Below are 72089 nucleotides of genomic sequence, written 5' to 3' on the forward strand. Positions count from 1 at the left end.
GGGAAATGAATGGAGGTATCGACCGATCTGCGCGTGCGGCGGTGCTTACGCAATTTGTATTGTGAGTGTATTGAAAAGGAAAGACGTGATGCTTCAGCAAAATTAGACGGCAATTCCCCTCAAAAATAACAGACCTTATTTTTCGTATTGACAAACAAAACTTATATTTTTAGAAAGAAAAAAGTCTGATCTTTCATTTTTACATTTACTAAAAATCCCGAAAATGACTGTATGAGGCGCAATGAGCAATGAAAGTAGAAAGCACCGCCAAATTTTCCATTACTGGTGATGTAACCGAAATCGCTCCGTCACAGGGTAAACAATCGCCGTGCGCGGACTCGCACTCAAAGGGTTAAGATTAGCAACATTATTAGGCCTACAAATTGCACATATATGCTAATTGGATTGTTATGCTAATTTGGCAAATTATACTATACCCACATGAAATTAATGTGTCGTCTTTCAAAAGTGATTTACAATGATGCATTGCACCATTTTCAGGCTTTATAGATAAACAATGACAATGAAGTCCAAATATTGAACATATACTAATTAGCTCATTATGCTAATTATGCTATTTAAGACTATTGCATTACTTAAAAATAAAAACTGGTGTCATAAATGAATTCCTCGTCATAGAAAACCCTTGAAAAGTCGTATTACCCATGTTTTCAAGCTTCCTGGATTGAGATTAGCAACAGTATTACATATTGCACATATGATAATTTGATGCTATTTAGGCTATAAAAAAAAGTTGCTCAATGTTGTCGAGCTAGCAACCTAGATGAATTTACTTCAATACCCATCTAGAACATGAATCAACAAAAAAACTTGTACTTATCAACATTTCCAGGTCTGAAAAATTTCTACAGGACTAACGCAGACTAGCAGCGCGAGTCAATGGGCGATCAGCGGGCCATGTCACACAATGGATGAAAAGACAATATTCTAATTTTATTCACTGATCGCACTTTTTGAAATTCTTGAACAGTTGGTAAAGTGTAATTTAAAGTAGGCCTGTTACCGTGAGCACAGAACTAAGTGCCCTTGGGACGGTTGAAATGCCTACTAAAACGTTAAGACACATGGTAAATTTAGGAGAGACCGATATGTCTTTAATGGCCGGTCACGTGGGCTTTCTAACAATTCGTCCTTGTTTTCACGAAGTGACGGTAGTGAGGAAAATCGTCACGCAAAGTGAATGCAATTTTTTTTCACTACCGTCACTTCGTGAAAACAGCGACGAATTAATGTGTTCAGAAGGTTTGCAAGACCGACGTTGTTTGCCTCTTGGAAATGTTGATCACTTTCACTGACGGTTTACCGAAGGATCTCGATCTTGTGGGCTGTCGGTCTACTGGGATGACTGGGTTTACCTCCTACTTTCAGAGTTTGCTACTTCAATAATTATGCGGGACTTCACAGCGTAGAGGGCATACCAAGAATTTCAGTTTTTCGGTTGGCCCTGTCTTCCGGACCCATACAACATGCAAACCGAACGAATTATTGAATTAACATAAAGTGGTATAGGTATAATTTCTAAAAACCATTTCATACAAATCTTGAACAATTAAACCTAACTATCACTTACCAGGTGGCCCACAGATTACGATGAATAATCCCACAGCGAGTGCCATTTTAACCGCCATGTTGAGCAATATGTTCACAGAGCAATTAATGATAGTAACTCGCGTGAATATTTGCTCATCAGCCTTGCTTCAGGGGTGGGGTGGGGAATTTCACTCCCCTAGTGAAGTTCTGCCCGCGGATCCATATAAACATTCGTCGGAAAGTTAAAATAAGGGGGTCATACTGCTTTTTAAATTTGTTTACTGACATATCGGCAAATCCGGGCCTCTTTAGTAAGAGGCTGGGTTTAAACGATAATTGAGCATAGCAATCGATTTGCTATCATTCGTAAAAATACAATGTCTAAAATCTAATAATCCCAATATTGATGCCACTAAACACAATCTTACTGAATTAAGCGTAAGTTACTAAGATTGAATGAAATATGATTAATTAATGATATCATTTTGGTCCAATAACCTATACACCTCCCATGCCGACACATACATACACACACCCCCTTCAAACGGTTCAAACAACGCCTCTGCACATGACTATATATACCTGGAATAAATGCTTGAATTCAGTCTGATGTTTACTTTAATATTTGATATCATAAAAATATATCACTGATACCACGTGAGGCATGATCAAAGTCCGTAATCTGAGCCAATGACGTAGCTATGGGAGAAGGGACACAGTGACAATTTATCCCCCCACCCCTCAAAGGGCAAAAAGACGCTCTTTAAAGATAATTACATTATCTGACTCAGTACCGTTGGGACAACATGATAAATCTTAAATAAAATCTGTTGTAAGAAGTCCATTAAACGATTATCAAAAAATGCTTGGGATGATCCGATCTGCGTCCTTGATGTAGCGTACAGCAGGGAACAAAAGGAAATGGAGATGGGGTGAAAGCTGGAAAGAGACTGAATCAGAGTATGTATGTGTGTAGGGTTACTTTAAAATGTAAAATCTTCCCACTCTAAAAGGGCAAGGGATAATTTCCCCGGCTTAGTCAATCTTCCCCCTCACAGTTTAGCGTTTTTTAACAGGGCGCCGCAAAATTATTTTAGGTACTTATATTTAAATAATGTTTTAGAATAACGTCATCTCCATGAAAACCGAGTATCAGAAACTACAAGGTACAAAATTATTTATGACTTTGGGGTATTTTGATGAGGAAATATCATTTCAGAAATAGTAAAAGTGTATTATCCCTCGCTCTCAAAATTTATAAACAGGATAGTTTTAGACAGTGAGGTCCATGCATATCCCCATGTGATGACGACATGACGATATTCGGGCACCTCGTCGCCCGAATATTGTTATGATTGTAGCAGCACATTCAGTACATAACATACTGTATATAGGCCTAGATGAGTAATAACTTCCAATTGTATATACCCATTCATGTTTCTGAGATCGTTAGTAACTAAACGTATAATCTTTTGTTATGCATTTGTAATAATTTTTTACGATATGTAAACATGAAAAGGGTTATGTTTATCATACATTTTATTTATGTTAAAAGTAATTTAATTTCAATATCTCGTCATATTGTGTTGATTCATATATATTATTATTCTGTTAATATTTGTGGTGCATTGAATGAACAATACTACATTTCTCTTATTGAAGCTACATTTACATTTCGCTAGTTCGCAATATTTGAGATCCGGATATGGAGGTAGGAGGCCCTCACGGCCCTAACGCGAAAATGTGCCAGTATATGTTTACGTATATACTGTATACGAGGGATGTAAAACACATCCTATTTGATGAATGGTGGATTTGGGTGACGCGAAACTCCATAAAAGATGCCGTGACTATACAAAAAAACGCTGATCTAGCATATATACTAAAGACTAGTGAACCCCTCTCTCATGACTGAGCCCAGGCTACACCATTGTCCTGAGTCTGCATAATTTTATGACAATATGGCATCGGCAAGCATGACTTTGAACTGTGGTTGGCGTTTCCAAACTATTTCTTTCCAGTTTAAATATTTAACGATCTAATGTATTCACGGTCTTTGCAAAATTGGATAAAAGGGGTATTACCTGGCTGGGTGATTTGTTTCCCCTATTCTTTGCTGTGTAAATTTCATCACAAAAAAGACAAATTGTTTGATGCGTATGAATTTGTGTTTGTTTAATGGAGCAGCCCCTGTCATTGGCGGATCCAGAATATTAATGTGGGGGGGGGGGGGCATAAAATATGGATTCATACTAACCACGTATATGATTTTCAATATAACGTCAGCCCCTTTAAAATCTTGTTTGACAAGTATTATAGTTCATACTATTATTAGTGAGATAAGCACAAATTTGAAATCTCGTTAAAGATTATGACTGATGTGACAGAAGTAAGATTCGAAGAGGAAAGGAGTGTTCGACGAGAAGGCTGCTGCCCTCTGAGAGTCATGCTTTTTAATTACCACCCGAGCCATTCTGCAATTATTAGACAGCGATGTCGCCCACGTAAAGATTTTGGATTTAAGTCAATTAATTTTCATGATGGGACTGTATTGTAAATATAATACATTTGTACAATTAATATTTGTGCGTGAAAAATTTTCCCGGTCGCCAAGACATATACCAACAGGAGAAATTGAATCAACTAAAATAGATTTTCGACCTTGATATTGAACCGTGACATCAGAAAGATTATTTAACTAAGTCCACAAATCAGATTCAGGTAATGCACAGCCTTATGAAGATGTTCCATTATAATAGACTATAGAGTATGTGAATGCAATGAAACTTTGCTTTTTTTTCTCGATTGCATCCACATTAAGAAATGTTTAATCTTTCGTATATTAGCACTTATATATATATATATATATATATCCCCCCCTCCCCTCTCTCTCTCTCTCTCTCTCTTTCTTTCCCGTTCGCCAAGACATATACCAACAGGAGAAATTGAATCAACTAAAATAGATTTTCGACCTTGATATTGAACCGTGACATCAGAAAGATTATTTTACTAAAATTTCTCTCAAAATAAGATGATTGTTATCATTGTTTCGGCAAGAATATGCAGGGTTGGAAATAAAGATTGGGATAAACTACAATTTTCCAACAATATTCAGATGAAAGCACATCACACTTTTAACCGTCCGTCAACTTTTCATAATCCGTCCGTCAACTATTCATAATCCAGATACAATAACACTCAGGGAATTGACTTTGCCATACGTTAGAGACTGAGACATATTGGAAATTAGAAAGTTAAATTATTAATGGTATCATACTTTTAGCTACAAAAGGTGGAAATTCACTTCCAAACATTTAAAAATCTGCAATATATAATATGTGTGTATATATTTTCTTTTTTCTAACGTAAATGTTACATTCTAAGCCTGTTGGTAATATATTCAAGCTCATTGTCAGCTTCGATCCATGAATAATATTGTGAAAAATGCATTTGTTTTCGATATTATTTAGTTATAATGCTTTAATAATACATACCCTCATCAAACAAAATAAAATGAAATAATTATGATGAAATTAGGCATCCAGAGAAATTGGATTTGATAGCGAGTTTAGATAATGGGTCATTGATGAAGATTATGATGAAGTACATGCAGGGCCCTGTAACACTATTTACATACCTATAAACGACGACAAATATTGACAAACCTCTCAATTCTTAAGTTCCATAAAGCTATAGCATTTTGAAAATTGTGATGAATGTATCATTGATTATTCTTATTATGTATTCTGCATAAAATAATATGATATCTTTAGCACATAAAAGAAAGCTTTATGACAGAGCCCATACTTCGATGTGATTACACTGTAAAAATATATGGAATACACAACTATTACAATAAAACATTATTAGATTGATGCAGTAAAAGTGGAAACGAGCCTATGACTTGTGATCATTATCGCAACTGAACTAAATCGTAAACAATAATTACTTTATAGATACATGTATATTTTATCATATTTACCCTCTATCGCACAAAACCCTTAACAACTGATTTTTTGTTTAGAAGTCTGTAATGGGCTCGCTAAAACACATAACAGAAATTCATGTACTGTATTTTAAGTTTCGCAGGATGATGTTCACAAAGAAGAAGAAAACCGATAACATATAAACTAAAATGAAAAATAAAGCGACATAATGTACAATATATTACTAGATGCTACAGCTACACAGGATATAACAAACATATGCAATTCATCATTACTGATAAACATAATAACGAATTGATGAAGATTGTGATGAGAAAGAGGACCTGGTGACACAGATAGCATGCATAGCGACAACAAATATTTACAGACCTCTTTCTTTTTTAAAAGTTAATTTCACAAACCTAAACATTTTGCAAAGTATGATGAATGTAGCATTGGTTACTATCATTATTTGTTCTGCATACAATAATATTTATGGTATCTTTATGAATGAAAGAAAGTCTTGCGACAGAGCCCTTACTTCAGTGTAATTACATTGTAAAACAAATATAGAACACCAAAATATTACAATATTACAGTAAAAGTCGAAACAAGTCTATGACTTGTGATCATTATCGTACCTGAACTAATTCCTAACCAATAATTCCTTCTTAGATAATTGTATATTTCATCATATTGGCGCTCCCATTGCACAAAGCGTTTTGATAACTATTACATGTACAGCAGTCTATCATGGGTTCGCTAAAAATCACGTAACATAAATTTGTGTATTGTATGTAAAATTTCACAGACTGATGATCATTGATAAAGAGAACATCGCAATCAAATAAACTACAAAGGAAAATAAAGAGACACATGTACAATAGATTACTAGATGCTACAGCTACACAGAGAGGGAACAAATTACTGATAAACATAAAGGGTGGTATTCTCGAAAGCGGACTATCTTAAGTCCATGGACTAAACCTGGTTTAAACCATGGACTATCTCTTTTGCTATTCTCGAAGGTGGACTAAAGTTAAGCCTGGCCTAACTAATCCACGGACTAAGTTAGGCCAGGTTTAACTTAGGCCTGCTTTCGAGAATACCACCCAATAATGTTATTACCATTCACTTTTTTAACTCATGCAAGTGTACATGGCCCTTGGAAAATGTAAGTCATGTTGCTATTGATATTTAAACTTACATTATTTGTTAAGTGTCTATATATATCTCTCTCTCTTTCTGTCTTTCAAATCAGGGGAAATGCCTCCTGAATTATAGTGGGCACATAGCATCCCTAAATAAAAATGAACTTACACATGTACATAATATATACATACAATGTTATAATGTTTTTCTAGCATTTTGTTTGAAACTTAACATATTACACTCAGGTTATCTTATGCAGTATATAGTCGATGGTATAGAGAGGAAGAGGTCTTACACATTTTTACCCAAATTTCATAACATGCACTATAGCCTCTAAATTACCAGTCACGTATTTTATACCAGCTGAAGATCAAATGAACAAAGAGTCTACAAAAAACCTGAGAAGAGACCTCTGACATGTCAAAACTTATGATTGTCTTACGACATATTCCACATTGCTCTCCCCTTCTACCAATTATCATACATCGTAAAGAACGGAAACTTACTATTAAATGGGCATTCTTCCCTTTATTTTTTTTTGGGGGGGGGGGGGAGAGGGGGCACTAGAGGGGAGGGTGTAAAATAGTAGAATGTCAACAACAACAAATTAAATTGCCGATAATACGCTCAATCCAAAGACTAAATTGACGACTTTGTTTCGATGCGAAGATAAACTTGGTTGGATTCCTATCGACAAAAGTCTGCTCTATTCATGCTAACAACCCTGCAACCGATCGTTGCTCTATGATCATAATCTCACGCGCGAAATCTAGAAAACCATGCTGTACGAGCAGATCATTTAGATCCCTGTGATCAAGAAGCATTTTCGTCGCAGTAACGTCTCTTAACACGGAGCCACCGGGGACTTTTGTCATGTCTGTTTTGACAGGTTGTCTGGCACGGGATTTCCGACAAGTCTCCATTTCATTTGTCCATTTTGCCACCCAGTCAAAGATCTTCTTGGAGATCGCATCTGAGGGTGTAATCGTAGACCAGCGGTCTGTTCCACTCAGTTTTAGTATATTCCCAAGGCATTCCAGTTGATCTTGATGTAATCCCCGAACCATGTCTTCAATGAATGCAAGACTTGTCCCCTCTTCCATGTATTTGCCTGCCACATACGAATAAAGGCCATAATCGAGCATATGTAATTCGTATAGATATTCATACAAATATAGGAAACCGACATGTACGTATTCAATTCACTAACAACATATTTAGTTGTAATTCTTTCATCTTGATTGTTTGTTCTCTGTTTTGAGAATTCACTTTGATTTAAATTTCGCTGCACCAAAAACATTATATTATTATTACTATCATTATTGTAAGTATTGTCATCATCATTTGATTTTTGATCTACTTTTTTAGACCTTGCTACCGGCAAGATAAATATATGATAATGCATTCTCCACTTTGCTGACAAAGGCTGTAGCTGAAGGTAAATAACTTTAAAAGACCCGTCCTCCGCCCCCACCTTTTCGTGAGCACTTTTTGAGAAATGTGCTCGCTTTAACCTCCACCTTCCCCATCACAGATTCCTGGATCGAAAATTGATATTTAATACCGAATTGGACGTACATAGATTTAAATTCTTAGAGGGTAGTAACTTTCTTTGTTTTCTAATTTCTTTTATCGTATCTCTTCAGCTTTAGTATATATTAAATAGCATATGGACTAACCTGCAGCTACTTCATCTGCGAGACCAGGCATCTGGGTCCTCCGCAGTTCATAAGCTAAAGCCGCACGATAGTTGAAAACCGACGGACGTGGCTTCTCTTTCCATATCTTTAACAGCGCAAATGCTGTTAATGGGTGTGAGGCATCAAGACGGTCAGCTATGTCTTGATCAGTCAGCTGTAGCACATTCTGAAGTGGATCAGGGATCCCTGGGCCTGGAAGCATGCCAGAAGTAACTTCTAAATGAAAAAAGTCAACAAGATCAACTTCTAACGTCGTCATTAAACGTGATTTCGAGTGCATTTGTCTGAATGAAATCAGTGACACAATTACGGATTCGACTATCCAAAGTTTTTTGTGTGTGTGATACAGGTTGGATTATTCGTTAAAAACCTTAAATGCCTCTAAATATGGGCTTGATTGATGAATTGATGTAAATTGACAAGAAAACCGTATCACGGATCAGAACAAAATGATGTCGGATTGGATCATGAATGCATCAAACTATATTCCATACCAACTTTATGCTTTAGCAGATTCTTACCTTGATCAGCATGTTCCTCTAGGTTTTTATTTATTGCTTCCGAGATAGAACACAACTCCCCATAGCTCATGTCGTACTCTTGAAAATCAAAAAAGTTAATTTGAAAAGGATTTAATTTATCTTAAACGATATCAAAGGAAATATTTGCGACAAACTAGTTAATTTCAACTGTAACAGCAACTAATGTTATAATATGGATATGAACTCTTGCTAGCCAACAGGTGGACAATTGCTTGATTGCTCGGTAGGTGGCTTGTATGTTCCAGAACTAGTTTTGTATGTAATTGGGTGTTCCATGATCAAGCCTCAGCTTCTAGAGGCAGCCTAACCATTTATTTTGTATTCCTATTTGTATTGTATGGTTTGTATATTGTATTGGATTTTTTGTTAATGGTGGAATAACATGGACTTGAAATTGAACTTGAAATTGGCGATCAAGGATTTTCATATATTTCTATCTCTGGTTCCACTACGATCAATCAATATTCCTTGAATTATGTTACTACAAAATTAACATTATTATTGTCTCTTTTTTGCTGGGGGATCATTTGGTACTGTAAAATGAGAATAGACATTTAAGATTCGTTATCAATATACTCTTACCAAATATTTCTGTAATAGCGACATTTGGATAGTGAAGGTTCGCTATTTTACGGCAGAAAACAGATCGTGTATAGTCCTCTCCACTCATAGGTAGGGGCGAACCTTTAATGGATTCGAAGAGTTCAATGAGTAACTTGATGGTCCCGATCTCAAGGTGTGAAGGATGGAAGGCGGGTCGATATGATGCCAGTTTGGTGGCATTAATATCTAGCACTTTGGTGACAGGAAAAAGATCATGGATAAGCAGATGAAAAGCCAGATCAACTAACTCAGCTTTGTAGATGTATGGTCCTCTTAAAGTTGGCAGCAAACCTGGGGAATATAAAAGGACAAGCCTTATAACGTATGTTCCAAACCATTTTTATTTGAATATTTTTTTACTTTATCAGTATGTTTCAAATTGATGATTTATTTCTAGGTCAAGTCGTAATTGGAATGTTTTTTTTCTTCATTTAGTGGTGACTTGACCTCATATAAATTGACATAGTCCTTAAAAGTGGCGAGGTATATACAAAATCGATTTGTCTCAATTTATGTGTCTAGAGAATGTGACATAATTTTACCAGTCCACCTTTCATTCTTGAGTTACGAAAAACAACACTCCCAAAACATCAAATATACAAGGAGTATGAATAATTCAGTTGTAAACTGTAAATATTTATAGATTGTCTATTTGTAAGAAAATACATGAGATTATGCACTTTGAGAAGGTACCTCGGAGATTGGTTGATTCCAAGACTGAAGAAAGTTGCTTCCATGTCTCTTCTAACGGTTTATCTGACGCATTGGTTCTCCATTTACGTAGAGTTTCGAACCGTTCCCCTTCGTCATTAGCATCATCATATTGGCAGTCAATTGTTAGTTTCTTGCAGACTTCCTTCATTGATTCTCGTGTGAGATGACGTGAAATCGTTGTGAGTTCCTCGTCAGAAGGCCAGGCATAATCTATAATACAATGTAAAAATTATTACCAAACTCAAGAAAAAAGTGAGACTTTTGTTTCCACATCCAACGGTCCGAGTTGGATTCCCAGCGGAGACAGCACTTGCGACCTTTTCAGTTAATGTCAAAACAGGAAGAAAATACGGAGATAAAACGTATTCAAAACTATTGAAGCAATCATTTATCTATATTGACATGATTGATTTGTCACATTATGTAAATAAACCCCCCACCGGACTTGCCGATGCTATTTAGTATAAGAGCAAATATTTCTATTCTATACTATTTGTTATTGTTCAGTACTCCCCTTCCCCGTCCAAGAATAGGGATACATTAATTGATACGAGGCTGGTTAGGCTGTCTATCAGTGAGCGTATCTGGTATAGCCAAACAGCACTCAACCCGCCTCCGTAATCTAGTGGTTAAAGCATCTGGCCTATACAGCTTTAATCCCGGGTGCGATTTACCGTAAAATCGGGTAGTTAAAGGGATGGGTAATAGAGTTCTTTGGGGAAAAAAGTACTCTTTCTTCTTTTATCGGGAGGAGATGTGTTCATACTCTTGGGTTATTTACTTCAACTTCCTTAAGTACAGAAGAAGTATTTAGCATTACCTGGCTTATTTTCTATGTCGATCGTTTCTTGGTTTCTTGTAGATGTCTGACTTTCACGCCAATCAATCAGCATTTGGTGAGTATTGAAGAGAGCAGTCCTGATTGCGGTAATTATGTCATTAGCCTTAATAGTACATCTCTTATCAATGAATTCAGATATCGTTCTGTAATGATGCAGCAAAACCGCATTTAGACGTTGTTCAAGTGCTTGGGAATCCTCTAAATATCGAGAAGAAATGGTAATCACATGTTGTATTTGTCAACATTTTATTAGGACAAAGTAAACACGATATGGTTTTTCCCCCTTATAGCTCATAAATCATGTTAGTTATCCTTCTGTAGTGCTGTATAGATACCTCATCCTTGTTCAAGTGTTTCGAAATCCATTTGAGCTAGATACATCATTTCGAAAAAATGGGAATTACATGTTTTATTTGTCAAAATTGTATTGGAACACAGGAAAAAATATGTTTTTTTTCGACCTCATAGCGCATACATAATCATTTTCGCAAGTAAGAGGTGTAGCTGCACAGTACAAAGATATGAAAAGTGACAAGAGTTGTCAGACGATGTTGGATGTCAAAAAAGAATGGGGTGTTTAAAGGTATAGTTCAGTTCTGGTCATGGGATTGCAATGTGAGAGAAACGTTGTGGAATCGATCATAACATTTTGATCATCTAGCGTATAAGTATTGGTGTGTACTGCAAGGTTATGCGGTGGGGTGGGCCTGTCAAGAATACCCCCACGTATCCTCTGCGTGTCGTAAAAGGCGACTAAAAGGGGACCATTCAGCATCAGGGGGCTGGCGGTGGTACTGGGTGGCACCAGTGGGACCAATAAAAGCTTGCATATCTCCTAAGACGTTGAATTGGGAAGGCGAGTTTAGGCCGCCTTTAAATAAGCTTAGCTTGCTCTGCATTGTGCAGCAGCAATGCAGTAGGAGTGTTTCGGCGGAAGATCCTTTTAGGACAACGGTGAACCTCTGATTAATGCCTGGCGTGCTGGACGGTCCCAGATACGGCTACATACTGCGGTGAAGAAGGCAACGGAAAACCACTTCCCTATTATTCCAAGAACAATCATGATGAACCACAACTCTAAAGCAAAAGCCAAAGGCGTGAAGGGGTCTACCTCAAGGGACAAGCACCTCGCCCGGTAGGGTGTCCCATGGGCGACAGCCCGGTGGGGTCACTCCCCTGCAAAGAGTGACACGTATGACCGTTACCACCAATGCATATAACCCCCTTTTGCGGTTAATTTCAAGGACATTTTGTGAAACTTAACCCCCTTTTTTACGTCAAAACAAGGACAAAATCGTACTTTGGAATACCCCTATTTATAAGATTGTAAGGACGCTTTCGCCAATTTACCCCTATTTTACCATATTTCAAGGACAAGACTCGGCTCCGAGAATTTCCCTTCCCGGTTTTCTCTTTTCCCTTTTCCTGACCCCTATTAATTTTATCAATTTCGGGGACACCTGTGCACCCCTATTTTCTTTATTTCGAGGAATATTTTGTCCGCGGACATTGCTTGAAATTGACCCCTTTTTCCGCGATTTTGGTAACGGTCATGCGGTCTGGAAGTCACATTGAGTGATCCCACCGGGCGACAGGTGGGCCCCGACCGTCAGCCAGCTACTGTTAGCAATAGGAATACCATCAGAGTTGGAACACGGAATGTGAGAACACTGTATCAGAGCGGCAAGCTGGAAAATGTTAAATGAGAGATGATGAGGCTAAACGTCAACATTTTGGGACTAAATGAAACAAGATGGCTGAATAACGGCGAGTTTGTGTTAGATGATTACAGATTGATTTATGCAGGAGGTGAAAAGCATGAAAGAGGTGTGGAGTTACTGCTGGATCCAGTTATCTCAAAGAGTGTGTTGGGACACTGGTGTGTAAGTGATAGGGTGCTCCTAGTGAAATTACAGGGACACCCTTTTAACATCTCAATCATAGTGATTTATGCACCAACGGCAGATAGCGCTGATGAAGTTATTGACACCTTTTATGATTCCTTAGATAAAGCTAAATCTCAGTGCAAATCGAATGGCATTGTAATAGTCCTGGGAGACCTGAACGCTAAAGTCGGTCATGGTACAGAGGGCAAAGCAGTAGGTCCGCATGGAATTTGTGAACGAAATGAACGAGAGGACAGATGGGTTCAGTGGTGTGAGGGGGAGAACATGGTCATCAGTAATACTTGGTACAAAGAACACCCTAGACGAGTATACACTTGGAAGAGTCTTGGCGACATCGTCAGAAACCAGATAGACTATATCGCCATAAATAGTAGATTTAAAAGAGCAATGAAACAATCAAAAACATATCCAGGGGCTGACTGCGGGAGTGATCATGTGCCAGGGATATGTACACTTCAGTGCAAATTAAAGAAACTCAAGAGACGAAAAGTTGTAAAAATATTGGATTTTAAACAGTTAAGTAAACCGGACATATGTCAATAATTTACTGTACAAGTAAAGAATAGGTTTGAGTTGCTCATAGATGAAGGTAAAGAAAACACGTGGGAGACGATGAGAAATATTCTGGTAGAAACAGCGGAATAACATGTGCCGAAAAAAGAGAGAAAAAGAAGGAACAAATGGATGACAGAGGAGATTCTTTTAATGATGAAAGATAGACAGAAAATTGGAAATAGACAATGCAAGAAATATAGGGACCTAGACAAACAAATAAAGCAAAAGTGTAATAAGGCAAAAGAGAGCTGGCTAAACGAATAATGTGTAGAAATTGAAAATCAATTCGATAAGAAAAGTAATGTTTACCAAAGAATAAATGAAATTTCAGGTAAAAAGCCTGGTTGTTCAAACCCTGGCTGTATCAAAGGAAAGATGAGTCAATCCTGTTTGAAATGAAGAACAAAATGAGCAGGTGGACGCAATACATTGGCGAACTTTTTGAAGATAGTAGGGAACCAATGCCAAGTTTTGCAGATGAAGTCAAAGGGGAGAAAATTCTTAAATCTGAAGGCCGTTGGGCAATGTCAAAGATGAAGAAGAACAAAGCAGCTGGACCAGATGGTGTGGTCACTGACATGTTTGAAGCATTAGAGGAATATGGTGTTGATAGATTAACAGAAATTATTAACAAAATATATGATAACGGAACATTTCCAGATGAATTGGGCAGATCCATTTTCATTAGTCTCCCAAAGAAACCGGGAGCCGTGGATTGTGAGCAATATAGGACAATCAGCCTTATTTGCCATATCACTAAGATTATTTTGAGGATTTTGCTTTTGAGAGCAAGAAGTAGAATATCTCCCATGGTCGGAAGGGAACAATTTGGTTTTGTAAAGGATGCGGGCACAAGAAATGCAATATTTGTGGTTAGAAATATAACGGAGAGAGCAGTCGAAATCCAAAAAGTTGTGTACATGTGTTTTATTGATTATTCAAAGGCTTTTGATAAAGTAAAACATTCAGAACTTTTTAAAGAGATGAAAAAGATTGATATATATAGAAAAGATCTAAGACTGCTACAAAGTGTATATTTGAATCAGTTTGCATGCATCAGGGTAGAAGGAGAGTGTAGTGAATATATTAACATCAGACGGGGAGTCAGACAGGGTTGTGTTATGTCGCCGGACCTGTTCAATATGTATAGTGAAATCATTCTAAGAGAATTGGAAGATGAAAATGGGATACAAGTGGGTGGCCATTCAATCACAAATATTAGATATGCTGATGACACTTTTTTTAGTTTCTGAATCAGAGAAAGATCTCCAGAGACTCTTGAATGTAGTTGTAAAAGAAAGTGAGAGAATGGGACTAGAGATCAACTATACCAAGACAAAGTGCATGGTGGTCTCTATTAAGAAGAGCAGTCCAAAATGTAACTTGAAACTCAAAGAACAGATTATTAAACAAGTCTCCTCATTTAACTACCTCGGCAGCATGATCACCGAGGATGCCAGATGTGAGACAGAGATCAAGAGAAGGATAGCTCTCGCTAAATCTTCATTTTCAAAGCTAGGCAAAATTCTGACAAATCGAACAATGAGTATGAGGACCAGAATAAAAGTCAGGGGCGTAAATCCGTACCGAGGAGTGGGGGGGGGGATGATCGGCGATAGCCATCACATACTAGCACGAGCACACGCCCACACTAATTTACGCAAGCGCTCGCGAACACACAACACACACAAACGCACACACACACACACACACACACACACAAACGCACGCACACACACGCACACGCACAAACGAACAACAACAAACAATATCAGAGAAAGAAGACGATTCGTTGTACCGTTCTCGAAAATAATCTTCGCCTGAATTCATTCCCCCCCCCCCCCTCCCGCGCGAAGCGCGGAAGCTTTTACGTTTCATTAAATCATTAGAGAAAGAAGACGATTCGTTGTTTCGTTCTCGACTCTTAATCCTCGTCTGAATTCAGTTCCCCCTCCCCTCCCGCGCGAAGCGCGGTAGCTTTTTACGTTTCATTAAATCATTAGAGAAAGAAGACGATTCGTTGTACCGTTCTCGACTTTTAATCCTCATCTGAATTCAGTTTTTCCCTTCCCCCCTCCTGAGCGAAGCGCATAAGCTTTTACGTTTCATAAAATCATTGGAGAAAGAAGACGATTTGTTGTACCGTTCTCGACTCTTAATCCTCGTCTGAATTCATTCCCCCCCCCCTCCCGCGCAAAGCGCGGAAGCTTTTACATTTCATTAAATCATTAGAGAAAGAAGACGATTCGTTGTACCGTTCTCGACTTTCAATCCACATCTGAATTCAGTTTTCCCTCCCCCCCCCCCCTTCCCTCCCGCGCAAAGCGCGGAAGCTATTACGTTTCATTAAATCATTAGAGAAAGAAGACGATTCGTTGTACCGTTCTCGACTTTTAATCCTCATCTGAATTCAGTTTTTTTCCTTGTTCGCGCACGTCGCGCAACTACTCTTAATGACCGTGACATACTGTATACGTGTATGCTGTACAGTTATACATACATACAAACAAAATAACTCATTTCTCATGCATTATGCTAAAATTGAAACAATCACATTTTTTTTCTTCTTCTTCTTCTTCCTTTTTTTTAATCTCTTTTTTTTTGTTGTAATCTCAGGGGGGGGTGATTGTACAGGCCACCCCCCTACTCCAAGCCAGAGGGGGGGGGGGGGGATGCAGCCCCCCCCCCCCCCCCCATCCCCCCGGGATTTACGCCCCTGATAAGAGTATTGAATTGTTACATCTGCCCAGTACTTATGTATGGTAGTGAAACGTGGAATTTAGCCTCTGATACTAAAAAGCGTTTGGAAAGTTGCGAAATGAAGAATGATGAAAATCCCCTGGACTGACAGAGTTAGTAATGAGGAAGTTCTTACACGAGCAGGAGTGCAAAGGAAAATGATACGTGAGATGTTGATTAGGCAGTTAAAGTTCATGGGTCACATTACACGTTAAGAAGGCCTACAGAATCTTGCTTTGACAGGGAAATTGTGGGAAGAAGGAGTAGGGGAAAAGGAGGATACTTTGGATGGACAGTCTGCAGAAATTGTTGGAAGAGAGAGGAGTGAAAGAACTGGGACTGGTACTAATACGAAAGGCTAGGAACCGAGGGTTGTGGAATAGCATGATCGCCAAAGTCAATCGATATGGCACTTAGAGAGAGAGAGAGAGCAAGGTTATGCAAGAATCATACAATAAATCATTCATGAAAATTAGTGAAATTTCCTTCAAAATTTACATGAATGTGATCATCTATCAGTATCAAAGTTTGAAACCAATAAAGCAAAAGATATTTGTGAGGTAAATAAATAAATTTTCACGAAGTGACGGTAGTGAGGAAAATCGTAACGCAAAGTGAATGCAATTTTTTTTCACTACCGTCACTTCGTGAAAACAGCGACGAAATGGTGTTTTACTAAGCCTTAGATTTAACCTTAACTGTTTCACAATTATTTGCATCTTCCAATATCAAATTTATCATGCTACCGAATCACTTACGTTGTTTCTTTCTCCAAATGAAATAGGTCGCTGAAGAGATGAGTATCATTAAAGCAAAACCTGAAAAAAAATCAAACGCGAAGAAGATAATATTGAGAAAAACATAACTATTGCAACAAAATTTGCATGATATAAAGCGCTCAAAATACCACAATAACCTTCTGGTCATCAATCTTTGATATAAACAAAAGCCTTGTTCCTTTTAAAATCTAACAATGTAGTTCTAATGGATTGAATTTTGATTTCTATGAAGGTCTTGCTCTCTAAAGTGTCCTAAAGTAAAATTATAAAGAAGATAAAAAATACGAAGCTGCGTATATCAGTATAATTCTGTTCACAGGTTCAAGGTGCTGTTTCGTGGTATAGACATAAGCAATACAAAGCTTTCACGGGAAACCATGGCACAAGAGTTTTAAACATTATTTACATGTATACGTAATTATTTAGTTTACTTTTATATAATAAACATATGATGTTTCAACCTGATATTTTGCTGAATTCATGAGTATCACTTTCTTTCTTAAAATGTTCTGAAGCTTTCGCACTGGAATATTTTTCATCTTCCAGATAGTTTCCATCAGGTCTGTAGCAATGTTATTGAATTTGCCTGTTCTCAATTGCCTTAATGTTTACACGTTATATTCAAATATTGATGATTTCTCGGATTTCCTCAAAAAAATAATCAGATGTCCAGTATTTTAGATAACTTACAAACTAAGATTATCACCAGAGTTGATTTCACTGGTTCGCCACCTTGGAGTAAGGCAGATGTGGATGTATTTGCATTTGTTCCTGGAACACTGGAAGCCACACATGTATACAATTCTTTGTTACCCCTGGTGGCAATGGTGATGGTTTTGTTTTTCGTTCCATCTTTGTTTTCCCATTCTTCTGTATCTGAAGGCTCAACTACTATGGATCCATATAGAAAGACAAGGTTGATAGAGGGGTAGTACTTCAACGCTTGGCATGTAAGAGCCATTCCTGATTTGGCGACGAGGGTACAGTAGTTTGAGTCGTGCTGTTCAGCATTTAGACATTCCTGGACAATTGGAAATGGTTCCATAGGCTGGGCTAAATTTAAAATATAATCAAAAGAACAATGGTTTGTCACATTTACCTTTAACATTTCATGTCAATTCTTTAAATTAATAAACTAACGAATCAACAAAGAAAATAATAAATAATAAATGAACGTAATAAAGAGCATTTTATAATAAATTGGGTTTTCAGTGTGTAGTACCCCTCCCCACACACACACACACACACACGCACAAACCCCTCTCCCCCTCTTTCTCTCTCTGACACACACGCACGCACATACACATGCACACATACAGTTGTGCTCATCCGACGAAATTTGCACTCATCAGTGGCTAAATAGTTTTGAGGCAACTACAATTTGGACAGATATCAGGCATTTAACCTCCAAAGATCGTCGGGACAACTTTACCGCATAGCTTCATGGACTGGCCGCATGCTTTTATTTCTGAAAAAGAGCGCCCGCGCTGCTGTGCAGGGCCTCTGAGAACCTTGCTTTAGCTGGTGCTATAGAGCTAGCTATCACTAAAAGGCTTAAACAATATCTTAAAACTTGGCCCTTTCACCCTCCTGACAGCAAACTTCACAGGAAGCGCCGATTTAAACTGAAAAGCCTACGATCTGGCGCAGGCCGTTTTGCAGCAAGCATAAAGCTCTGGCATCTCAAAGACTCTGACCTATGTCTGCGTGGTCAAATTCAGACTGTTGAGCATATTCCGAATACGTGTGCTTTAGTAGGCCCACATGTCCCCTCGCTGATATTGACAACCCACTACTGGTGTGACAAAAGTCATTTTTAATGGCTATGGTTCATACGAAACATTGATAATAAATATAGATATTTCAAACTCACTGGTAATGAAAATACATTGATTTTCTCCCTGAACAAAACAAAAGCAATCATCATGTTATATTTTACTATCATTTCATTACTAGTGTAGACAAATGCTATTCGGCACGTTATGAATACGTACCAACCACATTTACAAAAGTGTGATTCCGGAAGGATATCCCAGTATGATCGGTCACCTCACAAACATAAAGACCTTCGTGATGGATTTTTAACTCTTTGATGACCAGCGAGTAATCTCGGGTGATGTTATACGTGCCGTCGTAGTATCCACCTCCACTTCTTTCAGAAACATTTGTGTTGCTTTCCATTACAACCAGGCTTTCATTTGCTGAAGAGGTAGTTCCCTTCTTCCAAGAAACTCTTCTGGCCTTGATGTGAACAGCGCATTGCAGGATACCATATGTGGCTTGACGCATCTGTATAGTGACTTGTGGATTTGTTGTGAGTGCAGTATCTGAAGGAAAAACGTTGGAAGCCACCTTATAATAAGATAGAGGAAATGTTACCGAAGTACATGATAAGACCGTGAAACTAACTTTAATTTCAGGGTGCCAGGTAAAAATGTCGAAGGCAATAAAGTCAGAGGTAAAAATGTCAGAGGTAAAAAGGTCAGAAGTTAGAATGTCAGAGGTAAAAAGGTCAGAGGTTAAAATGTCAGAGCTGAAAAGGTCAGAGGTAAACATGTCAGAGGTAAAAATGTGAGAGATAAAGAAGTCAAAGATAAAAATATCAAAGGTAAAAAGGTCAGAGGTAAAAATGTCAGAGGTAAAAATGTGAGTGGTAAAAAGTTCAGAGGTAAAAATATCAGAGGTAAAAAGGTCAGAGGTAATAATTTCAGAGGTAAAAATGTCAGAGGTGAAAGGGTCAGAGTTAAAAACGTCAGAGGTAAAAAGGTCGGAGGTAAAAATGTCAGAGGTAAAAATATCAGAAGTAAAAAGTTCAGAGGTAAAAAAAGTCAAAGTTAAAAATGTCAGAGGTAAAAACGTCAGAGGTAAAAATCCCAGAGGTAAAAATGTCAGAGGTAAAAGGGTTAGAGTTAATAATGTCAGAGATAAAAATGTCAGAGGTAATAATGTCAGATGTAAAAATGTCTAAGGCAAAAATGTCAGAGGTGCAAAATAATTTCGGGGTAAAAATCATTGCCGTCATAATATATGAGCACTTTATCACACAAACTGTCTAGATATAAGCTACTACACTATAGTCTAATATATTCCCTTCTACCATAAGTATCATACTGTATATTTTATAAATGATTGCACTTCGTACATGTCCGGAGGAAAATACAATGTAGATAATAAATTTGATATTTATATTTTGTTATCAGGTTTTGCATAGGCCCTATATGAATTTCTAAAAGAAATTTATTTTGAAAATGGTTGATGTTTTAAGGTTTATTTGGTTTTGAGGAAGTATTACGAAGGCCTAAATGTAATCTTAAAATTGAATGAGATAAAACAGGGAATCAGTTATAAAGATCGCACAGACATTCCACAAATTCAGTCATCAGACCCATCTTCATGTCCATCCCAGCAAAGACTGTTATGACAAGAAAACATTAAGAAAAAGACTCGGATGCTTTTCCCCTCATCAATACTTTATTACAAAAGTTTAACAAAACAAAATTAAAGTTTCGCTTAAAGAATGTCAGATAGTAGGCCTACATGTAGTAAAAATCTAGCCAAGTATTTTGGCATCATTTTGTTTCGACTTTATATGCAGTACGTTTCGAACGGCAGAAAATATTGTATTTGTTGGGTTAAACATAACGCAATGTAATTTGATATAATAAAATCATGTTTTTGATTATGAAACGTGAGAGATGTACAGTTTAAGTCCTAAGATTCAACCGGTTTTTTCTGTCAAATTCATGATGCACCTTTGTTTAACCCTAATAAGGCCGGGGGGGGGGCATTATGCCCCCCCCCCTTCCACAATTTTTCCGATTGCTCGGAAACGCATATAGATGGCTCCCCGCTGCTCGCTGACTTTTTTCTTTTAAGTCTTGCGCAACTTTTAAAAGATTTTTTTTGAAAATCGGACCTATGGTTAAGAGGTCACGTGACCTTTTGTCTTTGCATGTCAGCCCGAAAATCGCTCATTTTCGTGATTTGTGTACAAAACATATGGACAAGTCATTTTTCCTAAAAACAGATGAAACATGGGTTATTGGGTCTTGTTTAAAGTTTAGGTGGTTGTTTTGAGAGTCTTAATAGTTGAATTGTAGTAAGAAATGAAATAAAACAATAAAAACAATGAAATACATAAGTTAAAAAAACAATGAAATACATAAGAAATTATCAAAACAAGGGATAACATAGGGAATAGCTGGCTCTTCCAAATTTTGTTGTTGTATTATTATTCAGAATGGTCTAATGAATATATGTAGTGAAAAAGAATGCTTAAATATGAATAATATATGATTTATGGGTAAAAATTTGATTTTTATGTCTTCATTTGTATACATTACCATAAATATGCAAATAAGTGAATTTTTCAAAAAATTGAAATTATCATATTACTCTATACACTTCACTTGACATGCGTGCACATTTTCGCGGCCGAGATCTTAAGGGGGGCCATAATGCCCCCCCCCCCCCCGGCCGTACTAAGACCTCAAATAGCCCGGCCTTTTTAGGGTTAAAGTGACTTGGTAACATTGTTGAAGGTTGATGAAAAAATTGCTTAATTTTTGTATAAAATGTTACTTGCTATATTCCTTCTACTGTACTAACCCTCTGACATGCAAAAAATCCTGAAAAAGTTATCAAACCACGAGGATATCTATGGTTTTCTTTGAAGGAGTCGATGTATGACACCTTCTAGCAGTGATTAACAGTAAATTCTCCCAACCATTTTTGAATTTTCCAACCGTTTTTCCATGAAAAAAAGACATGAAACAGGCTATAAAAAAATCAGTCAACACTTAAATGTCTGGAATGGAATGTAGAGCCATTTTATTGCTTTGTGACGATTCACCTAAAATGTAATTAAATTGTAATAATATAGTTGGGAAAATTAAGGAATCGATCAGATCAGTTTTTTCCAATTTGTACCATGAATAATGTTACAATAAAGTTTTCACTCAAAGTTTCAGATTATCGTTAATTGTGGTGATCGATAAGGAGGTCTGATAGTTAAAGTAACAAATGCCGTGTGAAATTTGTTTTTGTTTTTGTCTTATTTTGGGGTGGGATATCTGACCCTCGTAGCAACAAGGGGGCAGGATGATAAATAAAGAACAAACCCAGGGAAAATGAGGAATGTAAACATAAATATGCATACAGGTTCAGAGAAGTTAAAGATAAAGTTGAGTTCTGGTCATGCGATTGCATTGTGAATGAAACGGTGTGGAATCGATCAGAAAAAGGTTGATCATCTAGCATATAAGTATTGGTGAGGACTGCAAGGTTCTTGAATCATTAAAATGATACGAAGATTGTTATGCCGTTACATGTCATATTTAGAATACATTGTATTAGGGTATTTGAAGAGCCATGCTTTTCAGGGAACATTTGTTTTCCGGTGTTCTTCCACACTTGCGTAATAAAAATGATAACACTCACAAATTACATTTCACCTCTTCCAAGAACTCAACCTTCTCTTCACACATTAATTAATTCGAGACATGATGAGTTCAAATCAAACTCATAAAATGCATGTAATACACACAGGAAATATAAAGAATCAATTACTTTAAATAGCCAAACCAAAAGAAAAAAGAAAATACAATAAAAGAAACAAAACAAACGGAGAGCAAGGCTGACGCGAATTGTCATGAAACAAGATAATTACAAAACAAACCACCTGTCAATTTATCGTACACATTGATAACAGGATTATATTGTCTTATTTAAGTCTTTGTTAACCATATTATTAATCTTGATGGCATTTATATATTGTCATCCTATGCTCACTGTCTCCGACGAGTTTGGAATAAGGTCTTATTTTCGGGTTCATCACGTGGGAGAGATTGGTAATTCATAAAGCATATATATAGTCTACTATCATGTCGCATATCCTTTTTTTTTCTTTTTTCTTTTTATTTGAATTTTAAAAAAAGAAAAAGAAAGAAACATAAATTGGAAAAAGTATTACCAGTAAAAAAACACATTATTCTTATCCCTGTATTATATTCCAGAAGAGACATGCAGTAATAGGTTAATGTTTGTCATTCCTGGTTATTGTCATCTTTACTCTTACACTCGATTTATAGCCTATCTATGTTACACTCTGATTTTAAAAATTTGTTATCCAATATTATTATTGAAAAAGAGAATTTAAATAAAATAATAACATTTTAATTTGAATTTGAATAATGAAATATCCCTAGAACCCCCCCCCCCCCCCGCCTACACCTATTTTGATGACGACTCGGATATTCAGATGTCGGATATTTATATTTATTTACGGGGTAGGGGGCTGAGAGATGGTTTCCTTGTAAAAAAAATACATACGTTTGACTCTCAGTTGAGGGGGGGGCAAATTTCCCACAAGGGGGACAAATTACGATAGGATTATGTGTGCGTTATGTTCATATAGCTCCGTTTAGTCTCATTTGACAACGCCCCATACCGTCAGATCCATCAGCCTAACATATTAGCCTATGGACTTTTACCAAAACAAATCGTTACAAATTCATTTTTTTTTGTTTAAACGAAAAGCACATCCACCCCGACGTACGTTGACACTAGCTCTTTCATTGGAACTCTCATGTCCCATTGACTTTTGAAAGTTTACCCACCGTAATTTGATCAAAATAGGTCGCAATCTCGCCATTGCCTATATAACACATGTGCAACAAGTCGCACTTTGGACTCAATTTGCCAAGCGATTGTAAGGTTATAGGTCAAGCACACGAAGGATAACAAGCATGAATTATAATGGATCAGTTCTGATTTGATCATTATGTCCATTTCAACCAACCCCCCCCCCTCCCCCCCACCGTAATTTTTTCCATTTAGTATAGGCAAGCATTATGCCGAGGTAAGCAAAAACATGAATATTCATGAACGTCATGGACTATTCGATTATTTACAGAGGGGTGCAATTGTGCACCACATCAAACTACCCTACTTTCAGTAAAGTATTTCATTGTATTATGTAGTTTGGGAGGTTTATTTTACTAACTTTTTAATTATCAGATATCAATGATAGTTTAAAGATATGGAAAAGGTTCTTGCATTTTATATTCAGAAAAGCAATCTCACATACAAAATCACTATCAAGTGTCGTCTGATCCGCCGATTGCCGTCTGCTAAATACGTTCAAGGCACATTTATCTGTGGACTGTGATATACATAGTTTACTCGTCATTGTAGAATAAATCATTGTCAAAATAATTCCATAAAATTGGGGTAAAAAAAAAAATATTCCAACTATATGAGCGACAGTGTAGTTAACATTAGTTTAAGTAGGATATAGGTTGTTGTTTTTTTTAAATCATTACTGTTCAAAAGTTTCTTCTAAATAACCTACCTACAACTAAAATATCAGTGTAGTTGTTCATCAGAGGTCCCTTGTTGTTGGAAACTGTGCAGTACATTCTTCCACTATCTGCCGTTGAAACATTGTGGATGATCAAGGAATAATTTTCGTCCACGTCACAACTCCCGTCATCGTATCTTGGACCTGATACTTCACCATCAATCCATACTACCATGATGCTTAGTTCGTCAGGATTAAGGCGTTTTCTCCAGTAGACTGCCGATGGATCCCCAAAGAAGCGACATGTTATAACACCTTGCACACCTCGAACTAGTGTCTTCTTGGCTTCGGTGTAAACCAGGCCATCTGGAACTACCTGCGATGATTTTAGACCTGCATCAAACGAAAAGCAGTAACATAACCAGTCGTTGTGAATCGATTCATTTCATAAAACAACAAGATCTCAGAGTATGACGATTTGGTAAGACTTTCCTATGGTGTTTATTAATATTTCCCAGAGTGCATGTCCAGCTAACACATTTTCCCTTCCAGTTTTGATATATTCCCATAAACCTCTCCCAAACATAAACGTGTATTCATGCCTGACTTTGTATGTACAGGCGTGGGGCCAGTGTATAACTTAAAGCTATGTTCACATCCAGTGGCGTACGCAGGATTTGTTCAAGGGAGGTGTTTTAAAATGTGAAAATCGCGCCGGAAATTTTGCAATAACTCAGCCAGCCGCTTAATAAGCAGGAGGGGGTAAGAGCAGTATTTTTGTTTGCCCCGGAAGTTGGAAAATTACGTCGTCTGATATTTCGTTCAGTGGTTTAGGGGAGGGGGGGGGAATTTTTAGTTTGCATCCTTTAGCATACCTTTTTTTTGTTTACAATTAGAAAATGTGAGGGGGGGGTAACCTCCAACCCCCTCCCCCTTTCTTTCGCGCCCGGCCACAACCCTAAAATGTAGCTTGCCCGGCGGCCGGGCCGTGAGTTTTTAGCAAATTTCGCCCGAGCATCGCTTGTTTTTGAGGCATCGTTCAGAGCAGAGTTAAAATTCGGCGGCGCCTGCTCACTTATTATTGACAATTATTGAATTGTCTTTCTTTTTTATATTGTGGAAACTGCCCCCTACCCTAGCCCCCGCTGCGTACAGTCATGGTTCAGTGGCCAAGCAATGGCCTCGTAACTGTGAGGCCCCATGATCAAAACCGTGTCGCTGTGCTATATTTAGTGCCCTTTTGTAGTTGTATTATTTTGGCATGAATCTTCAAAGGGCAATACAACAAGTTTTTATTTTAGGCCTAACTGTGATTGGTTTATAGGTGATGTCTGTTTCCAGAGAGAGAATACTAACCTGGAGAGAAGGTTGATGTAACCTGCCTTAATTAACAGTAGGGTAAGTTAGGATGGCCAAGTCTTTTGCAATGAATAATGTTGTAGAGTGAATATATCTTTTGCTAGTTTGTACCATCAAAAAAAATGTCTAAAGGTATGAAGTTTAATTGTAAACTGATTTCTTTAAGACAGGATATTCTGTAGTGAGTGAGACAGGAATTTGTTTTGTTGTACATTTTGTGATGCAAATGAGGTGCACACATACTTTTGGATGTTCATCTAACTTTGGAAAAATATAGAGACTGGAGAAATGTAAGAGTGAAAACTTTGACTAAAGTGATGTCATGTGAAAACCATTATATGCAATGTATTTATGATGCTTTTGTATCTCCTTGCAGGTTTTCTTGTTCCCCTTGTTTTCAGATTTAATCAACTTGACTCACCCTACTACTTGTGTTCAGTGCTGCCTATTTGTATCAATGTTTTGTTTTTCTTCTTCAGAATGTTCATAATATTAAATGTAAACTGTATTTAGAGTAAAATTTTGAGTTCGAGATCTAAATCTTCATTTGGATAGCCATTGTCATGTTTGTTTACACTTGAGAATTAAAGTGAGTATAGTAGAGTATAGTTTCTAAGAGCTTAGAAGTTACAATATATGTACCTGTTTATTTTGGCTGAATTAATTGAATGTAAGTAGATCCAGAGACGTACCATTTAATACGACAAAGCTTAATATTCTAGCAATGTGATTTTTAAACATTTTAAATTGAATTTGATTGTACATACATATTATAATGCCTATATGGAATACATCAACAATGCTTTATTATGTCAACAGTGTTTTGGAACTTGTACTGTGAACGTTTTTCTTTCTTTTTTTTAAAGTAAATAAAACATTAAATTGACTATAAAAATCATTCTGTCATTGCTTTTTATGTGAGATCACACAGAGAGAAAAAAGAGATGGTAATATCCATCGAGAAAACAAGATAAAAAATGATATTTAAGAGTATGATATGCAATTATGCTTGTGTATGGTGAGATATCTGATAGGGGCATGTGTGACTTGTGTGTTCACACGCATGAGGCGCATTTGAATTTACATGTCACAAATAATTTGTGTGTGTCTAATTAATTTAATTCATTATTTCATTTGACATTACATTACTGTGTGTGTGTGTGGGGGGGGGGGGGGCTTGCCTGCATATGCATGTAAATCTATGTGGGGTAGGATGGCTGTATGTGAATAATAGAATGAGCATGGTATGACATTTGGTTAGAAAACGTCTATTACTGATCGTATGATTGGAAACTACTGTATTTGTATGTGCCGTTTTCACTTCATGGAGCTGTTTTCGGTGGGCGGGTGGGGTGGGGGGGGGGGGGGGGGGGGGGGGGGGGGGGGGGGGGGCGGGGGGGTGAGGAAAGCTATGGGGGTAAGGGAGGGGGCATGTTACTAATGCCATCCCATTGAAAAACTTGATAAATACACAAATGTATTTGATCTATGTTCATACTTATATCAGGTTTTATGAAACTTTTTACCAATACATGTACTAGTATTACTGCAGGTACCAATTAATATACACATCAAACTTTTTAAAACACCATTTTTATGCACAATAAGCATATTTTCTGTATATGTCAATTAATATCTCCCCTATTATGGTTCCTTGGGAGAAAAAGTCCATAGCAACCAATTTTTTACTTTTTCTTTGTTTTCTGCCGTAATTAGTTACTGCTCAATTAAGTTTAAAATGTGGGAACATGTCATTATTGTTTCAGATACACAGTTCCAAGATATCTGGCACATGTGTAAGTACTTCCCAGCCAGAGACCAGGGAATTCAAAAACTAAGCAAGAAAACAGGCCTCGGCCAATAGGAAAAGGTCTATTGGTTATTGGTTGTTATTTTACCTGACTGCTAAGAAAGCATAAATGCTTGTAAGTAAGCAACCAGACGCCCGACGGCTTTAGAACCTCTCCGAGGGACCTGTGTTTGTTATATTTCCGAAATCATGACAACAACAATAACATAATATACCAATAATAGAATTAGATAATAATAACAATAATAATAATAATGGGTTCTTGTATAGCGCTCATGTCAGTCAGATTTGACCCTCCTGGCGCTCCCGATTATTACCCTGGCTTTAGCACGGCTGCCATACGGCGCTCTAGCATTTCAAGGAATAAACTCCTACCAGGTACCCATTTACTTCACCTGGGTGGAATGTGGCAAATGTAGATCAATGTCTTGCCAAATAATAATAGAATGATAAAACGGTTGGATGGTCCATTTCAGAGCCATTAACCTAATGGCTCTGTTCTTCCATGGAGTCCAATATCTAATACATACATTATGATATTAACTTACTATAATAGTAAGTATCATGTTGGTAATGAAGATTAATGCCTTTACCAAAGGGCACTAGCGCATCGACTTGGTTTCGAACCCGAGTCACCGGATTACGAGACCACTGCTCTACCAACTGAGCTATCGCGCCTCCTCTATAGGATACTGCTAACGTTTAAATTTCACAGATAGGACCTACATGACATATTCATAATTCCTGTAAAATTGTACATACTTTGATGTTAGCTGTAAAAGGGACATAGTATATTTAAGGCCCTCATGTTTTAATGTTGAGTTTCTCGTCGCCCGTCTGCAGTTAGATTTTTTCGCCCACATTTGCGATCGAAAATCTGAACATAATTCATTGTTTTGAAAATTCCATAAAACATCGTTTTTATAACACTTTCAGTTGACTTTTTGTGTAAAATATGTTTTAAAACATCGTATCGCTTTCGGCATTTTCTTGATCTCATGGCGTTTCAGTTCAGTGGATACGAAATCCGTAACTGTGAGCCATTGCAACACACGGTATGATCAGGTTTTTAACTCATTCGCGACAATTGCTCACATAGTGTGGTTTGCCGTGTCTACAAGAAAACTAGAACGTCAGGTGACCTCAAAGTTTGTCAGACTCTGCAGAAAAACGTTGGCCAATCAAAGCACTCTTTACTTCGTCGTGTAAAAAACCCTACCCCAAGTTATTTTTTTCCTCTTATCCTCAAGCGAGGTTTTTATTTCCGTAATTTCAATACATATTTACATTAATACCTCAAGGATTGAGTGAAACATAACAAAAGCTAAAAATTAAAGTATATTCAACAATTCTTCCAGCTTATTATTTTCTTTACTAACACATTTATACACTGTCGCTCATATAGTTGGAATATTTTAGTTTTACCCCAATTTATGGAATTATTTTAAAAATAATTAAAAAAAAATAGATCTAGATAATAGTATACATTCTCAGATTTTATTGAATAATAATTTGCCGAAGTGTGTTTTGCGTGACTGCTAAAGCATGTGTATGCTACTATGCTTATCAACTAGGGGACCTACGCATTTAAGTCATAAATGACAGTAATGAGGATTAATGCCCCACAAAAGGCACTACTATAGCACATCAACACGGTTTTGATCCTGAGGCCTCACAGTTACGAGGCCATTGCTTTGTCACTGAACCATGACTGTACGCAGCGGGGACTAGGGTAGGGGGCAGTTTCCATTATTTTATTTTTTTAATGCAATGAATTTTCAATAATTTCTTGCATTTTACCCCGGTCCCCAACATAAACAAAATCCTCTGGACGGACATGCATTATGGCTCAAGGCATGGGCACACAGAGGATTTTTTTATGTTGGGATCCGGGGTAAAATGCAATAAATTATTGAAAATTGATTGCATTTTTTGTTTTTTGTTTAATTTATGGAAACTGCCCCCTACCCTAGCAACCACATGATGGTCAACATATCAGCATTTTCAAGAAATTCAGGGTAGCTAGATAATGTACAGGCAATTTGGCAGTAAATAGCAAAATATAATCAATACCCTTCCCGACAATATTGTGCACAACATGTAAAGCTAATTGTTAAAGAGTTGACACCTCTATTAATTAATGGAAAACCCGCATTTCTTCAATATTCTGAATCAGAAAAAAAAGCTATAATTGCAGTGAGATTTATTCGACATCCGACCCGCCTCTTTCTCTTATATTTCTTTTTTTCCGTACATTTCTGTTCGCTGGCTCTATTTTCTTTCACTTTATGTCGGAAGCTTTTTGATTTTGGTTTTCATCCTGGTAGACATAACATATATTGCGTGTTATATTTGTTTCCGATAACTTATGGTTTTGTTTGACTTGAGCGAGTTTATTGCATATGCTACTCTTTGTGTATGTTGTGAATGGACTCTGAATGTGATTGCACTGGAGTGTTTTTGAATTTTTGGGAGCCGTGCTTTCTTTTCACTTCTCCTTCGTTCCTGTCATTTGGGCTTTTCGAACACTTACGTGTGTATTTATGTTTTTTTTTAAGTAGTTGAATGTTATATTTGTATTGTCACACTTACTAATATTACATTTCTGTGCTAGTTATAGCTTTCAAATGTGCGGTTTATTTTGCTACGATATTTGAAATTTAAATTAATGGAAATAACCAAAGTATACTAGCGATGTGTATTTAAAGGGAACCAAAACCTTCATACTAAGTTACTTTTATTGTAAAGTTTAAAATATTTGAATACAATCAGTGAAAAGTTGAACAAAATCGGGCAAGGAATATAGAAGTTAAAGCTTTTTGAAATGACTAGTCATTAGAGGGCGATATTCAATTTGATGCGTCATTTGTGGACAACTCTCCATGTCTTTTGTACTTCAAATTTCATGTTTTTCCTTCTTTCTTGTGATTGAGATGATCTACTCCCCTGAAGGCAAGGTATAAAATGCAAAATGATATTCTACTTCACATTTTATGAAGTCGGATCAAGAACACAAATAAATACGTAGAAAACGAAAGAATTGTGAAATTTGAAGTACAAAAGGCATGGAGAGTTGTCCACAGATGACGCATCAAATTGAATATCGCCCTCTAGTGAATAGTTATTTAAAAGAGCTTTAACTTCCTTATTCCTTGCCCGATTTTGATCAAATTTTTACTGATTTCATTCAAATGTCTTAAACATTACAATAAAGTAAGTTAGTATGAAGGTTTTTGGTTGCCTTCATTTTAATGAGATGTTTTCATACATGCATTAAAGGGACTTGGTATATTGTTCAGATTAGAGAAAATGGTCCTAAGGAAGAGACCTCAATGCTAGATGTACAACGAGAGATCATCTGAAAGTTTGAGTGAAAACAAACCATTATTAATGATATACATTAATTTATGTAAAAACTGATCTGACCGATGCCTTAATTCTCCCAATATTTTACAATTTAATTCAGTTTAGGTGAATGTAAATCGTCACGGAGCAATGAATTGGCTCTATTTACCATTCCATATATTTAAGTGTTAAAGGTAGGCTTTACTACTTAAGCAAGAAGGGATTAGACCGCCCAGCGAGCCAGCGAGGTCACTGTGACAGGTGGCTATCTCATTAACTCAGCTCTCATTTAACATAAGAAAAAGAGGATCATGGGGGACCAACAGGCACCGATTGGGGAAGTTTTCTATATAGAGGGAGCAAGTAGCTACAAGTAGGACAGTGTGCCTTTAAAAGATTTTTAAAAGCCTGTCTTATGTCTAAATTTAATGAAAAAACTGTTGGGAAAATTCAAAAATGATTGGGAGAATTTACTGTTAGAGGGTGTCGCACAGTGACGCCTTCAAAGAAAAACAAAAATATCTTTGTGGTTTGAGAATATTTCAGAGTTTCTTTGCATGTTAGAGGGTTAGTACAGTAGGAGGATTATAATAAATAACATTTCATGCATAGATTATGCATTTTTTCATCAACCTTCAACAATGTTACCGAGTCACTTTGACTTGGTAACATTGTTGAAGGTTGATGAAAAAATTGCTTAATTTTTGTATAAAATGTTACTTACTTTATTCCTTCTACTGTACTAACCCTCTAACATGCAAAATATCTTTAGAAAAAAAATCTCAAACCACGAAGATATCTATGGTTTTCTTTGAAGGCGTCGATGTACGACACCCTCTAACAGTGATTGACAGTAAATTCTCCCAACCATTTTTGAATTTTTCCAAACGTTTTTCCATGAAAAAAAGACATAAAACAGGCTATAAAAGATCTGTCAACACTTAATTGTCTGGAATGGAATGTAGAGCCATTTTATTGCTTTGTGAGATTTCCATTCACCTATAAATGTAATTAAATTGTAATAATATAGTTGGGAGAATTAAGGAATCGATCAGATCAGTTTTTCCCAATTTGTACCATGCATAATGGTCCGTTTTCACTCAATTTTTTAGATTATCTTTAATTGAACATCTAGTATTGAAGTCACTACCTTAGCACCACTATCTCTCATCTGAACAATGTTACTTAATCCCTTTAAAAGTACTACGCTCCATTTGCAGAAAAAAAATGTAAAGGTTTAATTTCAACGACATTTGAAAGAAAATTCTAATTTAGAACTTCCCTCAAAACGAAAGGGCTTGAAAGTATCTTTTTGTGCCCGGGAAAATAACGACCGTTAGTTGTCGAATGGAATTTAGAGATTGTAGTCCTTTATTTAAAAGTCTGATTTTGAACCGAATGGTCGTACGTTTTGTGCTGAGCAAAGATTCAATTAGTTTAATTTCGGCCATTACAAGAAGTGGTTAATTGATGTAGACATGTGTTCATGAACCCGTTTTAGCTCTTTTTATGTATGTTATTAATGTTATTACCAAAGAAGAAAAAGTCACTCACTTACTCAATAGTGTCTGACAGTGAAGTCTAGAAAGTAAACGAGTTTCCTTGCATAATTTGAATACTAGGACACTGCTGACGTTTAAATTTAACAGCTAGGACATACGTGACATATTCATTATTCCTGCAAAGTTCTACAGAATTAAATGTTGGCTGCAAAATGGACACACTACATTTAAGTTATCAAACTGGAAATACACAAGTTGAACCAACAGAAGTGAATTAAATGTTTGTAAACAGGTTAACATAAAGGTATCTTGCAAATAATCAATAATGAATAAAGAAATAATCGCCTTATCATAAACTGAAACAAATGTGACGGGAAACTCACATTCGAGTTTCATTGGCTTACACCGCTGGAAAGCAGGAGTAAAAGCAATATATTCTTTGTGAAGTAAACACCTCTGCTAGTCATTTGTTGAGCTGTCTTGAAAATGTAGTCTCCTATTGTTCAGTGACATATGCACCAAACTTTGAAACGCCTTTTGTTCCATTGTTCGCTCCATATTTTGTGTGATGTGCTTTGAATTCACATTCGATCACTAGGCCCCCTGGAAATAATTTATTTAGCTCAAAGTTCCCTCCACTGAAATGTTGGGCTGATTAAAGGGCCCATGACATAGAAATACAAGTGTATTCCTGTTGGTGTTCAGTCCTGCATACATCTCACATTTTGATATGTAAACTTCTGAATTTGTTTCATAGATTTTAAAATATTTTTTGAACTATTTGTTTTTCAATCTTGCTAAGCTCCACCCCAAAACCTCCAGATCTCATTCCCCTTGTGACATCATCTGTCAGTCATCAATGAGCCAACTTGAGAAAGTGTTATGTATCTTTGCCGAAGTCGACCACTTGTTAAAATACGTAATACAATAGCAACATACAAGTTGCTATGTCAGACATGCTGTAGCATCATCAGGAAGACAAAGGCAAATGATGTATTGTACATATGTATGGAAGCATGCAATTCTATTATGAATGTGTGGTAAGCTGGAGGGAATTACAAACCATTGTCTATTCTAGAATATTAGTTTAGTCTGACATTTTTGACAACGCAACTTATATATTGCTATTGTTTGTGATATTGTAACAGGTGGTCAACTTCGGCAAAGTTACATGCCACTTTCTCAAGTTAGCTCATTGATGACTTACAGATGATGTCACAAGGGGAATGAGATCTGGTGGTTTTTGGGGTGGAGCTTATCAAGTTTGAAAAACAAATATTTCGAAAAATATTAAAAAATCTATGAAACAAATTCAGAAGTTAACATATCAAAATATGAGATGTATGCAGGACTACACACCAACAGGAATACACTTGTATTTCGATGTCATGGGCCCTTTAAGCCACGGTCACAAAGGTTCGTACGAACGATGCGTTGGTACGAATCTCACTCAGTGTTTTTCCACTGTCTTTCCGAATTTCCATAGTCTGAAAATCGTTCGTACCAGTTCGTAATGGCATTTGTGACCGAGGCTGAAGATAGATACAAATCTAAAAAGCCCAAATATAGCTTGGTTTTGGAAAATGTTGCTCAGAATTACTTTAATTATTTTGTTTAATTAGCAACAAAAAGAAGGAAATGGTCAAGCCGGTTCTCTCCCATATTTCATTAACTGTGACGTAGGGTCCTTACAACATACATTTAGATTTATAATGTAACCAAATTGTATGCATACGTCTTTGCGAAGTGCCTCGATACAAACGATTTCATTCACCTGATAAGAATAATAGTATTACAACAGTCATAATGAAAACTGCATATATCAAGTGTTGCTAGGTAGGGCAATCAATTATGTTTGTCCAACTGGCAACGACTAATGTTGCAGTTTAGATTATATTGTCTATTGCAATACTATTATTCTTATCAGGTGAATGAAATAGTTTGTATCGAGGCACTTCACAAAGACGTATGCATTACATTTGGTTACATCACGAAAATGGCCTATTGTCAGAATGTATACTGCTGGCACTTTCGTTGTGAGGAGCATACGTCACATCCGTGCGCCAATTTAACTGTTTTGCTTGAAATAACCGAAACGAAAATCTTATAAATCCCCTGATTGAAGCCCGCCCATGATATTTGGCAATTTTAACCTTTGATTTATTTACAACATGCTATAACTTTTGAAAATGGAGTGGACTTTGGCTTTAAGCCCTAAGCCTCTTAATCAGCAGGATTCAAAATCTACAATTATCAGTGCAATGCTGCAAAAGTAACATGTACTAGCCCGGTTTGACTAGGATTTTTACCATGGCAAATCTCAAGACATATGTATGTATTCTCCTTCTAATATACAAGTCTTCTTAATATATCGTGCAATAGAAACAAAAGCAGGACATTAGGAAAGCTTGTTTATTGAATTTGAATAAAACTTATTTTATGATTTTCGGCAATACACTATCTGAGCTACCAGGACAAGTTTTGGTTGATTGCTTACCCCTAACCCAGATAAACTCCCATTCTTGATCTTTATTGACTGCAAACTAACATGGACTACTTAAATTGATCATGTATGCAAACTGTTGTCTATGAACATAGGTGTAATAAATAAGTTAAAATCTTATTTTCCACCTCATGTCTTAAAAATATTATATTCAACTCTAAATTACGGGGTGCTAACGTAGGGAAATTGATCAAAACAAAAACCAATTCGATTTTCGTGATCCAAAAAAAGAGTAATGACAATAATTAATCTGGCAGATTTCCAGGCACACACTTACGTTTTATTTATTGCAAATCGTTTTCTAAAATTATCTGATTTTATACAATTATTTCCTCGAAGTTTTCATGTATCAGCTAAGTAAGGATGATATTCCAGACTCGGGATATTGTATGCTCTGTATCTAAGACCCTAGCTGTGATTGGTCAATTAAGGAACAGCTGTCTGCTACATACTGCAACTTTATATCAAAATTGTGAGAAAAAAAATGTACAAATTTAGAGATGGGAACATTTCACCATGATTATTCTTTGTCCTTGGATTATCTTGGACAAAATAAAGTACTTCCCATGTGGGGACCACGGAACTGAAGAATTGTTAGGCTTGGCCCATGGTCTACTAGTGTTCAAATTATGCAAGGAAACCCGTTTACTTTCTAGACTTCACTGTGAGACACTATTGAGTGACTGACTTACATCTTTTTTCTTTGGCAATAACAAACATAAAATGGGCTGTAATATGGGCTCGGTGTAAAAATGTCAGAGGTAAAAATGTCAGAGGTTTAAAAATGTCAGAGGAAAAATGTCAGAGGTAAAAATGATAGAGGTAAAAATGTTAGAGGTAAAATATATTTAAAAAAGCAAGTTACAGGTTGAATATTGGTAATTGTTGTATATTAGGCTTATTAAAAAGATATAACGAAGGATTCTCTGCAGTCATTAATTTCAGCGCTGCTATATTTTCTTCTTTCTTTAACTTTTATTTCCCTTTCTGCCCGAAATTATCCCGAAATTATGAATGTTTGCCCGATTTTTGCCGAGGGGAGACGGGGGGGGGGGAAGTATCCTTCTTTTGGGGGCATAGTGACCCGGCTGCGTCCCCCTCACTTGCCTTTGTCTAAGCAAGTGATACTCAACACTGAGCAAACTTCTTTAAAAAAAGAATGTCTAAAATCGAGTAGTTTGGCCATGAATTATAGGCCGAGTTGTGGCTCGGTGGTGTAATCATTAACTAAAAAGAAAGTCATCACAGTCCCCCCCCCCCCCCAAAAAAAAAAAGAGGATAAGATTTCACGCTGTGAGTCCTCCGCCCCCCCCCCCCCCCCCCCCCACTTCACCATTCCTTCCGAAGATTGATGGACATTTTTAACAGCGTGGCAATGACTACTATAAAATGTAATTTCCTACAAATGCATATTCACTTTCTTGTGGGCTTGATACATGTACTTTGATACTTTGATACAATTATAAAGCAGAAAGCCGCCCATGTTACATTTAATGCTAACCGCACCATAACATTCCAGATAAGCGCGCGCTTTGCAGAGGTTCTGTTTAAGCTACATCGTTCTATAATTGTTTGCTGTGAGAGATCAAACTCTGAATTCGACAAATATTTATTCATGAGCAACATATCAGTAACATAGTTTGACTGTACACATTTAAAGCATCATGATACTGCTTGTATATATGATAATAATATGATAATATTGGTTAAAGGATAATTGGTGCAGGATTTATAAAAGGCATACACTGTATACGACAGTTCCCAGCAGGTAAATACTCGTTCAAGTCTACACATTAAACAAAATGTATCATGAATTTGGCAGAAAAAACAGTTGAAATGGAGGGACTTAAACTGTAATTCTCCCACGTTTCTTAATCACAAACATGATTTTTTAAATATAAAGTTTTACAGTGTTATGGTCGAAAGCACATGACAAAATACCTGGGTAGATATGTCACAACGTTTACCACTTCAAATAGGCCTACTATCTGACATTCTTCAAGCGTAGCTTTGATAGTATTTGTTAAACTTTTATAATAAAGTATTGATGAGGGAGACAAAGCATTTGTGTCTTTTTTATTAATGTTTTCTTGTCATAACAGTCTTTGCTGGGATTGACATGAAGATGAGTCTAATTACTGAATTTGTGGAATTTCTGTGCGATCTTTATATCTGATTCCCTGTTTTATCTCATTCAATCTTAAAATTCTATGTACTTAGGCCTACCTCCTCAAAACCAAATAAACATTAAAACATCAACCAATTTAAAATATCGAAAAATGATAGAAATTAATATATGCAAACCTGGTCACAAAATATAAGTTTCAAATTCATTTTCCACATTGTATTATCCTCAGGACATGTACGAAGTGCAATTCACATTCATTTATAAAATATAATAGACTATAGCCCCGTAGCTTACGCGTCGACATTTTGTGTGATAAAGTGATGAGATATTATGACAGCACCAATTTTTACCCCTACCTTTTTTTGTACAGTGTACATAACATTTTGTTTGTTTCTCTGACATTTTTTCCTCCGACATTTTTACCTCTTACATAAAAATTATCACAACGATATCAGGCAGCATTTATATAACAGATATTGGATTAAAAATAACAAAAATTACACATTTTTGGTAAACAGCCACATCCATGCACACTGCTCATTCAGCCAAGCAACAATCTCAATGCGAACCTTCTGAATAATTCATTTTCAGAAGACCCACGAGACCGACGTGACGGTCATGGTCACTGCAGGTATCGAAGGCTCTCAATCTTGCCCCTACTTTCACGGTTTGCTACTTCAATACAACTGCTGAGGTTCAATGCGTAGCGTGCATAGCAAGAGTTTTAGTTTTTCCTATGGCCTTTTTCCATAGAAAATATTAACCAAACCAATTATTGAATTAGCAATAAGGTTGTATAAGTGTTTAATTTTTAAAATTCACCGCAAGGAATCCTTGAATAATGAAGCTTCGCTATCACTTACCAGGTATCACACAGATTACGATGAATAATCCCACAGCTAGTGCTATTTTAACCGCCATGTTGAGCAACATGTTCACAGAGCAATTAATGTTTACGGATGTATGTGGATATCTGTATATATTTGTTCAGCTCGCCGGCGGCGTAGTATGTACCTTGGACTATCAATTGAAAATACTCCGCACAATATACGGAGAAAACATGGGAACAAAAAGCACTTCAAGGTCTGGTGCACATTACAAGCGTCCTTTATTAAAAGTAGCTTTCAAGGTACATCATTTTTCAGCATATATGGTAGACAGCCACAGATGCGGATCCATGAATTTTGGAAAGGGTGGGGGGGGGGTTCGGGGGCACAATGAAAGACGGACAGAGCCACGTTCTGCGATTGCGCGGACAGGGGGTCTCTAAGGGAAAACTCAATTCACGCGATTTGGTGTATACTTTTGGCCAACATTTATATTATATTGGTGCAGGGAAGTATCTTGAACATGTTGTTGTATATCACAAGCACCTTATGGTTCACCGTCCTCTTAATTTTTTTTCATTCCATCCTTCCCCAGTTACTGTTTACTGTGCTTTGTCATTGCTACTATCCTCACTTGCCCTCATACATTCCCTTGTCATTTGTAGGCATATTCACCTCATCAAACCTCATTATACTTTCACTATCTTGTTTCAAATAATTTATCTGTACATTCCTTTATTTAGTACCAATCCGTGAGTCCTTTATCAAACCATGGTCTCTAGGAATTGGCTGAGGACCAAAACAATATTCTTGAGGGCTTGTTCATTTACATTCATAACTATGTATGATTAGTACTTTCCTTTATGAAACTTATTCTAACGATTGATTATTTGTTTGGAGACATTGTCATTTCATTTGTATATATGAATATTAAACAAATACCTAGCACTGACAAGCTCAGTTGAGCGGGGACTTCGAATAGTAAAGACCGGTCTCTATGCTATCCTTTATTGGGTGTGTTTAGCTGGTGGCAGCAGTGGGATTTTTTTCTTTCTCTACAGTTGCAAAAAAAGTGTCAATTTTCAAACTCAATTCTCGCTATTTGGTGTATCCTTTTTATCAACAGGATTACTAAATTTGACTGCTGGCGTACGGACGTGCATGACTCACTTCTCCAAAACCTTCAACTCGACGGCTTCTGAGCTGTATTTTAACATTTTTATTGTGGAAATTTCCTAAACACCTTATTTGGATTATTTAGTTGAGCGGGGACTTCGAATAGTAAAGACCGGTCTCTTTGCTGTCCTTTATTGGGTGTGTTAAACTGGTGGCAGCGGTGGGTTTTTTCTTCTTTCTCTACAGTTGCAAAAAGAGTGTCAATTTTCAAACTCAATTCTCGCGTTTTGGTGTATACTTTTTGTCAGTATGACTAAAAACAAATTACTGCTGGCGTATGGACGTGCATAACTCATCTTCCGACACCTACAACCTGATGGCTTCTGAGCTGTGTTTTAATAACACTTTTACTGTGTAAATTTCTTGAACACCTTATTTGGCTATCATTATAACTGATATTGGAAAAGGAAAGAAAGTTCGTCGGAACAGGTAAGCAGCATGGGACTGCCAATGGCAGAGTACATATGCATGTTCAGTAGACGGGATGGACAGTGCACAAAGGGGACGATGAATTTACAGTAGTAAGGAATAACGTTAAAAATATCAAGAGACAAAGAGTACGGTCAGAGGGAAATGACCCAGAGCTACCACCAAGTCCTACAAGAGAAAGGCCTAATATCAAATGAGGAATATCTGACAAGGGACATAAAAGGGATAGATGGACATGTAGCAAAATCGGACCGCCAGTGGTAGCAAGGGAGATTTGAAAAGTAACAAGAGAGCAACAGTTAAATTGGTTATTAGTAAATTAAATAAATAAATTGACGATAAATTGAAACACATACCACCGGGTAAAGGCGTTTATGAATGTAACTATTTTTGGTGGCATTGCTGGGAGGGTGATCACAACAGAATATGAACTATCATGGTGGGTTCCCACTACCAATCATACCAACCCAACCAAGCCCGATCATGGTAGGTTCCAACTGCCGATCAAATAAACCCGACCAAGCCCGATCAAGCTATTTTGGCCTGGTCGGTTTCGGTCGGCAAGGGCGATCGGGGTCGGTCTACCTTGATCAGGGTCGGTCTACCTTGATCGGTATTGATCTGGCTTCCTACACAACAATTTCTGGCATGTCAAAAAATATCGTGTAGGGGTCGAGAAGGCAAGCAATCGTACAGCGATCGTGTATTAGTCGAGTAGAGGTCGAGCTGATCGGGAATAGATCGTATAGAGGTCTAGTTTGGTCGGGGTGGATTTTTCCCGCCGATCACTACCGATCATCTCGATTTATACACAACTTCTACACGATTGTTTCCCGATCAATCGATCAACAACTCAACCGCTTTTCGACTGCTTTTCGATCGCATCCCGAGCACTTCTCGACCACACTCGATCTTTCCGATCGCAACCTCAACCAAGGACACAATTACGTACTGATATAATCACATTTTCTTCGTACTTTGGTAGTAACATGTGTCAGCGACACGCATGCGCGGATCCAGGATTTCTTAGGGGGGGGGGGGCCAATTTGAAATTATGCGAGCCAAATATAGGTACGTAATTCTGACACCGGAAGTGGCAAAAAAGTTTGGGGGGAGGGGGGGGTAGAAAAAAAATTCCCCATCACCCCACTCTTACATGCAGGCCCCACTGAACGTTTCTCGGCGGGGGTCAAGGGGTGGAGCCCCCAGAAGCTCAGGGTGAATAGGAAATTAATTACTGTCAGATGAGCATATTTTGATACCTTATTTGTGACACTGGCAGGACACAAATTGGTGTGGGGTCCAGGGGCGGAGCCCCCAGAAGCTCAGGTTTGTGGATAGATTAAATTATTGTCAGATGAGCATATTTTTATACCTTATTTGTGACACTGGTAGGTGACGAATTGGGGTGGGGTCCAGGGGGCGGAGCCCCCAGAAGCTCAGTGTTTTCATACAATAAATTATCGTCAGATGAGCATATGTTTATACCATATTTGTGACACTGGCAGGTCACAAATTAACGTGGGGTCCAGGGTTTGGAGCCCCCGGAAGCTCAGGGGTAATAAGGCAAATCACGGTCAGATGAGCAAATTAAAAAAAAAATTCTGGAAATTTGAAAATTACGTCGTCAGATATTTCGTTCAGTGGCTGGGGGGGGGGAGACAAGGGGTTTTAGGCATTTAATTACGGTCAGATGAGCATATTTTGATACCTTATTTTTTGCACTGCTAGGAAACTAATTGGTGTGGAGTCCAGCGGGCGGAAATTGGAAAATTACGGCGTCAAATATTTCGTTCTGTGGATTGGGGGGAGGGGGGAAGAACACTTTTGTGTTGCTTTCATTATCACACATCCTTTTTTTCCCAGGGAGGCCGGGCCCTCGCCCCCCCCCCCTGGATCCGCCACTGCCCACAACTTTAACTCTTCGATATACATCTCTTGAGTGTCTGAGACGAACTGAACGCTGATAAAAAATTAGTACTGTGCCATCAGCTGACGATAATATTTTGTGCAACCACTCAATTCACGAGTCATCTTGGATCCTCGTTCTAACAGGACGATCTGCTCGGGTCGAGATTGTGTAGATATTGTCTGTACGTCTAGTTCGTCTAGTAGGGATCGCGTTGGGATTGTATGTAGATCGGAATGATCGAGAAGAGCTCGAAGTTGTGGTCGACTATACGTCGTGCAGGAGTCGTGAATGGTCGAATGTGGGTCGTCAATGGTCGAATAGGGGTCGGGAAGAGCTTGTGTTTAGGCATGTGGTCGAGATTGGTCGGGGGAAAATGGGTGATCGGGCTTGATTGGACTTGGTTGGGTTGGTTTGATCGGCAGTGGGAACCACCTTGATAGTGTGTGGTAATTTCAATGGCCGCAACACTATATGGGGAAGTGGAAAAACTGATCCAAATGGTCGAGAAATCGAAAAAAAATTGTAGAAAAACAGTAATCTTGTAATATTGAATGATGGTAGTAAAACCCGGCTGGACCCCCAAACAGGGAAGCTATCGTGTCTCGATATTGCATTAGGTACTCCAGCTTTAGCAGCAAAGAGCAAAAATGTATCCCTAAAATGAAATGTAGAAATAGCGGTAAGCCCCCTGCCCCCCACTCCGGGAACGGAGGGACCGCATGCGCGCTCCCAAAATCTCCGGCTCGTAACAAAAGAAAAAGGTCTACCCGTATTGACTCATTGTTTCACTGAGTGGGGGGGGGGGGGGTAAGCCACTGGTAAGCTGGTGGAACGATACTTAGACAGTACCATTTGTGCGCTTAGAAACATCTGTATAAAGCGCCCTATAAATGTTATTATTATTATTATTATTACTGTAAGTGCAATTTGGCTATAAATGAAAGAAAGTCTTCAAGAAACAGTCTTAAAACTTTGATAATAGAATATAAATTCAAAAGGGCTTTTGCCCAATGTTTCATTAATAGATAATCCAAGGTACGCCACTGGAGAACTTTAAGTTTTAAAAAAATTGCTTCACTCCTGTCATGGTCGGTCACGTGGGCTTTCTAAAAATTACATTTGTCAAAAGGTTCGCAAGCCCGACGTTGTCGGCCTCTTTGGAATGTTGGTCACTTTCACTGACAGTATCGAAGTCTCTTGATCTTCTGGGCTGTTAGTCTACAGGGCTGTCCGCCCCCCTACTTTCAGAGTTTGCTACTTAAATATATTTCTGTTGAATTTTAAAGCGTAGAGTGCAGTTCTTTCCTTTGTGGCCCTGTTTTCCATAAAACATTTAAACCAAACGAATTATTGAATTAACAATAAAGTTGTATAGATATTTAATTTCTAAAAGCCATTTCATACATTCCTAAAAAAAATGAAACCTTGCTTTCACTTACCAGGTGGCACACAGATTACGATGAATAATCCCACAACCAGTGCTATTTTAACCGCCATGTTGAGCAATTTGTCCACAGAACGATTAATAATTGTAAATATTTGCGTGTAAATATTTGCTCAGCGGCGTATATGTATAAGGAGGGAAGTCACATCATCATCATCATCATCAACTTCAGGTAAAACGCTGCTGTGGTCTTCACGAGAGCACTCCATGCAACTCTTTCACCTGCCATTTGTGTTGCACCTTTCATTCCTTGTCCAGACACTTTCTTGATATCATCAGTCAAAGATATTGGTGGACGACCTCTACCCCGTTTTCCTTCGACTGCTCCTTGCAGTATTTGCTTCTCAACACCTTCAGATCTCCTAACAATGTGCCCAAAATAGTTTAGTTTTCTTTCCATGATTCCCCTTCTGATGGTCAAGTCTGTTCCAATCTTTTCCAGGACCCACACATTTGTCTTTTTATCTTTCCATGACACCTGCAACAGCTTCTTGTAGCACCACATTTCAAAGGCATCAACTCTCTTTCTGTCATTCTTTGTCATGGCCCAGGACTCACTCCCGTAAGTCGAATTTGTATATTATTATTATTATTATTATACATTGGAAAATATGGGTCTTTAAAATTTAAACATACAGGACAGTGAATGCTTTCATCTATACGTTTTTTTTTATTCAAGGGGAACCTGGGCCCTGTTTCATAAAAATTGTTTCCATTAGCAACCGCTACAGGTCTAAGACAAATGTGCTCATAGCCTATATGGAATGTAAGGATTTCAGTTGCTTATAACAAATATTGTATATTGTTGTTAATAACAAGCTTTTTTTAAAGGCATCTTTTAACAATGTTAAATCTTAGATGCACGGCCCTATGTGTTATCAGTGTCTGCGATATGGTGTAATATTGAAGCGCTTGAAAATGATCAAGAAGTGCCTCAAAAAAGTAAAAAATCTTTGAGTGACCGGTTTTACCATGATACTCGTTTTCCCCAATAGACTGTAGTGTAATGAAAACCGTTAATAAAACGCACAATTTGGTTTCGATTTCCAATCATAAATATCTTGTTAATAAGACAGGCGATTGGCTTGTAAAAGTCATTGGCTTCCTGATTGACCTAATAGTTTATAATTATCATTGCAGCATGAGCTAAATCAGGGATTTTGTTTCAGAATCTGAGACAAAGTTACCGGATCCCTGTAAACATGGCCTAGTGAGTCAATACTATCAATCGTAAAACTGCACTGTATCTCCAATCTTGCTGCACAATCTTACTACGGATTGCACCTATCTGTGACATAAAATTAATCGTTAGTTAATACTTATTTTAAAGGTCAGATTGCTTGAAGGAGATAATATTGATTAATGTAGATCATACATTTTAATATTACGGGGACCTGAACCAAAATAACTTATCCCACCCCCTATCCACACACACTCTTGCAAATGCACCCATTAAACGGCTCAAACAACGCCTCTGCACATGCCTTTACATTGAATAGTCTTGATTTAGTCTGGTGTTTACTTTAATCAGATAATGTTTGCTATCATAATCGTTTATCTCTAATAACTCTTGAGACATTACCAAAGTCTGTATTCCAAGGCGTACTAAAGCCGGCATGCTAAGTTACCTCTTTAATAAATTCAAAGTAAAACGAGATTTGAATTTGTCATTTGACGAATGAGGTTGTCTGTCTTTTTTAAAATGCCCATGGTGTTAACGGAAAGATGAAGAGAGAGAGAGAGAGAGAAAACGAAAGGAAAAAAAGTGACAACAAAAAAGAAAATTGACCCACCGGTAATTGAACCTGGATCGCCGGAATGGGAGGCAAGTGCTTTGACCAATGTACCAAAATACTCCACATAGACATTCAGGCGCGTACGCAGGATTTTTTCAAGGGGGGGGGGGGGGGGGGGGGGGTTAACATTTATAAATCGGGCCGAAACTTTCGCAACGACTCAGCCAGCCGTTGAATAAGCGGGGGAGGGGGAGTTTACACACATAAAAATACCAAGGGGGGGGGGGGGGGGGGGGGGGGGGGGGGGGGGGGTTAGAGGGCATTTTTTTTTTGGTCTCGAAATTTGAAAATTTGACATTTGGCTCCGTTGAGGGGGGGGGGGGGGGGGGTCAGGTCACCTTTTTAGGCCAGCCATGGGAATATTTTTTTTTTTTTTTTTTTTAATTATTAAAAAAAAAAACCTAAAGGGAGGGTTTTAGGGGGGGGGTGATGGGAGGGGGAGGGGGAGTTTACACACATAAAAATACCAAGGGGGGGGGGGGGGGGGGGGGGTTAGAGGGCATTTTTTTTTTGGTCTCGAAATTTGAAAATTTGACATTTGGCTCCGTTGAGGGGGGGGGGGTCAGGTCACCTTTTTAGGCCAGCCATGGGAATATTTTTTTTTTTTTTTTTTTTAATAATTAAAAAAAAAAACCTAAAGGGAGGGTTTTAGGGGGGGTGATGGGAGGGGGAGGGGGAGTTTACACACATAAAAATACCAAGGGGGGGGGGGGGGGGGGTTAGAGGGCATTTTTTTTTTTTGGTCTCGAAATTTGAAAATTTGACATTTGGCTCCGTTGAGGGGGGGGGGGGGGGGTCAGGTCACCTTTTTAGGCCAGCCATGGGAATATTTTTTTTTTTTTTTTTTTTAATAATTAAAAAAAAAAACCTAAAGGGAGGGTTTTAGGGGGGGGTGATGGGAGGGGGAGGGGGAGTTTACACACATAAAAATACCAAGGGGGGGGGGGGGGGGTTAGAGGGCATTTTTTTTTTGGTCTCGAAATTTGAAAATTTGACATTTGGCTCCGTTGAGGGGGGGGGGGGGGGGTCAGGTCACCTTTTTAGGCCAGCCATGGGAATATTTTTTTCTTTTTTTTTTTTTAATAATTAAAAAAAAAAACCTAAAGGGAGGGTTTTAGGGGGGTGATGGGAGGGGGAGGGGGAGTTTACACACATAAAAATACCAAGGGGGGGGGGGGGGGGTTAGAGGGCATTTTTTTTTTTTGGTCTCGAAATTTGAAAATTTGACATTTGGCTCCGTTGAGGGGGGGGGGGGGGTCAGGTCACCTTTTTAGGCCAGCCATGGGAATATTTTTTTTTTTTTTTTTTTAATAATTAAAAAAAAAAACCTAAAGGGAGGGTTTTAGGGGGGGGGGGTGATGGGGGGGGAGGGGGAGTTTACACACATAAAAATACCAAGGGGGGGGGGGGGGGTTAGAGGGCATTTTTTTTTGGTCTCGAAATTTGAAAATTTGACATTTGGCTCCGTTGAGGGGGGGGGGGGGGGTCAGGTCACCTTTTTAGGCCAGCCATGGGAATATTTTTTTTTTTTTTTTTTTTAATAATTAAAAAAAAAAACCTAAAGGGAGGGTTTTAGGGGGGGATGGGAGGGGGAGGGGGAGTTTACACACATAAAAATACCAAGGGGGGGGGGGGGGGGTTAGAGGGCATTTTTTTTTTCTCGAAATTTGAAATTTGAAAATTTGACATTTGGCTCCGTTGAGGGGGGGGGGGGTCAGGTCACCTTTTTAGGCCAGCCATGGGAATATTTTTTTTTTTTTTTTTTTTTTTAATAATTGAAAAAAAAACCCCAAAGGGAGGGTTTTAGGGGGTGATGGGAGGGGGAGGGGGAGTTTACACACATAAAAATACCAAGGGGGTGGGGTTAACCCCCCCTTCCTCCCGTGTACGCGCCTGTAGACATTACACGTAAACGGAAAATGGGATTCTCAAATCAAATCTTATAGTTACAATATCGCCATGATCCCAACATCTGATTACAAAATAAATGTCCCCTTCTGTGTAAAGAGTTTTCTCAGCTACAACAATGATATCCGAAGCTGGTAGAAATTCAAGTGAAAATTTTCAATAAATATGCATAGGCATATTCGTATTTTGAGTTCCAATGCCATTATGATGACGTCGCGATGTACGTAATGGCCAAATGAGACATGAAATCAAATCTTCGACTCATACTTTATCCAAATATTAACAAAAATTGGGGGTCCCCGAGCATCCGAAAGAGCTAAGCATGTTTTTGCCTATAAATGCTATATATTACAAGAGGATGCGCGCACGGACGTCTAGCCTGAACGGACACTCATTCCATTAATGATATTCATAAAAAGATAAACATGATATCAATTTGTTCGGAAAAATATCAAAAATATCATGAAAGAAAAAAGAATGGCAATTCTATGTTGCGTACGTCCATGACGAAGGAAATCTGGCGCGCATGCGTGTGTTTTGAAGAAATGCTCAAAATGGCCTGAAACGTATGCAAAATGATTTTGAGACGATTTAGAGCATTATTTTACTTCGTCATTTTTCACAAATCAGACTCAAGTAATAAACATAATGTCTCATGGAAATGCTATATCAAAATGGAGCCTTTGAATGCTATGAAATTTTGCTTTTCTTTCGATCGCATCCACATGACGAAATTGTCAATGTTTCGTATAGTACTATCCCCTCTCTCTATTTCTCTATCTCTTTCTCTCTCTCTATTTCTTTTTTTTTCTCTCTCTCTCTCTCTCTCCCTCCCTTTCACCCTCTCTCTTTCTCTCCATAGTTATGTATGATTTGTATGTAGTTAGCTAAATATCCTTTTTTTTTCCGATTATACCCATTGCCTCTCATGATCTCATCATTTTTCCGTTAAATCCTGTTTAGTAACTTGGGGAAAATCTCTCAAAATAAGATGATTGTTATAATCATTTCGGAAAGAATATGCAGGGTTGGAATTAAGGATTGGGATAAACTACAATTTTTCAACAATATTCAGATGAAATTAAGCACACTTTTAACCGTTCGTCAACTATTCATAATCCAGATGCAATAACAGTCAGGGTTTTGGCTTTGCCATAGAGACTGGGACCGTTTGGAAATTAGAACATTTAATTACTAATGGTTTACATTCTATTTGCGACAAAAGTTGGAAATTCGCTTCCAAACAATTAGAAATCTGTAACATATAATATGTTTTGGCTATAGTCTTTGAGCATTTTCTTTTGTCTAGCATAATTGCGTCATTCTAAGCCTGTTGTTCATATATTGAAGCAGATTGTCAGCTTCGATTCATGGATTATAATGTTAATAAATGCACTTCCTTTCGATATTAGTTAGTTCCAATGCTTCAATTATACATAACATCATCAAATAAAATAAAATATAATTCTTATGATGAAATTATCATCAAGAAAAGTCTTTGGATTTAATAGCGAGTTTTAATGGGTTTCGAAAGAGTTGATGAACATACAATGAGGAAGAGGACCCTGTAACACAATTGACCTACCTTTATAAAGCGACAATAAATGTTAACAGACCTTTGGATTTTTAAGTTATCTCCATTCATTAAAATATAGCATTTTGCAAAATGTGATGAATGTATCACTAGTTACTCTCATTATGTGTTCTGCATACAATAATATGGTATATTTAGCTCACGAAAGAAAGCCTTGCGACAGAGCCCTTACTTCAATGTAGTTACACTGTAAAACAAATATCAAACAAATTATATTCAAAACATCATTGGTCATTATTGTAACTGAACTACATCCTAACCAATAATTCCTTCATATACTGTAGATACGTGTATATGTTATCATAATTATTGGCGCTTCCATTGCATAAAGCTTTGGATAACTATTACATGTACAGAAGTCTGTCATGGGTTCGATAAAAAATCACGTAACATAAATTTGTGTATTGTATTTAAAGTTTCGCAGGCTGATGTTCACTGATAAAAAGAAAAGCGCAAACAAATAAACTGAAAAGGAAAATAAAGAGACACATGTACAATAGATCAGTAAATGTTACAGCTACAAAGGGAGGGAACAAATAAACATAATAATGTTATTACCATTCAATTAATTAACTCATGCAAGTGTAAATGGCCCTTGGAAAATGTAAGTCATGTTGCTATTGATAACTTACATTACATTATTTGTTAAGTGTCTATATATGTATATATATATATATATATATATGTATATATATATCTATTTCTGTCTTTTAAATCAAGGGAAATGCCTCCTGAATAATAGTGGGCATATAGCATCCCTAAATAAAAATTAGCTTATATATGATATATACATACAGGGTCATAATGTTTTTTCTTGCAGTCTGTTTGAAACTTAACATATTACACTCAGGTTAATCTTATGCAGTATATAGTCGATGGTATAGAGAGGAAGGGGTTTTACACATTTCTACCAAAACTTCGAAATATGCACTAGCCTCTAATTTACCAGTCACGTATTTTATACCAGCTGAAGATCAAATGAACAAAGATTCTACAACAAAAATCGAATTGAAACACCTGGGTAGAAACCTATCCCACAACGCTCTTCCTTCCTATCAATCACCGTATACAAGGCAACCTTACTTATCTCTTGGGGAAGGGCACTAGAGAAGAAGGTATCAAATAGTTGAATGTCAAAAAATAAATATAAATTGCCCATGATACCCCCAATCAAAGACTAAATGGACGACTTTGTTTCTATACTAAGATAAACTTGGTTAGATTCCTATATTTCTGCTCAAATCATATTTACAACCTTGTAATTTTTTGCTCTATGATCATAATCTCACGGGCGAGATCTAGAAAACCATGCTCTACGAGCCGATCATTAAGTTCCCTGTGCTTAAAGGGCGTTGACGTCGTAATATCCTCTCTTAACTTGGAGGCACCGGGGACTGTTGACCCGTCTGTTTTGACCGGTTGTCTGGCACGGGATTTCCCCATTTCCGCTGTCCATTTTGCCACCCAGTCAAAGATCTTCTTGGAGATATCTGAGGGTGTATTCGTAGGCCAGTGGTCTGTTCCACTCAGTTTTAGTATATTCCTAAGGCATTCCAGCTGATCTTGATGTAATCCCCGAACCATGTCTTCAATGAATGCGAGACTTGTCCTCGCTTTCATGTATTTGCCTGTCACATACGAATGAAGACCATAATCGAGCATATGTAATTCGTACAGATATTCATACAAATATGGGAAACCGTCCTGTACGTAGACCATTCCCTAACAACATATTCATCATCTTGATCGTTTGCTCTCTGTTTGAGAACTCACTTTGATTTGAATTTCGCTACACAAAAAACATTATATTATTATGTTTTATTATTATTATCATTATTATCCTCAGTGTAATTATTGTTATCATTATTATCCTCAGTGTAATTATTGTTATCATCATTTTATTTCTGATCTACTTTTTTAGACCTTGCTACCAAAGATAAATATATGATAATCCATTCTCCACTTTGCTGACAAAAGCTGTAGCTAAAGGTAAATAACTTCAAAAGACCCATCCTCCGCCCCCACCTTTTCATTAGCACTATTTGAGAGATGTGCTCGCTTTAACCTCCACCCTCCGCATCACAGATTCCTGGATCCACCATTGATATTTAATACCGATTCGGACCTACATTTTTTATTTCTATGAGTTTAGTAACTTTCTTTGTTTTCTAATTTCTTTAACCGTATCTCTTCAGCTTTAGTATATATTATATAGCATATGGGCAAACCTGCAGCTATTTCATCTGCGAGATCAGCCATCCCGGTTCTCCGTACTTCATAAGCTAGAGCTGCACGGTAGTTGAAAACCGACGGTCGTGGGTACTCTTTCCATATCTTTAACAGCGCATATGCTGTTAATGGGTGTGAGGCATCAAGACGGTCAGCTATGCCTTGATCAGTCAGCTGTAGCACATCCTGAAGTGATTCGGGGATTCCCTGACCTTGAAGCATGCCAGAAGTAGCTTCTAAAGAAAAAAAGTCATCAAGATCAACTTCTGTAACGTCATTATTAAACGTAATAGTGCATTTGTGTGTATGAAATCAGTGACAACATGAAATTACGGATTCGACCATCCAAAGTTTTGGTTTGTTGTTGATGTTGTTGTGTTTGTGTTTGCTTGCGTGATACTTTTCTGAATTCCTCAAGTGTAAAAGTAAAATGCCTCGAAATATGGGCTTAATTGATGAATTGATGAAAATTGATGGGAAAACCGTATCATCGGATCAGACCAAAATAATGTCGGATTGGATCATGAATGCATCAAACTATATTCCATAAAAACTTTATGCCTCAGCAGATATATTCTTACCTTGATCAGCAGGTTCTTCTAGGTTTTGATTTATTGCTTCCGAGATAGCACACAACTCCCCATAGCTCATGTCGTACTCTTGAAAATAAAAAAGGTACTTTGAAAAGGATATAATTTATCTTAAACGATATCAATGTAAATATTTGCGACAACTAGTTAATTTCGACGGTAACATTATCAGCAAATAATGTTATGAAATGAATGTCAACTCTTGCTAGCCAACAAGTGGACAATTGTTTGATTGCTCGGTAGGTGGCTTGTATGTTCCAGAACTAAATTTAAATGTAATTGGGTGTTCCATGATCAAGCCTAACCATTTATTTTGAATTCCTATTTGTATTGTATTTGGATTTTGTTAAACGGTTGAATAAAATGAACTTGAACTTGAACTTGAAATTGGCGATCAAGGATTTTCATCTATTTCTATTTCTGGTTCCACTACGATCAATCAATATTCTTTGAATTATGTTACTACAAACTTAACATTATTATTGTCTCTTTTTTGCTGGGGGATCATTTGGTACCGTAAAATGAGGATATACATTTAAGATTCGTTATCAATATACTCTTACCTAATATTCCTGTAATAGAGATATCTGTATAGTGGCTCGCTATTTTACGGGAGAAGATTACTCGTTTATCCTCGTCCTTGGTGGATTCGAAGGGTTGGAAGGGATCAATGAGTAACTTGATGGTTCCAATCTCAAGGTGTGAAGGATCGAAGGCGGGTCGATATGATACCAGTTTAGTGGCATTGATACCCAGCTGTTTAGCTATAGGATAGAGATCATGCATGAGCAGATGAAAAGCCATATCAACGAGCTCCGCTTTGTAGATATATGGTCCTCTTAAAGTTGGCAGCAACCCTTGAGATTATAAAAAGACAACCGGAATTATGATTACAGGCCACGCACATAATGTATGTTCCTTAGCTTTTATTACTAAAAAAATGTTTCATGCAACTTGACGACTCAATCCTAAGTCAAGCAGTGATTGTGAATGAAATAACATTGTATTAGTAGTGATGTGACAACAAATAAATTAATTTAACTCTGAATTTGCAAGGAAATTCTAATTTATATTACGATTGCATGCATTGATACAAATCTTAATAAACATTTATTTATTTGTAGAGATTGTTATTTTTAAGAAGTAACATTGAAAAAGGTATGTGGGTAAGATACCTCCTAGGTTGTTTGATTCGAAGACTGGAGCAAGTTGCTTGTATTTATCAACTAAAGATTTATTTAACACATTGGTTCTCCATTTATGTAGACGTTCGAACCGTTTCCCTTCGTCATTAGCATCATCGTTTTTGCAGTCAATGTTTAGTTTCCTGCAGATTTCCTTCATTGATTCTTGTGTGAGATGACGTGAAATCGTTTTCAGTTCCTCGTTAGAAGGCCAGTCATCAGCTATGATACAATATAAAATTAATACTAAAGTAAAGGTAACAAAAGAGTCTTTTTTCCACATTCAACACACTGCAAAATTAGGGTGCAATTGGGATGCGGATTTTTACCCACCTACGCGTATTTGGCAGAGGGTGCTGATCTGCTCCTTTTAGGGTGCAATAACTGATGGGCGGCGTAAATGTGCACCCTTGTGGGTGCGAGATATTGGAGGGTGCGAAATATGCACCCGGTGTAGTCTGTATCAAGGCCTAATAATAAACAAATAATAATTTAAAGTTGAATATGTCCTCAAGTTTGTGTCGATATCCAAGAACAAGATTAAACATGTTAAAAGATAAAAATGTATTTTTAACTTTTCCATAATATTATGATTATACAAAATGCAATGAGCTCAATATCATTTGATATCATCGGACTTTGTCTTTTTTTAAGGGTAGACCAGCCATCCTAGGTGATTTCATCAACCAGTCATTGGCTCAATCGGTAAGGTCAGCGTAGAATAGTGGGTTCGAAATCCAGTAGTATTCCTTCGGATCTTTGCCTTTTAAGAAAAGCAACAAATAATCAAAGTTTAATTGGTTTTGACCTCTTTGCACGCCGCTTTGAAAAATTAACAGGATGGCTAGCCTAGGTTTTAAAAAAAAAAGATGAAAGCGAACTCGACGTCTACGCCTAAGGGTGCACATCTTCTCCCGCTAGGGGGCAAGTTTGCACCTAAAAGTAGGTTGAAGAATTGCACCCGAAGGGGTGCTGCTTTTGTAGCAAATGTCTGCGCCATAAGGGTGCACATCTGCTCCCTCTAGGGGGCAAGTTTACACTTAAAAGTAGGGTAGGAAATGTCTGCACCATAAGGATACACGTATGGTCGCTCTACGGTGCAAGTTTGCAACCCAAATTGGGGTCCAATTCTTCACCCTACCTTTAGTTGCAAACTTTATCGGAAGGAGTTGTGTTCTGTACATCAACTTCCTATGTTGCTGTAGAAGTTTTAGTGTTACCTGGCTCATTTTCTTTGTCGATCATTTGTTCGACTCTTGTAGATATATTACGTTCTCTCACATCGGTCATCATTTGGTGAGTATTGAAAAGAGCAGTCCTGTTTTCTTTGATTATTTTCTCAGTCTGAATGATGGCAGATGTCGGCCCTGTAAGGTTACATATTATCCTGTAGTGCTGCATCATTTTATCGTCCACACGTTGTTCAAGTGCCTTTACTTTTATAATATCTATTAACAAAAATGAAAATCACATGTTAAATTTGTCAAAATGACACTGTGTCAGAGTAAACAATATGAGTTTTCCTCCTTAAAGCGCATACATCTTTTTATTTCGGAAGTAAGAGGTGAGGCAGCACTTTATACAAATATTAAACAATTAAATAGAGTGGTTCATATTCAACGATCTTAATAATAATTCATTAGCGTTTTATTCAGTTCAAAATCTGTGTGGTTAATTTTATTTTCTTGGGGTGAAATGTGATGTCACCTTGTCAGCATTTATGTTTGGCGTTACTAATAGATTGCTCCCTCGAAACAATGCCCCAAATTCAGGAATAGATAACAATGACTTATAATCATCTCCCCCTTTTTAACTGAATTCATGTCAGTAGAGGAGCTATCTGATATGGGTAACACTAGGTAAGCCTATATATGCGATGTGCGATGTGACAATACTACACATTTCTTAACCCCAGGGAGTGGAGATTGTGCACACAGTGTGAATCCAATGACCGGGGTAATAGTATATTTGTAAAGCGCTTAGAGACATTTGTATTAAGCGCTATATAAAAAATAAATATTATTTTTATTATTATTAAGCTGCCGCAAGCTTATCCACCGTAGCGTTATCAATACAAATTGTTTGTCTCCAGTAAGTTCAAAATGGGAACGATATTTGAATTACAATTTACCAGCTGTATTGATACCAAAATATAACGTGCTATTTCGTTTCAGACCAGTTAGTCTGAAATACTTTCAATATAGGATTTTAAATATCATTTTGTTTTTAATTAAACAACTATTTAGGATGAAAATTGTAAACAATGCAAAATTTTTATTTTGTAAAAAAGAAATTGAAGATATAGTACATTTATTTTATGAATGTGAGATCAGTAGAAAGATCTGGAATGAATCCTCAAACTGGATTTATGAAAGAACTCAAATTTGAATCTTGTTCAATTTACAAAATATAATTTTGGCTTTGAAGATAAGAGAAACGATGCCCTAAATTGCATTATTATATTAATCAAACAACAGATGTTTATTTGTAAACTGAATAGTATTGTTCCGCTTTTTGATATGTTGAAAAAGAAAGTTTGCAATAGTATAAAGATGGGAAATATAATATTGTACGTCTATTTAGAATGGAAAGACATTTTTGTGTAAAGTGGCACTTGCTACAATTGTTGTTTGTATAGAAACATTTTTTTTTAATGTGCTTAAACAGGCACATATTATATTTGATTTGTTTATTTGTGTGGAGATTGTTAATAAATAGCCTGTGAAGGGCTCAAAAATTTGAATTTTTTTTTTGTTGAAAACTCACAATTGTAATAACATGTTAAATAGGTACCTGGCAGGTTTAATTGGTTGAAATGCACTGTGCGCTGGATACGGCTGCCAGACTTAAATCTAGGGTAATAATATCCAAACTTCTTTCGAATCGTATCGGGGCGTTAAATTATGATGTAATTTGTGCTATACACGAATAATTTATTTAGTCAGCGTAGCAGAGCACCTATTGATTTCGTCAGAATCTAATGGTTCTTTTCCTATTCTTTCTGAATGGATTTGTTTTCGCTTCATATCTCATGAATACAGCTGACATAAATGACAATGAAATGTTTAAGACATGTGCCATATGCATGATTGGTGATCTTACAGGGCAAGTCCACTCCAAAAATAACTGACTTTCAATAGAAGCAGAAAGATCAGACAAACCAATCAAAAAAAGTTTTAACAAAATTGGATAATAATAAGAAAGTTATGAATTTTTAATGACATGAACAACTTTGAAAATCACAAGAAAAATTGGCAACTCATTCACGAGTCTGTAACGTAATGTCCTCAATATCCACTAATTAATTTCTTTATATTGATAATATACATTTCCTATTTTCCCCCTTAGGATCTTATTTTTTCACGCCAGCATCCACATTAGATTGATAGTAATATGTTTTTTTGTGGATAATATAGAGTATTTTTTCCAATTAAATCATGAAAAATGTGAATTTTGATAAACTATTTATATAAAAATTAATAATCATGAATATACAATATTCAGAAAATAGTATCAATTATTCATAGTTCATAAAATATTTTGTGAAATGTAATGCACGCAATATGATACAAATCATAAAACCTGGGCAAAGGCATGGGGAAATCAAGTTTTGGGGGATAACAAGAGAAATTAAACGAATTAAACTATATAAAGCAATTGATAAATAGTGAGGACATGACGTCACAAACTAATAACCAAATTGGCAATTCGTGTCGTAATTTCCAATGTTCCATAGTTTTACATACACTGTTAGAAAAAAATTAAACAAGTTGTTTAAAATTTTAAACAACCCCGAGTTAACCGGTGAATCGCTCAACGTTGTTTAAAAATTAAACAAATTAAGGTTGTTTACATTTTGAACACTTAGTTGTTTAAAAATTAGGAAACCTTTTAAACAACAGTTGTTTAGTAATAAAATTGCACAACTCGGTTGTTTAAAGTAAGTTGTTTAAATTTTAAACAATAATGTTTAAATTACTAAGCAACTGTTGTTTATTCAATATTACTGCACAACTGGGTTGTTTAAAAGGAGTTGCTTAAATTTTAAACAGAACTGTTAAATGGTTATTATCTGGTTGTTTGAATTTGTGAAATGACCTACTGGAACCACTCCTGCAATAATCACAACGATTTATACACTGCAACAATGCAGAGCTTGTTGCCAATTTACTTCAACATTATTTTGTTCATCATATTCATGGCAGTGACAGACAACATTATTATTTGTCTCTATAACTTCACCTAAACCCCATCGGCGAAGCCGAGAAGAACCAAGTCGTCGCCTTGCCCTTGTTCCGCCATTTTCGTCTGCACTGCACTGCACTAGCACTTGCACTGCACACACTAGCACTGCATGCTTGCATGCATGTATTATGTACGTACTTTGTGCATATCGCATGTCAAAAAGAAAATATCAACGACGCCCCCGGGACTTTTTAAACAACTCTGTTTAATTAAATATTTTGTCTTTTAATGCATAGTTGTTTAAGTCAATCGAGCAATGATTTTTCGATTTTGAACAACGTTGTTTACTTTTTTAAACAACATTCTTTTAAACAGTGATATTTTAAACACCGTTCTAACAGTGTACTTTTTCAAAAATTCATAACTTTCTTATTAGTTTTCCGATTTTGCTCAAACTTTTTTTTGATTGTTTTGTCTGATTTTTCTGCTTCTATTGAAAGTAAGTTATTTTTGGAGTGGACTTGCCCTTTAAAGAAGATTTTTTTTTCTTCATTACTGATGCGTGACGTAATCTCGGCGCCATTTCGTTAAAATTATATTATCATTGACAATATTTCTGGACGATATTTGATATGCATAAACTTGAAATCACGGGAAAACTTTCCATACCATTGTCCGTGCGTGCATCGTAATGGACGCGTACGCAATCGTCAAAAATTTGAAATTGGTCAAAATTCTTATTGGACTAATTTACTACGGTTTCACATCTTTTTGAACGTTTAACAGTTTTGCGCGCGCGGACGGAGACTGTAAAATTTGCCTCAATTATGGTTTCCTCTTGTACCTGCTATTTCTCATTGGGCTTGTGTTATATTTCCGTCATGAATAGCAATTTATAAATGATATGACATGGTAGTATGTGGGAATACCCTTTTCACATGTATGGGTTTGAACAAGCCTTTAACCAAGCCTGTATCTCATGGGTCGAGCAAGGGATAGTAGTCTAATGAGGAACAGACCCACATAGAAAATGTATTTTACTATTTTAAATGGATATAGAGCATAAATTGATTTCTATAATCGGCATGTGACTAAAGGTTGATGACTAAAGGTACGGAGTGTTTTCCACTCGACATAACCTCCGTCTATGAACAAGGGAAGGGGCACGTTAACACACAACGCAGACCTCAATCATCCGCCTCGGTGGGAGTCGAACCCGAGATCTTTGGTTCGACAGGCAGACGCTTTACCGACTGAGCCAACTCGCCTCCTCTTAATGATGTTTCACTATTAAAGCCTAAAAATGTATCGTATTTGCTCTACGGCTAGGATACGGCGGCCGTATAAACCCCCGAAATTGAGAGACACTTGCGGTGGCCTCCAGGTCACCCTAGGGCGTATCCCTATCTTTACAGGCCGTACGGGTCGCCGTGGGATTATAACGCGGAATTATAACTGTATTCATTTCTAGTTTTGCCGTAGCGATTAGACACGCCGTAGCCATGCCGTAGAGCAGTTCCACGGTTTACGTACGTCGGCCGTACGGTAGCCTTGCATTTTTATTTACTCCAGGGGTGAAGCGGCAGCATGAGTCTGGCCGCACGGTGGCCGTATGGTCCCCCTTCGGCCGCCTTGAGGGCAACTTGTGGCTACCTTGCGTCTGCCATAATATTTGTCAGAAAGGAACGCCTCAAGGACCTACTAAGGCGACCGTGCGTCATCACTTCAAAGGCCGAACGGCAGTCCAAAATGTTGTGTCTCCACAAACTCAATATATGCCATGCGGCTACCCTAACATAATGTGATCGCTACCGTATGTGACGGTGGGAAAGCTGCGGCGGTCCTATAATTGCTATTGGCCGTATATATTTTAGACCGCACGGCCGCCGCAGCAAATGTAACCTAGGCATTACTTGCATTTTTCCACCATTAAACATATCATACTACCAAATAACTTACGTTGTGCCCTTCTCCTAAAAAAATAGGCCACTGAAGAGATGAGTATCAATGCAGCAAACACTGAACAAATGAAACGATATGAGGATAACAATGAGAAACACATAACTGTTGTAGCAAGTTTGCATGCTATATTGACCTTCTCGTAATAAATATTTCATACAAACAAGGTTTAACTTCATTGAAATCTTGATAATGTAATGGCAATTTAGTAAAATCCGATTTGATAAAAAATTGCTCCGTTAACATTTCTAAAGTAAAACTATAAAGAAGATATAAATACAAAGCTGCGCATATCAGTATTATTTACACAGGTTCAAGGTACTGTTTCATGTTAATCATAAGTACATAGCCTTCACGAGATTCCATGGCACAATAGTTGCAATAATATTTGTGTATGTATACGTGATTATTGAATTTGCTTTTATACTAATCTTTTAAGCTTTCGCTCTAAATTGATTTTGTTATCTTCCAGATAGTTTTCGACCATTTTCCATAGCAAGGTTATTGGTTACTGAGTTAACCTGTTCTCAACCATGGCTTCGTGTTTACACGTTACATATACATTTTGTTGGATTCTTTTAAATTAATATTCTGAATGTCCAGTATTTTCAACTTACAACCTAAGATTATCATCAGAGTCATCAGAGCTGTTGATTTCCCTGGTTCGTCGCCTTGGAGTAGGACAGATGTTGATTTATTTGCATTGGTTCCTGGAATACTGGAAGCCACACATGTATACAATTCTTTGTTACCCCTGGTGGCAATGGTGATGGTTTTGCTTTTCGTCCCGTCAATGTTATCCCATTCTCTTTTATCTGATGGCTCCAGTGCTCTGGATCCATATAGAAAGACAAGATTGATAGAGGGGTAGTACTTCACCGCTTGGCATGTTAGAGTCGTTCCGGATTTGGCGACCAGGATGCAGTTGTTTGAGTCGTATTGGTTGGCATTTAGACATTCCTGGATGGTTGGCAACGGTTCCAGAGGCTGGGCTAAATTTGGAATATAAACAAGTTATAAATGATTTGTAACATTGTCCTTTAAAATTTCAATTAAATTCTACAAATTATTAAACTAACGAATCAACAAAGTCAATAATAGTTGAACAAAATAATAAACATTTTATTCTATCCGTTTTTGCAGTGTGTAGTGTCCCCCTGCTCCAACAATAAATCGCACTCTCCCCTCCCCCTCTCTGACACACGCAAACACATAAATGCACCTTTACAGTTGTGCTCCTCCGACGAAATTTGCAGTCATCAGCGGCTAAATAGTTTTAGGGCAACTAAAATGTATACAGATATCAGGCATTAAACCTCTACAGGTCCGTCTGGATAACAACTGCAGGCAGCTTTACCGCATAGCTGCTCGGCTGGACCACCTGCTGCATACAGTACATTCCTCTTTGAAAAAGAGCCCCCGTGCAGACTTTACTCAAGGAGGCCTCTAAGCCCATATGTCGGAACTTAGATTTAGCTGGTGCTACTGAATCAACTATCCATATCCATGACAGGCTCTAACCATATCTTAAAGATTGGTCCTCTAGCCCTCCTGGCAACAATTTGAAGCTCTGGGGTCTCAAAGATTCTGACCTGTGTCCGTGTGGTCCAATTTGGACTTTTAAGCATATTACGAATGAGTGTGCTATAGCAGCCCCCCCCCCCCCCCACCACATGTCCCCTCACTGATATTGACAACCCACTACATGTGTCACTATTGTCAATTTTTAATAGCTATGGTTAATATACGAAATAATGATAAGAAAGATTGACATTTCAAACTCACCGGGAATTAAAATCCTTCATTTTTTCATTTTTTCATTTTTTTTATTTATTTATTTATTTATTTTTATTTATTTTTGGTGGGGGGGGGGAGGGGTGGGTGGGGGTGTGACGCAATTGAAAGAAGATCTCGTATTAAGGTTCTACCATTATTAGTCTTAACGTTGTACTACTTCGGCACGTGTATGCACGTGATGAATACTTACCAATCACATTGACAAATGTGTGATTCCTGAAGGATATCCCAGTATCATCGGTCACCTCACAAATGTAAAGACCTTCGTGGTGGACCTGTAACTCCTTGATGACCAGCGAGTAATCTTGGGTGATGTCATACGTGCCGTCGTCGTATCCAGATCCACTTTTTTTAGAAACATTTTTGTTGCTTTCCATTACGACCAGGCTTTTATTTGCTGAAAAGGGAGATCCCTTTTTCCAAGAGACTCTTCTGGCCTTGACGTAAACGGTGCATTGCAGGATGCCATATGTGGTATGACGCAGCTGCAGAGTGACTCGTTGATTTGTTGTGATGGCAGTATCTAAAGGAAAAACAGTGATAGCCAGTTTATCTCAGGGAAAAGGCTAGAAAAGATTTTATCATGTAGGAAAATGATTTATATCAAAGTACATCATTAGTACATGAAAGTAATTTAACCCATAATTATGATATTAAAGCAGGAATACATAGATTGGGAAAAGGGACATCAAAGGGTTTCAAAACACTATATGCTTTTTAAAGATATCACAACCTTTTGTTTATGATGTGCAGATTTACCAAGTAAAACATTAGTTTTAGGTAGATTATAGGTTTTCAAAATAATTACTGATTAAAAAATTCAATTATAATTCTCTTTAATAACATGTAAACCTACAATTATTATAAAATGATTTTAAAAATTTTCTTCTAAATAACCCACCTAAAACGAAAATATCAGTGTAGTTTTTCATCAGAGGTCCCTTGTTGTTAGAAACTGTGCAGTAAATTCGTCCACTATCTGCCGTTGAGACATTGTTGATGATCAAGGAATAATTTTCGTCCACGTCACAACTCCCATCATCGTATCTTGGACCTGATACTTCACCATCAAGCCATGCTACCATGGGGCTTAGATCGTCATGATCAAGGCCCTTTCCCCAGTAGACTGCAATTGGTTTTCCGTAAAAGCGACATGTTAGAACACCTTGCACACCTCGGACCAGTGTCTTCTTGACTTCGGTGTAAACCAGACCATCTGGAACCACTTGGGATGATTTTAGACCTGCATTCATACAAAAATGTAGTGGATCGACTCATTTTTCATGATTTCATAAAGATAAAAAGATCGAAGAGTATGAGATTCAGTAGGCCTTGGCTATAGTGATCATTACATATATTCCAAAGTTCATGACGGGTTAAACCTTTACTCTTCATGTTTATATCTATTCCCCAAAACCTCTCCCAAACATATTCATGGCTGACTTTGTTTGTGAGGAGAAAGATTCCAAACAAAGAAACAAAGAACACAAATATAAAAGGTCACAATATCAAATTTGATCACTGATTGCACTTTTTAACATTCACGGAGAGTAGGTACTGTGCATATAACCGTGACCGCAGAACTAGGTGCCCTTGGGGAAGCTTGACAGGCCTATGATTATGCAAAACGCTAAGACACTGACATGAAAAACCTACAAAAAATTAAAAATGGCAAGGAGTATGCAAGTTTGTGCCCAAATAAACACAACGAGACAGATGACATAAAACACCAACAGTCCAGGTTCTAGCGAACCTTCTGAATATGTAATACCCATGCGACTGATATGTCAGTCATGGTCCGTCCGTGGTGGGCTTTTTGACAATTTAATTTTCAGATGGTTCGCAAGACCGACATTGCCGGCATCTTGAGAATGAAGGTGAGGATGGCTGGCGGTATCGTAGGCGGTGTCAGTACAATATCCCCCTGGGCAATCATCCCCGACAAATAACCAGCTAGACGATTACGCCCCAAGGACGATTACCCCTCGAGGACACTACTGGTGGTCTTCCCCTTTATTTCTTGGGGGAGGGGTAATTGTCTTCGGGGGGGGGGGTCGTCCTCGGGGTGTAATTTTCCAGGGGGTAATTTATTGTCCTTTTGGGGTAGTTTTCCGGCTGGACAATTATGCCCCAAGGATGATTACCCCTCGATGAGACTACTGGTGGGCTTTCCCTTTAATGTTCTTGGGGGAGGGGTAATTGTCTTCGGGGGGGGTGGTTGTCCTCAGGGGGGGGGGGTCGTCCTCGGGGTGCAATTTTCCAGGAGGGTAATTTATTTTCCTTTCGGAATAGTTTTCCGGGGATATCCCAGATGGTGTTTGTCCAGTGGGGTTATTGTCCTGATACGATCGTAGGCTGTAAATCTTTTTGGCAGTCTATCTCGTAGACTGTCGGTCTACCGAAATATTCGGGTTTGCCCTCTTTTTTTAGGGATTGCTACTTCAATACAGCGTAAAGTGCACAGTAAACGTTTGAGTTTTCCGTTAGGGACAAGGGTGCCTGGGGCTTTACGGGCCTTGGACCCTTGGTTTAATTCGGTGTCATGAGCATATTGAACGAGTAAAAGACTGAGATACAGCAGTACTCTTCTCATCCCATCAACGCGGCTAACAGTAATAGGACGTAGGTGAGACAATTTAACACTGGAAATGACAACTGCCTTCGAGACATTTTGGATGGGAGTTGGCGAACTTGTGATTCGCCTGGTTTGATCTTTAATACTGCACAGTACCATATATGTGTGGATAAACTGATGGAGGTACATATGTACATGGCTTGAACAATAAAAGAGCTTCCTAATTTCCTCTTTTTTTATTGCACTGCATATCAAGAAGGCTGATATAAGAAGGAGAGTGACATATACCTTGGAAATTTCCATGGTAAAATTCCTAGTCAAACTGTGGTGAGTACACTTTACTATTTAAAGCATTGTGCTGATAAAAAATTGTAGAGTCTGAATCATGCGGGTTGAGAGGCTTAGGGCTTTATAGACTTAACAATTGATTTCCAGGGGCCTAGTGATGGAATGTGAATTCAAAACATATCACACAAAATATGGAGCAAACAATGGAACAAAAAGCATGTCAAGGTCTGGTGCACTTGCCATTTGACAATAGGGGACTACATTTTCGAGACAGCTCAACGATTGACTAGCAGAGGTGTTTACTTTCCAGCGGCGTAACCCAATGTATCTCGAATGCGGGTTTTCCGTCACATTTTTTTTCAGCTCATAATGAGGTAACTTTTTCATTTTTCATTATTTGCAAGATTCCTTTATGTTAACCTTCTATGAGAACTTAATTCACTTTTGTAAAGGTAGTGTATCCCTTTTGCAGCCAACATCAAATTCTGTAGAACTTTGCAGGCATTATGAATATGTAAATTATGTCCTATCTGTAAAATCTAAACGTCAGCAGTGTCCTAGTATTCAAATTATGCAAGGAAGCCCGTTTACACCCTAGACTTCACTTTCAGACACTATTGAGTAGTGACTGGCTTCTTTTTTCTGTGGTAATAACATACATAAAATGAGCTGTAAAGGGTACATGCATTTGCCTACATCAATAACCCACTTCTTGTAATCGCCAAAATTTAACTAATTGAATCTTTGCTCAGCATAAAACGTACGACCATACTATTAAAGCCTCGGTCACAAATGCCATTACGAACTGCTACGAACACCGTACGAACGATTTTTCAGACAATGACAATTCGGGAACGCAATGGAAAAACAGGGAGATTCGTACGAAATTATCGTTCGTACGAACCTTTTCTGAACCTTCTGAAATTGTAGTCAGCAGGGCGGTGTTCCGCATGTCGCTAACTTGTATGGCAGGTAATGCATGCTAGAGTGTGTTTCTGAAATTATCAACTGATGTAGCTATTACGGACTGCTGGTCGAGGGCATTCCATGCTCGTCCAGTTCTTGGAAAAAAGGAGTATTTGTATACGTCCTTTCTGGCAAAGGGGATTTCTATTGAGTGTTGGTGGTTTCTTCTTAACCTTGACCCTGTTGATACTTGTATGTAGTCCTCTTGCTTTAGGCCCACCTTTCCCTTGTAGATTTTGTACAGCATAACCAAACGACTCTTTTCCCTCCTGCGTTCGAGTGATTCCCATTCAAGGCAGGTCTGCATTTGTGTGACACTGCTGTCCCTTTGGTAGTTCCCTGTTACGAAGCGTGCTGCCCTCCTTTGAACTGCATCCAGTTTATTAATCTGCCCTATCCTGTATGGGTCCCAGGCACAGCTTGCGTATTCTAACACTGGTCCCACTAGGGTCTTGTATGCGAGGGCTTTCACATTCCCTGGGCAAAACCATAGATTTCTCCTGAGGAATCCTAACGTGCGGTTGGCTTTCATGGCTGTGTTGTCAACATGGTTCGCCCATGTCCGTAGCATTAATAAAAAGACTGTAATCCCTAAATTCGATTCGACAACTAACGGTCGTTATTTTCCCTGGCACAAAAAGACATTTTAAGCCCTTTCGTTTTGAGGGAAGTTCTAAATTAGAATTATCTTTCAAATGTCGTTGGATTTTAACTTTTTCAATGTTTTTGACCTGCAAATGGGACAAAGTATATTTTATGCATGCATGAAAATCTCATTAAATACACTTGTATATCTTGGTTATTTTCATTAATACAAATGTCAAATATTGTTAAAAATAAACCACACTCATGCATCCTATCAATCCAAATAGAACAGTACTTTAAGGGTACTTGGTAACATTGTTCAGATGATAGATAGTGGTGCTAAGGTAGTGACTTCAATGCTAGATGTACAATTAAAGATAATTTGAAAATTTGAGTGAAAACGGACCGTGATTCATGGTACAAATTGGGAAAAACTGATCTGATCAATTCCTTAATTCTCCCAACTATATTATTACAATTTAATTACATTTTAGGTGAATGAAAATCGTCTACATTCCATTCCAGACATTTCAGTGTTCATAGATTTTGTATAACCTGTTTTATGTCTTTTTTTCATGGAAAAACGGTTGGGAAAATTAAAAAATGGTTGGGAGAATTTACTGTTAATCACTGTTAGAGGGTGTCATACATCGACTTCTTCAAAGAAAACCATGGATATCTTCGTGGTTTGAGAATTTTTTCAGGATTGTTTGCATGTCAGAGGGTTAGTACAGTAGAAGGAATATAGTAAGTAACATTTTATACAAAAATTAAGCAATTTTTTCATCAACCTTCAACAATGTTACCAAGTCACTTTAATGGTAAAAAGTGTGGCAAACTTGTTTACGTTAATTTACAACATTTCTAAGTACTACTAGTTCCAAGATATACATGATCAGCGTACATTTACACATGACATACTCAAAATCTATTTGTTTGTGTTAAATGTTTGTTTTTATTTTTCCTGTTCCTTGTTAAAAATTGTGTTATTTGGGGGGCTTTTGTTTCAGTACTAATATCATGATAAGGTTTAATTATGTGGAAGTATAAGAACATGTTATCAATGTAACTTTTTATTATTTGATGGAAGTTTACATCGTTTTATTCATAGGACCATTCCGAGAATTTAGAAAGTATAAAGGATAGGAAAGATCAACTTGTCTTTATTTGGCTCGATTACTGGATTTGATTTTCTCCCATTTTACCATTGTATTTCTTTAATGAATGTATAAAGAAATTATATGAATGCGATATTTGTTAATTTTTTCATAGGACCGTTCAATGATTATTTTTTGGGAAAGTATTCCCATTCCTGACTAATGAGGTGAATAAAATGTTAGTAGATCGTTTTCATTGTACAGTCAGTTAATATAATTATGTTCATTCTTTACTTCAATTGGTGCTTGTTTTATATCATTGGTTCAAGCCTGAAAACATGGATACGACTTTTCAGGGGTTTTCGATGACGAGGAATTCATTTATGACACCAATTTCTTTTTTAAAAATAATATATTAGTCTTAAATATCATAATTAGCATAATATGTACAATATATGGACTCCAATTGTCATTGTTTATCTATAAAGCCTAAAAATGGTGCAATGCAACATTGTAAATCACTTTTGAAAGACTAATTATTAATTCTTGAGAAGATATTTCATATAGATGTAGTATAATTAGCTTAATCAGCATATTATGTGCAATATGTAATAATGTTGCTAATCTCAATCCAGGAAGCCTGAAAACATGGATAATATGACTTTTCCAGGAATTCTGCCACCAGTTTGAGCAACGTCCGGCTTGTTCTCTCAGTCTCAATGGTTCTGGCTTTGGTAAACATAGACAGATCATAGTTCGCACTGTTGTATTCCCTGTTACATCCCTGGCCTATGTACGTTTCTGTCTCACCACATCATCAATTCCATCATTATCATCTGCTTTAACCATATTCAGTGTGTTTCCGACAGTCTCTCTAAATCCAATGACTGAAGCCCAACCACCAATGCGTATGGTGAGCCTGTCATGTCCTAGACATTTCATGAGGTTCGACAATATTGCCTTACGACCAAGATAACCACCATATTGGACATACAATTTGTGAAGCTAAATAGAGTCCCAAATAATTGATAATTTACATATATGCTAATTAGGCATATTAGTACAATAATTACATATCAAGCCAATTGCATTACTTAAAAATAAAAACTGGTGTCACAACTAAATCCCACGTCATGGAAAACCCCAGAAAAGTCATATTATCCATGTGTTCAGTCTTTCTGGATTACGATTAGCAACATTATTACATCATTATGGCACATACAGTGTATATGCTAATTAGGCTAATTATACGACATCTACATGGAATATCTTCTAATGAATTAATGTGTAGTCTTTCAAAAGTGATTTACAATGATGCATATTGCACCATTTTTAGGCTTTATAGATAAACAATGACAATAAAGTCCATATATCGTACATATGCTAATTAGCTCATCATGCTATTTAAGACAATTGCATTACTCAAAAATAAATTTTGGTGTCATAAATGAATTCCTCATCATAAACAATCCTTGAAAAGTCACATTATCCATGTTTTCAGGCTGCCTGGATTGAGATTAGCAACATTATTACATATTGCACATATGCTAATTAGATTATTATGCTAATTAGGCTAGTTATACTACATATACATGGAATTTCTTCTCATGAATTAATGATTAATCTTTCAAAAATGAATTACAATGTTGCATTGCACCATTTTTAGGCTTTATAGATAAACAATGACAATGAAGTCCATATATTGTACATATTATGCTAATTATGCTATTTAAGACAATTGTATTACTTAAAAATAAAAATTGGTGTCATAAATGGATTCCTTGTCATATAAAACCTTAAAAAGTCGTATTATCCATGTTTTCAGGCTTCCTGGATTGAGATTAGCAACATTATTACATATTGCTAATTAGATGATTATGCTAATATGGCTATTAAAAAAGTTGCCCAAGGTTGCCAAGCCGGCAACCAAGCCGAATTTACTTCAATACCAATCTAGAACACAAATCAACAAAAAAACCTTGTACTTATCAACTTTTCCAGGTCATGTACATAGTATATGGTACCGTCTACTCGACTAGAGCGAATTATTGAATTAACAATCGAGTTGTATAGATATTTCATTCTACAATTTATTTCAAGCCATTCTTGAATAATGAAGCTTCGCTATCACTTACCAGGTGGCACACAGATTACGATGAATAATCCCACAGCCAGTGCTGTTTTAACCGCCATGTTGAGCAACATGTTCACAGAGCAACTAATGTTAACGGATTTACGTGGATATTATAGATGAATATCTTTGTTATGCGCGCTGGCGTTGGCGTAGTATGTACGATGGCGTATCAACTGAAAATATTTTACACAATATACTTATAAACAATGGAACAAAAAGCACTTCAAGGTTTGGTGCACTTGAAAAGCACCCTCTCTAGTAGCTTTCCATGATACATAATGTTCAGCATAATATTATGGTAGACAGCCACAGGTACGGATCCAGGAATTTTGGAAAGGACGCGGAGGGGGGGGGGGGGGAGGGGCACAATGTAAGAAGGACGAAAGCGCCGAGTACGTAGCAAGGGAGATTTAAAAAGTATTAGACACGACAATTAAATTGGTTATTAGAAAGGAAATGAATTGACGATAAATTGCAACACATACCACCAGGTCGTATCCTGACACCTACCCCTGGACATCCACCACCCGGATACCCATTTCCAGTTAACTACCCCTAGGAAAACTACCCCTGAAGGCAACTACCCCCGGACAACTAACCCCCGGACAACTACCCCCGGACAACTACCCCCAGACAACTACCTCCTAGAACAACTTTCCTCGGACAACTACCTACCGGACAACTACACCCGGGACAACTACCTCCTAGGATAGTTGTCCGGGGATAGTTGTCCTAGAGGATGGTTTTCGTAGGGGTTAGTTGTCTAGGGTTGTTTTCCGGGCTGTAGATGTCCGGGGTTGTTGTCCTAGTGGGTAGTTGTCCGGGGGCTAGTTGTCCGGGGGCTAGTTGTCCTAGGGGTAGTTGTTCTAGAGGGTACGTTACTGAGGGGGGGGGTCGTTGCCCTATAGGGGATAGTTGTCCTTGGGGTACATTGTAGTTGACTGGGAGTGGTTATCCGGGGGTGGATGTCCAGGGGGTAAGTGTTCTAGAACCCGCCAGGTAAAGGCGTTTATGAATGTTACCAATGTCGGTGTCATGCTGGGAGGGTGATCCACAAAATAATACGAATCTGATAGTTTGTGGTAATTTCAATGGCCACAACACTATTTGGGGAAGAGGACAAACTGATCCAAATGGTTGAGAAATCGAAAAGTTTGCAGCAAACAGTAATCTCGTAATATTGAATGCTGGGAGGGGAACCCGGCTGGACCCACAAACAGGGAAGCTATCGTGTCTCGAAATTACATTAGGTACTCCAGCTTTAGCAGCAAAGAGCAAAACTGTATTCCTAAAATGAAATGCAGAAATAGTGGTAAGCCACCGATAAGCTGGTGGAACGATAAGTGTAATTTGGCTATAAATGAAAGAAACTCTTCAAGATTATTACATTACAGTTTGAAAAGCAAACTTGGAGAATCCCCTATAAAACATGAATAGACGAACAATAATGATACTGCACAAACTTAAAAGCGCGATGGATAGATCTAACAATTCTTCTCCACGTCAAGATGAGATCATTTTGTCATTGATTGTCGAGCTACCTATCCAGTCATGTTTAATCCTTCTTAAATTATTAAATATAATATGGGACAAGACCGAAATTCCAAATCAATGGCGCCGAGCAATCATGGTGCCAATAATTAAGAAGGATTTAAACCCTTCTCATCCTTCATCGTATTGCCCTATGGCTCCGACTTCACTAATTTGCATATAATTCGATTATTCGAGTTATCGAATCAGTGCATTTGTGAGAGAATGCAACGTAAACAATATAGTTCAGGGTCAAAGTTGTTTACGCTAGCAAAGTGCAGAAAGGTCAAAAGAGAAACTATTAGTTAAGCGCATCGCGCGCGATACCGGTAAAGTGCGCGCATTCCAAGCTAGCATGCGCGGCACAACAACTGAATTCGCCTCACATACTCAGAAAGGTCAAAAGACACATTGTAGAGGGCGCTATTGCGGTGCAGACTCATTTTAAATACCAGGATATATCCCACCAGAAAATCGTCGAAAATCACCTTTTCTGTTGTGCATCATCACCTGAGAACATTATAATTATATCATTGAATGATCATATTGGATACTCGTTTATGTTTTTAACGTGATCTGCGAACTTTTGGACGTTTATTACTCATTTCATCGATGCTGCTTTTTATATATACGTGAACTTATACGGTAACTTATTATTACGCATTATACACCATCACAACTTTCGTCATTCGTTAACTTGACATTTGCAGTTATATAACTTTCGTCATACGTGATTTGTGTTGTATACACATGGTGATTTATTGTATGCTTCATATTTGAACATTATACAGAGTTACTGACCGTTGAGTGTTGCATGATCTTTGAACAAATTTTAACTCAGAATGTCGTCGGTAAAAACAAACAGATACAAGGGAACCCCTGGAATGGACAATTTTTCCTATAAATTACCGAAAGGGATAACCGTTAGCAGCATCCGTCACGCTGTACAGATAATATGTTCATCTCATCTCCTTCATTCAGACGTAGACTTAGATAATGAACATATAAAAGACAATCTCATCCGCATATATCCACTCCTAAACCCGTTCATATGCAGCCATTTTGTTCTGACCCGGAACGTAGAAGTACCGAGTGAGACAGACAAAGAGGACGAATCTATTGTCAGTCAAGTGCCCTCATCTAATGACAATAGAGATGCAAGCCAATGTCAAATATGTGATTTAAAATGTCACGACAGCGAGACAATCTGCATGAAATGTAAGTGCATGCCACTTAGATTAGACCAATTATCCATGGAGTTAAAGAAAGTGCAGCATGTGATCGATGCTTTGTTAGACACTCCGCCGTCACACCCATCACCTCAGCAGAAGAACACAGCTACATTGAAAACATCTCAATCAACCTCGTCAAGCAGCCGATCTGACCAACCCACACCACCTGGAACCACCCGAACACGGCCAGTCGACCAGAACCCCCCAACCACGCAGCCGTCAGCATCCCTCACTCCCAACACAGGTAGCATCAGATACCACTCGAGCACCTCGACAACCTCCTCCAGCCCCCTACCAGAACTTCCAACCCATGCAAGCACGAAACCGTCAACATCCGGGTTCGCTACCGAACCCGTCAGGCCCACCACTCACTCAGCAACGTTACCAGCAGACAACTGCCCCACCACCCGATCAGCACCGCCGCAACTTCCCCAACTTCCCTTTCTACCGAAATGCCCAATCCCAGCCCCCATCCACTCCTTTCAACCAACAATACCGAAACCAGTACCCTCCCATCAATTCACAGCAACTATCACACAGTATGTTGAACCAGGAACCTCCAAGAGACTACATTTATGACCAACAACGTGCTCTATCCAATTCGCGCCAAAGAGCCTCCTACGCATCTGCTCTAGTGAACCCTCCCACATCCTCTCTATACGACGATTTATACATGTTAGGATGTGAAAATTGTGGAGAAGAGAACCACAGAGCCCGAGCATGTCGACACGGAATGCAACTCCAATGCCGTTACTGCATGCAATACGGTCACAAGGCAAAAATATGTCCGTTCTACTATTAGCACACAGGCCAAGAAGAGAGTGCCCAGATAGATTGTACTGGAGCATGTCACTCACCTGTTGAAGAACTGCCTTATGTAGACAATTGTAAACTCATAAATTCATACACTGTTTCATGTACTGTGAATCAAAACAAAGGGGATATATTACGTAAACCTAAATTGAATGAAAGTGACGTAATATATCACACGCAAAACAGTTCTCACACACCTAAAAGTTTGAAAAGTTTGAAATGTATCTCCTTAAATGCAAGAAGTGTTGTTAATAAGATTGAAGAAATTCAAACAATTATCAAAATCGAAAATCCTGATATATTTGTATGTACGGATACGCATTTAAGTAAGGATATTTTATCTAATGAAATATTTCCACAAACGTATATCGTTATAAGAAAAGATAGAAATCGGCATGGCGGTGGCCTTCTTATTGCCTACAAAACCCATTTGTCTGTGACGCCTAGACCAGACCTGGAAACAGATTGTGAGATCCTTTGGTGTGAAGTAATATGTCACGATAATAAATCTTTGTTTGTAGGTGTGTTTTATAGACCACCGAGCAGTAGTTTAGATGTGATTAAAGAGCTTAATAAATCTATGTCGATATTATCAAATCATGGTAAGAAGGCTAGAAATGTTATTCTAACCGGTGATTTCAATCTTCCTAAATTAAAGTGGCAAGACGGACATATTGTAGAAATAGATAATACTGATTTAACACAAAATATACTTACGATCATCGAGAACAATTTTTTATATCAACACATATCGCAAACTACAAGGATCACTGATACTACCAGTAGCATATTAGATCTTTTATTTACATCTGATCCATCCATTGTTAGTAATGTGAATATTATTCCCGGTATAAGCGACCATGAGGCTATTGTTTTTATTATT

The 72089-nt window shown here is 37.6% G+C and overlaps 3 protein-coding genes across 3 annotated transcripts; 1 reads left to right on the forward strand and 2 right to left on the reverse strand.

Annotated features, from left to right (window-relative positions):
• Positions 1–7195: 7195 nt before the first annotated feature.
• Positions 7196–8532, reverse strand: LOC115928463. The gene is made up of 2 exons (XM_030995674.1): positions 8309–8532; positions 7196–7740 (listed from the first exon to the last, which is right to left on the reverse strand). Exons 1-2 carry the CDS (start codon positions 8529–8531, stop codon positions 7340–7342), a joined length of 624 nt encoding a protein of 207 aa, XP_030851534.1. The 5' UTR covers position 8532; the 3' UTR covers positions 7196–7339.
• Positions 8533–17330: 8798 nt separating this feature from the next.
• LOC105440289 lies at positions 17331–37902 on the reverse strand. The gene is made up of 5 exons (XM_030995787.1): positions 37820–37902; positions 24361–24702; positions 19004–19336; positions 17823–18062; positions 17331–17338 (listed from the first exon to the last, which is right to left on the reverse strand). Exons 1-5 carry the CDS (start codon positions 37887–37889, stop codon positions 17331–17333), a joined length of 993 nt encoding a protein of 330 aa, XP_030851647.1. The 5' UTR covers positions 37890–37902.
• A 32512-nt stretch (positions 37903–70414) lies between these two features.
• On the forward strand, positions 70415–70972 carry LOC105441465 (leucine-rich repeat extensin-like protein 5). Its single transcript, XM_011672584.2, has one exon. The coding sequence runs from the start codon at positions 70415–70417 to the stop codon at positions 70970–70972; it is 558 nt and encodes a 185-aa protein (XP_011670886.2).
• Positions 70973–72089: the final 1117 nt, after the last annotated feature.

The sequence above is a fragment of the Strongylocentrotus purpuratus genome, unplaced genomic scaffold (assembly GCF_000002235.5).
Source record: "Strongylocentrotus purpuratus isolate Spur 01 unplaced genomic scaffold, Spur_5.0 spur5_scaffold_3, whole genome shotgun sequence".
In the NCBI taxonomy this organism is placed as follows: Eukaryota; Metazoa; Echinodermata; class Echinoidea; order Camarodonta; family Strongylocentrotidae; genus Strongylocentrotus; species Strongylocentrotus purpuratus.

Bases quoted from the DNA above. Each gene is read 5' to 3' on its own strand.
- LOC115928463 (XM_030995674.1), bottom strand. From the start codon at position 8,531: ATGCTTCCAGGCCCAGGGATCCCTGATCCACTTCAGAATGTGCTACAG. The intron at 7,741-8,308 runs GTTAGTCCATAT...CGTATGTGGCAG, and splicing joins CGCAGATGAAGTAGCTGCAG to GCAAATACATGGAAGAGGGG.
- LOC105440289 (XM_030995787.1), bottom strand. From the start codon at position 37,889: ATGTTGCTCAACATGGCGGTTAAAATAGCACTAGCTGTGGGATTATTC. The intron at 19,337-24,360 runs GTAGGTTATTTA...TTTTTCCTTCAG, and splicing joins CACTGATATTTTAGTTGTAG to ATACTGCACTCACAACAAAT. The intron at 18,063-19,003 runs GTACGTATTCAT...TTTTAAATTTAG, and splicing joins CACTTTTGTAAATGTGGTTG to CCCAGCCTATGGAACCATTT.
- LOC105441465 (XM_011672584.2), top strand. From the start codon at position 70,415: ATGGAGTTAAAGAAAGTGCAGCATGTGATCGATGCTTTGTTAGACACT.